Below are 72089 nucleotides of genomic sequence, written 5' to 3'. Positions count from 1 at the left end.
CGCAAATAATCCCGAAGTCAGGTTAAGCGCAATATAAATACCCCCGAAGGTTGAATTAAACTGGCACCGCCAAGGCTCAGTTGGTAGAGCACCTTATTGGACATACGGAAGTCGTGGGTTCAGATCCTACTGGCAACATATGGCTGTTTTTTCTTCTGCTTTCTTATCAATTATTTCTGATAGTAGTAGCTACACTACTAATTTCCTATTGATCAACACCACAAATTAAAACTAAATTTCCGAATGTTTCGGTGACTGTTGGCTCCTTTCATACTTCTGTCATACAGTGTCCCTCATATCCTATAGCATTATCGGCCCAACACTGCGTACCATGTTTCGTAGCCCCATGGTGTAAAACTTCCGCAGCAGCCAACTGACATGTGGCTCGAAGTACAACCTGTGAACCACCCTGATGTCGAAAGGTGCCTCGGGCCTGAGCGACTGGATGGCCACGTAATGTCCCGTGCGACCCCAGACGCAGATGGCGACCAGGGCGGGACCAATCTGCAAGGTACAAAGAATGGCTTAAAGCACTTGCCTGCTACCATGTATCGCTAACCTGACATTTCCATTTCAGTTGACTTCCAGAGCGTCCTCTGAATTTGAGGTAATAAGCGAATTGAGAAGAAACTGCTGGTTCAGTTGCCGTTGATTACAGGACACTTTCAAATAGCTGAGTTGATTGAGCAGTTTTATTTATTTATTTACTTATTTATTTATTTATTTATAAAATACTGCGGACACTGAGTCCAAGCAGGATGGGCGAACAAGTCAATCAAACCACAAGAAATGCCACACTGTAAGAAAACAACATAATATAGCAATAATTGGTCAAAACTCATGGGACGATGGCTTAATTAGCTGATTCCAATCTGTTATTGTGAGTGGGAAGAACGAAAACTTGTGTCTGTTCTAGCGAATATAGGGGTTAGAGAACTGGGATGGTATTGAGTTTGTCTCGTTGGTGCCGACGTTAAGTACGATGAGGGATCCAAACCGAGTTTGTTATGTAATAATACAGAAATAAATTCTAACCTAAGCTTTCTTCTCCGATGTTCAAGTATTTCTATTTTATTAGTCTTCAGTAAAGTGGTTGGGGAGTCAGTCAGTGCATATTTATTAAAAATAAACCTGACAGCCCTTCTCTGTATTCTTTCCAGATTTTTTACGTTAGATTTAGTATACGGCTACCACACTATGCGTGCATATTCGACATTAGGTCTAATTATTTAAGAATAACAAAGTAGCTTAATGTTAGCAGGGTCATTTTTTAGTTGATGTATTAAGCAGCACAATTTTCGAAATGCACCAGAGCAGATATTTTTTATGTGCAAGTTCCACGATAGATTGTTGGTTACGGTTACTCCTAGGTATTTGTAGTTGGATACTTGAAAAAGGAGAGAGCATAATTTATATGTGCAGCCATGACGTATAGTTATTCGGTTTATCAACATATAAACCCTTTTATCAGCATTCAGAATCATGCCCTATCGGTCGCACCGTTCGAAAATGTTGTTCAAAGTACTGTCCAGGTCACTTTGAACTTCCTTATTTGTTTCGTTTCGTTTATGGGGGTTTAATGTCCGAAGCGACTAGGACTATGAGGGACGCCGTAGTGAAGGGCTCCGGAAATTTCGACCACCTGGGGTTCTTTAACGTGCACTGACTTCGCACAGTACACGGGCCTCCAGAATTTCGCCTCTACCGATATTCGATCGCTGCGGCCGGGATCGAATCCGCGTCTTTTGGGTAAGCAGCCGAGCGCCGTAACCACTGAGCCACTGCGGCGGCCTTCCTTATTTGTAACGGCCCGCCGCGGTGGCTCAGGGGTTACGGCGCTCGGCCGCTGGCCCGAAAGACGCGGGTTTGATCCCGGCCGCGGCGGCCGAATTTCAATGAAGGCGAAATTCTAGATGCCCGTGTGCTGTGCGATGTCAGTGCACGTTAAAGAACCCCAGGTGGCCGAAATTTCCGGAGCCCTTCACTACGGCGTCCTTCATAGCCTGAGTTGCTTTGGGACGGTAAACCCCAACAAAACCAAACCAAACCTTATTTGTAACTCCTGGGTATAGAATGCAATCGGAAGCGAACAATCGAATATGCACTGGTGGGTTAACAACTTGAACAATATCATTGACATACAAAGGAAAAGCAGAGGGCCCAAACTCTTCCTTCGAGAACACCGGATGAAACGGGAACAGAGCCCGAACGTTGTCCACCGACTTCAACAAACTGTTTGTGGTATTTTATGCATGCAGTAATTCATGTTACTAAAATATCAGGAATGCCAATTTCTTTTATTTCAAAAATTAGTTTATAATCAGGAACTTTTCATATGCCTTACTAAAATAAAATAAAAATATTGCATCGATTTTGCCTTTACTATTTATACAGGAAGCAAATGAATTTACTAATGTAATTAGCTGTGTTAAGTTTGAGAATCTTTTTCTGAACTCGTGCGGAAGCTAGCTAGCACGAGATGTTTTCTAAAAATTCGTTCATTCAGTGTGCAACTATGTGTTCTATTAGCTTACAGCACAGGGACGTCAATGATATGGGACGGTAGTTCTGTAAAAGAAGACGCTCTTCTTTTTTTATAAACGGGAACGATTCGGGCTGTCCTCCAGTCATCAGGTATTTTACCTGTTGACAAGCACGAAGAATTATCACAAGGAATTTAGCCACAGTTTCGGCATAGCGTCGCAGAAAGGCGCTTGGAATGTTGTCAGGGCCACATGACATTTTGGTTTTCAGGTTCAGTAACACGGAAAAGACACCAGGGTAGGTAATAAAATACACTTCGGCGGGATAATACGCTCGGCTGTTGTCGGTACTTGTGTGCTCGGGGCTGAAAATACACTTTGAAAACAAGTATTAAAATGCTGAGCAATAGCCTTCGGTCACATACCGTATAGTGTTGTTCAAAATTTGTGTGACTGCTTTCTTTTTTTCCTTAATATAATTCCAAAACTTACTTGGCTCGGTTTTTATAAAGTTTTTAAGAGGTGTATTGAAAAAATAATCTTTTGAATCACGTAAGGCACGTGCTAGATTGTCCAGTAATTCTTTGAGCACATTAGGACCTGCGCGTTTCTTCTTTTGCTGTTTTACCCTTCGCCTCATTTGAATGATGTTGCATTTCATTCATGGGGTTTCCTTTCTTTCTTTCTGCCTGTTTGGTACAAAGGTATTCATACAATACAAACAGATTTTTTTGAAACTGTCTCAGAGTGCGTGGACATCGGCATGATCGAAATCAACAAGGCAGGTTTCCAAATGTTCAATGACAGATGCGTCATTGGCACGCGAAAAATCTTTAAAGTACAGTGGCGATGAGTGTTTCTTTTTTGTATGCCGTACTAGAGGAAATGGAGCACTAACCAAGTGGTGGTCAGACAGGCCTTGTTCCACAGAAACAGTAAAATTCGCAATGTCGCGGGGGACGAACAAAAAATCTAACAACGATATCGTGGAACCGACTTTACGAGTTTGTTTCTGAACTATTTGTGTCAGGTTGTGGGTAAGCATTATTTTAAACAATACGTTGGCTTGCTTTGTGCAAGCACCGTGACGCTCAAAAAGTTTCCAATCCACACCTGGCAAGTTGAAGTCGCCCATCAATAAAACATTACGGTTTTCGTACTGTAACAGTTGATTTTCTAGTTTACTTAAGTAGTCGTTTCCAGAACTAGGCGCCTATAAAGAGCGTATAAAATAAAGTTTTGTCCCCAGCAGGAGAGTTTCCCACATCAGCATTCAATATCATGTACGTCATCTTGCAAAATGACTCCAATTTGTTTCTTAATTAGGACAGCCACTCCACCGCCCCTAAATTCCCCGTCTTTTCGAAATACAGAGTAAGAAGGAGGGAAAACGTCCTCATCATTCACATCACTGTGAAGCCCTGTCTCAGTAATCACTGTAACGTGCGGATAATGGTTTAATAGCGGTATATCGAGCAAGTCTGTCTCATGAACAAAACTACGCTCGTTAATGTTTATTATGCGCAAATGTTTGCCCTCATCTTGCAAATCGTGTCATGCCTAGTCCTGCTGATCTACTCTCTTATCCAGGTAGGCTATCTTTGTGCGTTTATTTTAACGCGATAGCGTTGAGGGCCCCGTGCCGCAGAAAAGCCGGTGTCGTCGTCGGCGGCGTTGGCCGTGAGCGAAAAATCCCAGAAGCATTAATAAATAAAACCGAGGAGGAAAATGGTCCAGTTGGGGAATCGAACCAGCGAGACGAGCACGCTAACCACTCCGGCACGCCAGCTCGATGGTTGGAATGAACAAAGGCGCGTCTAGTGGATACGGTGTTGCCTTAGAAGGCTGCTTTAGAGACATGCACTGTGGTGTATATTAGTAACTATGAGCATGGAAATTACAGAAGTCGCAGTTGAGCGAGTAGCGAGGTACGTGTCCACTATTTTTCCTCTTCGCTTGGCGCCCACGTAGCGCCATCAGCCGGCGCCCACTAAAACCACTCCCTCCTCCTCCTCCTCCTCCTCCTCCTCCTGCTTGCAATGTACGCCAGTGTCCCAGCAGACAGCGCGCGACGCCAGCGCCTCCCACTCGTCTCGTTCGGGCGCAGTGGGGCCGTGCGGGGACGCAGGAATCACAAGGTGAGCGCCGAACAACGCAGCACACATCCGAGGCGCGTTCACCACGAAGCTTGCGGCTTGCTGCCCTTTCGTTCGGCACGGAAGCTATGCTGGCGTTCGTGGCATCGGGTTTGCCGAGAACGATGTGCCGACGAACTACGACTGCAACTTGAGTCCCGCGCGTTTCGGCAAGGCGCCTGGCAGCGCTTCTACGTGGTTCGCCGCTCCGCGCGTCCGTTTCGCCTTCTGCATATATGGGAATTAACCCATTACGCTATAGCGTCATACCCTCAAGGCGGAGCTTGAGCGTCCCCTCCAATTTTTTTTGCAGTTTGTTTATTTGCTTGTACAACCAAATGAACCCACCAAAGAATAATATCGGCGCTCAAACAACCACCATTGCACGTTAGTGTGTGGCCCCTCAATAAGGTTTCATGCTAGCACGCCGCACTTAAGACTTTTCCCATGCCCTCGTTTGCCGCAGGCTTGGGCGCCTAATTATTTTGTCACTCACGGCGACTTTTGGCGCTGAATCCACATCGTCTTGCTGGCAACATTCCTTGAGAGGGCTCCTTTGAAACTTAAGTACTCCGGTAAACATCTTTCAGCATTTGATAGGTTTGACCACGCCATGTAAAAGCTAGTGCTTGGCATTAAACGCATGTTTCTTGTTTGTTTTTTTTAAAGAAACAGCAGATTTCGGCCCCTAATTGAGTGCGAAAGCTGTGCTTGGTTCGACTAGCGCTTTGCGAGCGCAACATGATCTGAGTTCACGCGACCTTCATTTATTCTTTGCTCAGCGTTTTCACGGCTAATTGAAACGAAGAGACTCTGTGCACCATTTTGAATTTAATTAATGCGTGTGAAAGAACAAAAAAATTTGTGGGGCTTCAAACTTGCCATAAGAATAGAGTTTTTTTTTTGCTTACTAAATATGTCGGAATAACCAGCTTCCTCAATAGTCAACCTACGAATTTTTCACATATACCGACTGTTGCGTAAATCAGAGAAAATCGAAAAAAAATTCTCTCGGCCTAACCGCACGTTTGTTCGGGCTCAAATTTCGTACAGAGGTTGCGTTTGGTGGTCAGTTTTGTTTTACACTACATATAAGGGAGGTACTTGCCTGATTCGATCAGATTTATTTGGAAATCCCCATCGTCTGCAGCGTCGGCGAACCAAAATCGAATGGCTTCGCAGCAATGGTATCCGTGGCGCCATCTCGCACCCACCGGAGAAACCGAGCTGTGCGAAGTTGGTGAGCAAATTCTCTTTGCTTGGTGCTGTCTGCTGCGAAGCAGCGCAAGACATCACCGACAATGCGGTCGTACAGCGATCAAGAGAAGGCTATGGCCGTGACTTGGCTATGCGAGTCAAACTCCTCCTCCCCGTCTTTCCCGGTAGAGGGTTCGTTCCTCTGATGGTTGCGAGGTGCCGCCATTACTGCTGCGAAGTCTTTCGGTTTTGATCGCCGTCGCCGCAGACAATGGGGATTTCCAAATAATTCTGACCGAATCAGGCATGTACCCCACCTAAATGTAGTATAAAACAAAACTGACCACCAAATGCAACCTCTGTACGAAATTTAAGCCCGAACAAACGTTTTTAAGTTTTTAAGTCCCCTGTCTCGTAGCCCGTGCGAGTTCTCAGCAGGGGAATAAAGCATAAAGTTAGTCGATGCGTCACACTGCGCCAGCCGTCAAAGCAGTCATGTTTGCGGGAAAGTTTGGACTGCAGTGAAAAAGGTGTCTTATAGAGGCTTCTTAGGTCACTAGTGCGGAGTGTAAAACATCAGTTCGCCTCTTCTGCCCGAGCAAGAGAGCATTTGACACTTACAGACTTGAAAATGTTGGTGCCATACGACCAGACAGCCCCCTTGCCATTTGAGGGTCAGTAGTTAGCCAATATATTTTTTTTTACGAAAGGAAATTCTTCAAAACGAACATTAAAGCAATTCGTAACTGATACTTTCCACATCGTTTTGTCACCAACAGACACCTGTATTAAAATACCAAAAATGAAGACTCAGAAGTAGTCTACTGGAGTGCTCATAGAAAAAAACAATCCTCAATATTCCCCAGCGCCACGCGAGGAAAATCAGCGCATATTACTGCTCGCAATGCTAGTCACCTCCTACAAAAGGCTTCTCTAGAGAACAATGCATATCTGCAAGACCTTATCGCTGTTTTGTGTACACCATCTGTGAAATTCCTTAAAGAATGCCGACCATATCAGGAAGGGCTTAATGTTAGGGCTGCACTTGGCTGAGCTCATGGATCCAGCGTACCTGGCGAGCCTCAATGTGGTGGCGCAGGTAGTTGGGCTTCCAGCCGAGAATTGATATGGAGGACTCGATGATCACCGCGGCCTCGTGCTTCTTAGGACCCCAGGTTGCTGCCCAGTGGTGGTGGAAGAGGCGACCCTTCCAGGACTCTCCCAGGGTTTTCTGAAACTCGTCGCCGCCGACGAAACTGCTCGCCTTGTGTATCTGATTAAAGTGGCCAAGATCGGCACCATTCTCGGCGATGTCCTGGATGTGGCAGTGTACCAGGTGCTCGAAGCGCCCGGTAGCTTCTGACTCCAGAGTCTGGCCCAGTAGATCCTCCGGCACGTCCCACGAGGGTTCCTCGTTGTCCGCGTGGTACCAGACGAACACCAGGCCCAAGAGCTCCTTGCAAGGCCATGCTTTTGCCTTGACAAATGAAGGCGCTGCGGATCGCAATTGTAAGCTTATGGCGGAGGAAATGATCCCTGTAGCAGTATTTTCTATTTACCGATTCAAGAATACCCCTGTTTGCACGACAGGACCAAGCAAAAGATCCGACGAAGTATCTCTTCCTGTCGGTCAGAAAACTGTCCAGCAACCTTCGCTTGGTCTCGTCGTGCAATAGTGTACTTTAGTTGGGCACCTGCCATGAAGAACAGTTATAACGTTCCCCTCAGAGCAAAAGTTCGCCGAACTCTGACGAGTACTGCAATCAGCAGGCAGTGAGAATTTTGCAGGAAACTACAGTTGGGGGAAGGGGGGAGGGATCAAGCATTAGCATCGAAGAATGGCACGCGAGCTCACCTTTGGCTGAATATGGTACGCTGGTGCATGCGCCGTCCTTGCAGTCAAACTTCCACCCGTGGAAAGGGCACTCGATGCAGTCTCCCACCACGCGGCCCATCACTCCAAGATGGGCTCCTAAGTGCGGGCAGTAGGCGTCGAAGACCCTCGCCGTTCCATCTTCGCACCGGACTGCGACCAGCTCCTGGCCTGCGCGATGCACCAGTTTCATGTTTTGGTTTTATTAGCAAATAAACGTCATAGCGCCGTGTCTGTATTTATCCTGGGGACTATTTCGCTGCGGACTTAGGTTACACGTGAGCTTGTCATGCGCACACGAAACATTTAGATGGGTATTAAAAGGCCAATTAAAGCAGCTTACAGGTACAGCAGTCGCAGCTCATGCACCCTGAGAAATCAATCAGGCATTCTTTTAATTCACGTGTCCTCATTCAGAATATCCACCTTTCTTATTGTTCGCAGTAAAGATAGTGCCGAAATTCACCCGTGTTCTAAATGGTCCCGACCTCCTCGAGTCCGTTCCCCACCGACGCTCACTCATAAGCTGCTGGAGCGGAGGTGCTTTCTGCACCTTTTTCGGGGCGATAAAGACCAGCGAACCGTTTACCCTAACTGCCTCCTGGAAGCGAGAAGCTAGACCACTGCAATTACGTAGTTCACTGCTTCTTTGAATAAGAGCGCAAAGCACTATGTGGAATTTGCAAAACCAAAAAACACAAATAAAAATGAAGTGATGATGCGAGGGCGCTGTGCCAGTTAAAACCTTCTTTATGCGGAAATTAAATACATTCATTGAGATCCAAGACAGGCAAGGCACGAAAACAAAACGAAAAGGGAAGAGAGGCAAAAAGCAAAGCGCAAGGAGAGTACTTTATTGCAGGTCGGACATAGTGAACGGACCGCGGGGCAACCGTTGGCCTTGCCAGAGCCAGGCCTTGCATACGCATTATTCAGCGTTGTTTCTTGTTTTATTGCGCGATAATAATACGCACACACTTCAGCTTGCCCAGTTCTTCGTTTTAAAGCACTGAAATTGACATAACAAAACTGAATAAAGTCAATACGCCTCGTATCCAACAACCGACTGTGTGGTAACGCTATCTATGTGGTATGCGTTGCCTAAACCGAACTGAACGTTGAATATACCGAAACGTGAGTGCGTATTGCCACTTCCAATTGCGAATCTTTCGCTCCTTCCGGAGTCTGGAACTTCTCCTCAACAGTCGTTAGGTGAGAAGAAGAAGCCTTCCCACTGCCTGCGGCTGCTTGAACAAGAGGCATTCTTGAACTTTGTGTCATGCCTTGAATGCGATCTTCACTATATATGATTGCACATGGCCTTGTACTCTTTTTCAATCGCATGTCACACTGCCTTGCACACGCGTAGTATCTATGCTGAAGTGGCGGTACCTTATTTTGGGGGGCACGAAAAAATCAGGCTATTAATGTATTTCGCTCAATTTATTTTGATGAATGTCAAAAGCCCTGTGTGATAGTATATTACTGATTGTAATCAGATGGAAGTAATTTTTCGCATACTTTTGCTTCAAATTATCCTTAATTTGTTTCCACATTAAGCGTAGTCTGCCGTGCTGAATTTAGAGCCGGGGAACTTGCACTGAAGCTAAGCCCCAAGTGTACAGGTATCATTGTTCCGTATCGTGGCTTCCTATATTTTCCGACTCTGCAACCTGGTTTCCAAGCCCGCTAAAGAGGATGACAAACCAGGACGTAAAGAACAGTGAATGCAATTTTTTTGTACGAGGGAGGAAATGTATCAGACTGTTGAACTACGGAATATCCCGAACGAATCGTTGCAGGTCTTGCAGTTTGGCACAAGCGAGCGGCCTTGTACAAAGCCGAGGCAGGAACCTAATGACTCGTGAATTGATGAAAGGTTTGTCGCTTATAAGTTTTTTGGTGGCTGTTACTGTTGTATTCGTCCTACGCAACTACAACCACGTAATGGCGTGCTGCGAGGCGTTGAAATGAGGCATCAATTTAAATCGAGATATCGGGATGCCTCTTAGCGGCAGAAGGCGTTGTTAGTGTGCTTTTTGTACTCTACTGAGAGAAGAATAACTTTGTCGCGTCGGGCGCTCAGCACTGCACTCGCGTCGTTCTTCACGCATCGTTCTTCAGCTAATTGCATGCGCTTCCGTTGCTCGAGTGCAATGATGAGCGCTGCTGACAAGAAAGTCTACTTAGAGGGGTCCACACTTTAAAGCAGGTCGTGCCGAGAGCTACGGTAAAGAAAAACCAAGCACTCGTCCTGCTTCAAAAAGATGCTTTGCAACTGTATAAAACAAGCCGCATCTGTAACCACAATGAGAACGCTCTTCAAAAGCCCGGATGCCACCGATGTAGGCGCTTTTTACGGTTGTATGCAGTGCAGTTATTAAGATTCTTATGACTAGAAAAGCTCGAAATGAACTGATGCCTCTAATGAAATCACTGCTTTATGGTACTAGTGTACCATAATCAATATTTTTTTTCTTTTAACGTGAACGCCCGCGCTCAGAGGTGGACACTGAACGAGGGAGAAAAATCCTAAACAACCGCCAGCGACAAAACAAGAGTCGACCAGGCCTAAAACAAGAATAGGTGTGAGCACAAGGCCGGTTTCACGGGAAAGCTCGTGTTATATAGCCGCGAAGACTCCATCACCTAGCCAGCACCTTGGCGCCCCATGGACGCATTACTGCGGAAAGACGCGGGCACCGAAAGCACCCTGGCGGCGCCATCGCTCGTACCAGGCGAAATACAGCTGCAATTCTGCCTCCTTTGACGCAAGGCTAGCTTCACTGTGCAGGCAATATTTATTTACGTGAAAATACATCGAGCTCATGTTTTTCACCCATGCAGGAGGGAATATGCCTGGTGTTTCAAAACAAAAAATGACGCCGATGCTCACGTGTATTCTGTTTTCACTAAGTGCATGTTGGGCTCGGCGCGCACAAGACAAAAAGATAGTGATCATGGTTATGCGAATGATTCGTCGAAATTTGTTAATTAATCGTTTATTTATTTTTTATTTTATGTTGCATCTTTCAATCGCAATCTTTACGAAAGCATTGTTTCGCGACTAATCTAATTTACAGAACTTGCCTAGGTGCAATAAGTCTTGATGTATTCATTATTCAATTCCCTGCCTTGTCTCAGCCTGCATCTAATTCCTGCGCAGGCTAAGGACACAGTTTCGGAATGAAGTATGAAAGTTCAGCGAAGTGACTGATAACTGTCTCAAGACCTATTGCAGTTTGACAAGTTGTGTCAGTTGGATTCGTCTCGAATCAATACATCCTTCAAGAATGAGATTGAAACATGCAGCATAAAGTGAATAAGTTAAAAGGTAATCAGAATTCAAGAAGACTTTGCTCAGAATAACACAAGACGGAGGGACAAACACGTACACACACGCGAGCGTGTTTCTCCCTCCGTCTGGTGTTAATCTGCGCAAATTTTTCTTGAATATGTCGCTACACCAACTGGCCCAACGTTCTGCTCTACTAAGTTAATCAGAAATTGTGGCAAATAAGTTCCGAATCCGGGACCGCTAAACCAATAACTTGTGCCCGCCGAGCTCAACACACACGCAGTGAAGACGGTATCCACGTCACCATCAGCGTCATTTGTTTTATATACCTGCAATGGCTAATAGAATCGCGTAGTATGAATTATCAGCATTATTAGAAGTATATAAACAAGCCGCTGCAGGGGCTCAGTGGTTATGCTGCCCCGAAAGACGCGGGTTCTATCCCGGCCGCGGCGGTAGCATTTCGATGGAGGCGAATTGCTAGAGGCCCGTGCACTGTGCAATAAATCAGCCCAGGTGTTCGAAATTATCCGAAGCCCTACACTACGGCGTCCCTCGTAGCCTGAATCACTTTGGCACGTTAAACCCCATAAAAGCCAAAAGCCACACGTACAGGCGCGGCCATAAGTAAACGGAGCACGCTATTGCGTTCGAAGTGCAATCACGCTTTCTCTATTGGTAATGAAGAAGCGTTGTTTGTCTACAAGAAAGCCCACCAACCTCCTCTACCAGCATGCGCGTACCACTGCCGAAAATTTCAATTAGGTGACGCGTGAAGAATATTCTAAGACGGCTGCATGCTCCGTTTACTTTTGTCCGCGCCTGTACGTTCTAACTTTAGCATTAGCTAGAAAGACAATCCAGTCTCCCAATACAATGGCATGCCATAAATACACATGGTGGTAGTAAACACCAACCTTCTAATGTTCTGGGCGAAAACCGGCCCCTATAACTTAGTTCCAGCGAAAATGGGAGAAATCAGTGTTCGTGGACGGTACCGAATCCTTCCCTGCAATTTACTGCGAGGCACCGAACACACTACTCTCTAGTTTCATACCGAACGTCAGAATGTTTAGGTGCCTCGGCACCTATGTACGTCACTGTGTGGAGAAAGAATGTCTGCAAGGCAAGCGGAAGGAACCTCCACGTTCACGTAGGGACAGGGAGAACCAGGGCAGGAGAGGTCACAGCGGAGACCATACCGTAACTGTCAGGCCGGGGTGGTTAGATTTTAAAGATGTTTATTTAAGCATAGGCTTAGAAAGCTGCACTTTTAAGCATGAAATGCTCCTAGCTCCCGTCCATGGCAATCTCAGTCAAGCATCGGCCTAAATTCATGAAGAAATTAGAGCCGAATCTGACAATGAGAAACGGTTCCAGCGCTCCGAGGGTTCGAACCATCGCCTGCGCGGAGATCGCTTGCAGAGAGGGAATAGCTTCTACACTTGAACCGTTGCGGGGATTGCCGCAACAGTAGTTAAAGTGTCTGTAAGTAGTTTTGTAGCATAAACTGCGCCATTATTTTGAGACTGCATGGCAGCACTCATAGCACATGACGCCTCTCGCGCGCTGTGCGGTACAGGGATGCGGCACCAGTGCACGAGCAGTTGAACCTGCTCTTGATTTGCGCGACTGTGTGTGCGACTGCGACTTCTTTGTACACAGGCATATATATTTTTCGCGCTACATATTCTCGCTCTTCCTCCTATCTGTATTTCGCCGCCCCATCTCCTCCCCTGTCCCTTTCATTTCCGCCTGCCACAGCTCATATGCTTCAAATAATAGACAGCGGTTTGCCCGGCCGGCACCCATACTTTCTTTCCTTTTCGCTTTTGTTGAATAAAAATCACTACAAGAACAAAAATTCCCACTTTAAGGACACTGGTAGGAGCTGCGTGAAAGCACAGGTGCCGTTGCCTATCGTATTGACGCTAAGAGGAACGGTATAAGTCATTGTCGCTAGCGAAATACGTGACTAGAGTAAGCTACGCCGGTTTGGAGAGCATTTCATGCCGGGACTTACTGTAGGCGACGAGACAGGCCTCAATTTTTAAATTCTCACACAGCGATCATTCGGCCCACCTCGAGAGTTCTCTTGGGTTCACAGCACCAAAGGATCTGAAAATGCTCTGAGGTCAATGGTTTGTTTTCACATGCTTTGGGCACTTTAAGTTATAGCTCAGGCTGTAACTTGTTTATAGTAGTGGTTTTTTTTTCTTGTGTATTGAACTAAAGCAGAGGTAGCGGCAGTGGTAGCTTTATCAGTTTTTCAACTCTTATGTTCAATAGCTCAAATACGCGAATGCCGGTCACTGCGTTATCGCCAGCTAGTTCCACGGGGATTTTTGCGTTCTCAAGGAGTTTTCCTTTCAGAGGACAGAGAAGGTGACGTACTCATTGCAGTCGAAAAGCTTACTGTTAGTAATTAGAAGCTAACTCACCTAAAGCACTGATGGATTTAATCTTCCCAAGAATAAGCTCCGATGATTCGAGCACCGGAATCCATCCATTTGGAAAAACAGGAGGAATGGCTCCTGGCATCGCTCTCCGCGACTTTGGTTTTTCTTGAGACTGAAAAGATCAAATCACCGGATGTTATGCTCGGTGGAATGCATAAGAAACCAATGAACAAAAACTCGCTTTCTATGTTAGTGTTATAGCCAAGTCTAGTAGTGTTATCGTCAGTTCTATTGTTTTCAGCATTGTCACATCAGACACAACGCACTGTAATTTTGTTAAGAAGCGTGTATCAGTTAAAGCGACTGGCTGAAAAAAATATTTGTTCTTTCGCGTTGTTTATTTTGTTGCTCTCTTTATATTACACCATGTATTCACCCACTACATGTCATACCTTGTTCGTCTTTTGGCCCTTTTTCAGATGTGTGATCCTCCAGAGGATGATGCACACTGCAAAGGCAACAATCGCCCTCAGAGCGATATCAGAATCTGTGCTTTCTAGTCCAGTCCTCGGCGCTAGTATGTCGAACGGTCTTCTCAAAGCATCGAGGGTTGCATTCCTGCAAGTGTGCAATGATGAATGTGGTCAATCACTCTCATCTGACCTAGCATTGAACCTCAATTTCGATCCAGTGATTTAGGAATGGAATGAATGGCTTTACAGATGCAGGCACCCGCACACTCTGCACGCGTGCGCGTGTGCGCATATTTCATTGCTCGCAATCAACACAAACCGCATCAGCAAAATGAAAAGGTCAGTGCTCACGTAATCCGGCACGGTTCAGAAAAAGGCATTTAGAAGATGCAGAGGTGGCTTTGGAGATGTCTCCGCATGGTGCGATATGGGCCGTGAATTACACGGCATTGAGCAGGGTGAGTATGAACACGGGTCCGGAAAAGAAGCAAAGACGGACCACAAAAATGTGATCAGTGCTCCAGCAACACGACTGCGCGCTGGCGCCCTGTCCGTGTAGTATTGCACCTGCCGCGTAGGCTCAGCATTGTACAATACGAAACAAAGGCGTGATGCTGGTGAGGAAATTGAGTGGCTTCATTAAGCAGCGGTTATATTTTGGTGTTGTTTCAGCGAAGCATTTTAAATACATGGGATTAGCTAAGCGTTAGTGAATGCAAGAACATTCTTGCAGGCTACTTAGTGCATAGTCTGCCGGGCTGTTAGCGCAGAATGACAGGGACAACAAAACGAAAGATACGAGACAGAGAGCTAGTAACAATAGAGCCAACTCGTTCCGTAGTTCAGTATCTGGAACGCCGATTATGTATGCCATCTACCGCGCTTCCAACCTTCAGTAAAACTCAAACAGTGAACCTATTTTCAGACGTATAGGGATAGATACGTGGCACGCTACAGACGCGTTTAATTTTCTTCGCGCATTAGGTACACAGACTAAGTAAAACGAATTCTCACAAGCGGCAAACGCCCGGAAAAGTCGAATGTGCTTCTACAAGGGCAGCATGGCACGGAGAATCCTGTATCCAGTCTTGCGTCTTTCTATGCCTCCTCCGTTTTTTTTTTCGCTACCAGATACGTCTCCGCGAATTTGTTTGGGGGAGGGGGGTCGTCGATTGGCTAAAGCGACCTTTGTTACAGGCGAAGGTGGCTCTCGTCCTCGCGCAATATAATGTCCATGCAGAAGGATTTTAGGTGCACTAAGCAATCTTCATCGTTGGAGCTACTTTCCGGCGTTTGCAAACATCATTCGCTGTGTACTTTTGCATCATGCCTGTACATTACGTTCCAAAGCTTGAGTAGTCGACAAGCATCCTCCGCACAATTCTAGGTTCGACATGTCTTTTTAGAAGTAATTTGTTTCTTGCACCGTCCAACACGAAGACAGCTAATCATTGAGCATCAATAACTAAAGAGTTCTGGGATGAACACTTCTGGCTATTCTTGGCTGCCTGTTTTATTATTCGTCGAGGTGCCGCATATTGCAAGGACTGCATGCCGCAACCGTGAAACCCTACACTCTATATGTTCGGTTCACGCGATTAATCTTCAGGCCGTGTAAAGCCAATTCCTTCGGACAATGGATAATTAATGTTTAACGGAAGAACAATGTCACCCAAACGTGCGACGGCGTGCGCCTCGGCTGCACTTACGGCTTTCAGTGGTTCTCAGCACATTTCCATCTACCAGACTTGAAGGAGAAAATTAGGCTAGCTGGTATACGAGGCCACCTTGAGAGACGGCACCAGCGGACGCAGAAAAATGAAAAGATGGAAGCAAGGACTTACTCCTTGACTCAGTTTTCATCGCTGCGTCCGCCTGTGCTGCCAGCGAACTTTTCCTGCTGCTGAAAACCAACCACTGAGATACCCGAGTTGCGTTTTGGCAAACATTGTTGTTAGGCATAATTCTAAGCAAGAAACCTTCGCTGATGGCCGCACACTGGGCAACTTTCTTGACAGTGTTACCCTCGCTATGTGCCGCCACGCCCGCCGTGCGGCCCAGGCAAATCCCGCACGTGGGTTGTCAGAGGATGCAAATGATTTCGATGTTAATAGGCCCGAAATGCGATTGATTAGTATAGTACGTCAGATTAGTGCAGTTGACCTTCCTCTGACACCGGAGTTCGTCGGACGGCCCCTCGTGTTCTCTGTCTGAAGTTTCACATTTTAGCGCTCACCAAATCTTATGGCACTGGTTCGCGCCGTAGAAAATGGTGCAAGCACTCACCCGAAGAAAGCAGTTGACTGCAGACTGTCGCTTTGGGTTGACGACTCATTCTCGATCATGTCGGTCTTTGTACGCTCCGGACACCGCGCACTGTTCGCAAGAAGAGCCGCTGGATGAACTGGTATCTGTCGGCTGCACCAGTCCGCTTTATTCCTAACGCTGAAGGCAGAAGTTATGTCATAAATTCGGACGCCCCTTTCTATCTTCGTACTGATTTTCGACCACCAAGAAACCAGCAAAACATAGAATGACGTCATGATCTGCAACGGGCTTCTGTCGAAGGGCTAGCCTTGAATTTAATAGAAGAAAGTGAAGGGGCAGACCTTACATCGGTGTGTAGCTATGTGAAGATTGATATGAGATACCGAAGACAGATGTCTATAATCGGTGGTATACGATCAAGTAGCGTATTCTCTCCGTTAGGAGAGAGTGCAAGCAAAAAGCCCCCAGTAGGAGACGGAGACGTAGAAAAGACGAACCCCAGAGATACGCCTTCATTTATGCGTTCCGGGGAGGATTGTCCGAATTCAAAGCCGCCGACCGCTTCGAGCTCCCTTTTGATTAGCGGACATCTTTGTTATTCGTTTCGAGGAAAGAAAAATAAAGAGAAAAGACAGAGCACCACTCAGGCAGGCGAAACAAGGAAAAATGGAGTTCTAAATGCTGCGCTTCCAAGTGACCGCTGGATAATGAGAGGCGAAGGGTGAGCGGCCTGGAGAGGTTGTGTTTTTCCTCCTCTTGTTGCACGACTGCATCTTACACGTGGAATCGAAAGGTGCCGTGTTGTGCCGCAAACGACTCCTCCGTTTTGGTGCGTTCATGTAAACGTTCTATGCAGCAGCTGACACGTGCGCCACGCCCTTCGAGCACCAAGCCATTGCTAAACCCTTTACAGGAAACCGACGCTGTCCGCATTCCTATTTGCCACACACGCTCCTGCGCATGCAGCACACGTCCCAGCTTCATCCCAACTCTTGGGCTATCTTTGCTCAACCTCTGCGAAAACTGACCAATACTGTCTTCGCGCTTCTATACCTACGTCATATTTTCCTACTTTTGCGCACGTGTGCGTGAGCATGTATTTGTTCGTTCTAGCGATCCCTGATATAAGTAGTGCTATTTCTAAGCTCTCAAGAAGGGTTATTGATGCGTTTGTGACCAGTTTACATTGCCCATGCAAATGTAGAAAACGCGTGTTGTTATCATGTCCGAGGAGAAAAATCCGTGGTTGTGGATTGAATTGATCATAGAGGGTTTCTAAGTGCTATTTGTATGACTGATATGCTTTGCGATGGAAACATCCTCCGCTTTTAGCCTATTATAAATCAGGCTATTTTAGAAAGTATAGTTAGATCTCAGTTTTTTAAACGCCAGACTGAGGATTTCATTTCGCTTGCTTTCTGATTTTCTAATAAGGGAGTAATCACCCATTTATATCCATTCAAGCGCACCCTATACAGCTTTCAAAGAAGCTTCGTATAGTTAAAGAAGAATTCATCCTGGTCCGGAGTTTGAAGCCGAGACCACCGCCTATGTGGGACAGTCGCTTAACCAACTAAGCTAACCAGGACGGTTAACAAACAGTAGAACTAGGGTGAATTGATCAGTAACTGCAATGGCGTTCTAATTTCTAACGCAGTTCTAATTTTCTTACTAGGAGGTCAGCCAACATCCCCAAATCAGAAAGCCTTGTTTCCAATTCTCAGTAGAATATTTATTGATTCTAGAAGAGTAACTGAGCGCTACTTATTTCAGACAAACAGACATGACAGGATGGCATTACGGGCGCTGACTTCAACTAAGTCTGTTGAAACACGTACTTTTACATTCTTTTTTGTAGGATTTCACTTGCTTGCAGAGAGAATGAAGTTAGTTTGATGCACGTGTCGCCTCTCTGCTTGATAAAAAATGCTTCAGATAGACCTCATGCTATTCTATCCTTACTTCTCGGTAGAATTTTGATTTCCTGAAGTCTTGGATCACAGTTTTCATTGTCGTCAACCTTGCAAGAGCAGCAGTGGGTGGATAGACTCTGGAGAGAGTCCGATGTGTTTCCTATCGACCTTTCGTGCTCCTTGGCACGCTCGTGGACAGAACGGACAGTTTGTGCGACATATACTTTGCCACATTTGGTCAGGTGTTTAAGAGAATCCCCCAAGGAGGAGTAGACTTGTAATAAGAGGGTCTCCTTGGCATCCACCCAAGCGCAGCTATGCGGCTACAAAAGAAAGCTATACAGCTTTTAAAGAAAATTTATCCTGGTCCGAAGATTGAACCCGGGACCATCGCTTGGCCAGAGTAGTCGCTCTAGCAACTGAGCTAACCGGAAAGCCTATAGTATATGGTAGGGCGAGAGCGAATTGATCAATAACTCGAAGTGGGAATAGCGTGGCCCAGGATGTGGAAAAGGGGGCTCCGGGTTCGAACCCTGGACCAAGTCGAATTTCTTTAGGTACAGAATTTCTGTGGAAGCTATGTAGCATTGCTTTGTAGCCGTATGGTGGCGCTTGGGTGAATATGAATGATTATTCACTTCATTAATACTTTGCCAAATGAATGGTGGATCTCGTAGAGCACACCCGTGGCACACCGGAAGTACGGCTTTTCATGTCTTGTTCTTCAGCCGGAAGTCGCGGGGCCACCACCGCTGACCTTGGGGCACATCGCAGCCAATTTACATGGTGCAGAGAAGACCACAGGGACGCCGTGCTTGTTGCCAACCTAGGGCGCCCACAATCTCAAAATAAGTACGGCGTCCTTATATGGTCTCCTCTGCACCATGTAAATTGACCCCAAGGTCAGCGGTGGTGGTTAGGTTAACACGGAAGCATTTTTTTTATCAAGGAGAGAGGCGACAGGCGCACCAGCACCACTTCAGTCTCCATGCGAGCAAGTGAAATCAGATTAATAAACAATAGGCCATGATATGCTCTCTAGCCTCCTTAATCTAGATGCGATTTTTATTGTGATAAATGCGCATGTGCTCACTGTCTTCCTCCTAAACAAATGTACGGGTGCGTGTTTCAATTAACTAAGTTGGAATCAGTGCCCGTCCTGCCATGCCTTTCTGTGTGCTCGTCTGAAGTAAGCACACGCTCAATTACTCTTCCAGGATCAATTCAGCACAACCTTCAACGTGTTTTACAAGTAAATTATCTAACTGCGGGCATATTCCGACAAAATTTACTCCCATCGACCTCTAGGCTAAGCGCTTATTTAAAATGTTTAGCCCGATATAAATTTCGGCATTTTTTTTTCTGTCTGTTTGGTAAACGCAGGGAAACTGGGGAGATGACTGATGATACTGCCCGCGAAGCTGATGAAGGCGTGTATGTGTGCTTCTCTGCACCAACCTTTTGAGTGTTCTCTAAGCAATACATACCAGAAATGCAGTTGGGACTAATTTGTGGCAAAAACAAAACAAAAAATGCGCGTGAAGTGTTTGTGAAGAAAAGAACTAAAGAAAAGTCTTCTGTTGTTTGGACTGCGCTGTGAGGAACTTTCCTTGAATTATAGAGCAACAATATGGTAGCTATGGACAAAAGTATGACTGCTTTGATCCGATGTCTGTTTTTTTTTTTTGCAGCAGCAGCAGCAGTGGCCGCCTAAGCAAACGAAAATTCACGTTTTGCTGCCAAGATTTTTCAGTAGCTACAGAAGTGGAATGGTGTCAGCATTTTAGATTACGAAAAACTCTGACATTTGTGAACAACTCTGCATTAAAGCTATAGGCAAGAAATGGTGGGGTTCTTTTTTGCCACAAATGATCAGCACTGTCATGATGAAAGACTGGAAAATTCACTGAATCGCAGAAAACGACCCCGTTGATCATATTTTAGCAGATGCAAATGCCGTGCGGGGCCACTTTCCAGACAAGTTGAGGATTTAATGGCGGTTCCTGCATGCATTGCCGTAAAAAAAAAAAAACCGTGTGAGCCAGCACAAAGCCCGATTAAACGCGCATGAACTTGCTTCGCGTCATCCAAGTAGCGTATTCTTTTTAAGAAAATGACCTAGCCTCAGCAGAACAAACAATGAGGAGGGGTGTAATTCTAGTTCCTTGTTTTATATTTTGTTATATAAATTTTTATCCCACTTCACCGCAGCAGTAGGAACAAAAGAGAAATATGAAGGCTACAGCGTACCCTCTGCACAACCCGTAAATTTGTGCGAGATAACCCACCAGGAGGAGACACCCCGAAGCCAGGGCTCCACACCATCTCGTGTAACGAGTTTAATTTCTATAGCCAGCCGAGCATTATATTTGTAGTCATCCCTTTATTTTAGTTTTCATTCTCCTTTGCCCCTTATACTTCAAGCCATCGCTGTGGCTCAGTGGTTACGGCGCTAGGCTGCCGACCCAATAGACGCGGGTTCGATCCCGGCCGCGGCAGTTGCATTTCGATGGAGGCGAAATTCTAGAGGCCCGTGCACTGTGCGATCTCAGTGCACATGAAAGAACCCCAAGTGGTCGAAATTTCTGGAGCCCTTCATTACAGCGTCCCTCATAGCCTGAGTCGCTTTGGGACGTTAAACCCCCCTAAGCCAACCTTATATTTCAGTGGCACGGGCCGGTACGCTTTATTTTTCTTTTTAGTAAGTCCCACCATAATAAAACAAAACAAAGTAAAACGGTGAGGACCAAGCACTAGTGTTATAATGGGAACGACCCACTTTACTGCGGAAAGTAAAATCGAGCTATTTGTCTGAAAAGAAGATTTTTGTGCAAACCATGAAAAGTTTGCTTTAGGCGTCAGCGCGCAAACTATGAAAAATTTGCTTTAGGCGTCAGCGCAGCCCTGTATGACAAAACTGAACAAAATGCCTGCGCTAGATTCTATTTGTTACCCAATGGGTTAAGACGGTCTGTTGCTTCGCACTTAGGAAAGTCATAATTTCAGTCTGTTATTCAATGCGGACAAGCTCATACGTATGTGGTATAGGAAAATTACCGGTGTCTCTAGCTTTGGCGACAGCAAGCGGAAATCGTCTTTCCATCACGCTGTTGGTCTTCCTCTAGATACAAATGAGGAAGAATGAATACGCGCCCAAGCGATCACCCCGACGATCGCATGAAACTCGTTAACACGGCGGTCTTCACAAGACAACGACACAAGCGCCTGGCCGGTTCGTCTTTGTGGCACTTGCCAGAAAGACAGAGTTTATATCGCTGGGACCATCAACGGACAGAAATAGCACATACGCCACTTAGACCCCTCAAGCGCAAATGCGTTCGTGCGCCCGTAAACTAACTCGGTAGCGTCGGTTTCCTCAGAGTGCATTAGAGGCTGGCCATTGATAGCGCCATCCCGCTGTGGTACGTCCGTCGTGCATGCATGGTGAGCGAGGCCTCCCTGTTCGACAAGTGATCTCGCATTTGGCGCCGCACTTTAGTGGGGGTGCCCTACTAATGCGTGGTAGTGGCATGACGTCGAACCTCGTTCACAACCGATCTGTGCCATCGGCCCGTACTCGACTATCTTAAGAAAGCTTTACTCTACCCCAGAGATTCGTCTCGTATAGTTTGAAAGGGGCATCGGCTTCTATTTCCGCGATTGTAAATCTGGACGCTCCACCTGCTGTTGACATTTGTAGAGGGAAGGTTTGGTTTGGTTTGGTTTATGGGGTTTAACGTCCCAAAGCGACTAAGGCTATGAGAGACGCCGTAGTGGAGGGTTCCGGAAATTTCGACCACCTGGGGTTCTTTAACGTGCACTGACATCGTACAGTACACGGGCCTCTAGAATTTCTCCTCCAAAGAAATTCTAGCCGCCGCGGCCGGGATCGAACCCGCGTCTTTTGGGTCAGCAGCCGAGCACCATAACCGCTGAGCCACCGCGGCGGCGTAGAGGGAAGGGTAGTGTTTGTAAACAAAACGGGAAGCTGTGAGATCGCCCGGGCGTACACGCCTTCACCGACGCTTAACGGACCTAACATTTGTAACTTGTTTTCCGGACACTTTTTAAAATGCAGATATGCATCCGCCTCGCGGGTGGCAGCTATTTCTGGGCGCTTGTATGACCATTTTAGTGTGTGGAGATTTTTTTCTATCTTTTCTTCTTTTTAAGCGCAGTGGTAATAATAGAGAGCTCTTCTAAAGTCCTTGCTCCCCTGGGGTCCGTCGTCACTTGTCCATGCTTTCGGCAGTGGGTTCGAGAGGTATGAAAAAAAATTGCGAAATGTGTAGGGCAATATTACGCCGTTAGTATTTGTGGAAACAACAAAGTTCAGCATAAGGCTAAAACCTTGTTTGACATTCGGTACACGGATGCCTGACAATAGAGAAAAAGAAACACTAATGACTGCGATTAATACTTGTCAAGAACGCAGAGTGAGAGATCGGCGGTTTGACTCCATTGGCTTTTCATTAATAGGACCGAAACATTTTTGCTGGAAAAGTTGTAACTACAATGTGTTGCTGTTTTTTACTAATTTTATTGAGTTGTCGTTGCTGCTCTGAAATGTGTGATGTTGTTCATGGATTATAACATAACTATGAATTTGTATTTCTGTAAGCTTTGTTGTGTTTATGGTTTAGGGGAGTTTAAGATCCCAAAGCGACTCCGGCTATGTGAGACGCCGTAGTGAAGGCCTCCAGAAATTTTTACCACCTTGGGTTGTTTAACGTGAACTGACATTGCACAGTACACGGGTCTCTTGTGTTTTTATTAGGTACTTTGTAATAGGAGGTCTCTTTACAGCTCAGCTTTGGGCCTCTTAGTGTACCGATTTACCAAAGTACTCATTGCTGTAACACATTCCTGTCAATAAAAAACCTGAAATCAATGACGCGCAGCTTTTTTTTTTCTTTCATTCATGACGTCACGCAACGGACGTGGTGCTCAGTGAAAATGCGACAATATGCGAGGCTCTGCGAAAAATGAGGCGAGATCTCATTGGTTCCTCCTCGCTTTCAGGCGCAAAGCGGGGCTCCTCGTCACCGCTTTTCGTAATAAATCACTAAATGCAGCGGTGACCACACAGAACTACCAATCATTTGACAGGTGGCCTGGTCCCTTCTTTGTTTTCAACTAAGCTGTGGCCAGTTTTCTGCTCTAAACAGTTCCGCCTCCAACCAACGAAGATTAGGAATATCACTGCGGCGAGTGCAACAGGTGAACACGGCGGGCCGCCTCGGATAAAAAAAAAACGATAAATAAAATGCTGACAACACTACATACCAGTCTTGTGCCACAGGTCCCGACTAAACGACGCCATCATGTATTTACAAAAATATTGACCGCCTTTAGGTCATGACGTCTCCAGAAAGAAAGAGAAAGAGAGAGAATTAGAAGAAACTTTTTTCTCGGGAAAGGTGGCCAGGACTCAGGACTCCAGTGGCTTCTGCGATTGCCCAGGCCCCTCAGACCTGTGCAGACTGGCGCTCTATTAAGTCACGAAACAACGACGCCGGGCACCGGGCTTCACATATTTGCCAGAGCGCGCAAACGGTGTGCTGCGGGGTATGGCAGCGTCATTTACGGATGACCTACTGCTAGACACATAATCGATAAGGCCCAGGCCTTTGTATGATCTGTCGTTGTCTCATTCCTCAAAAAGCTACACCCAGCTCGGCTGGCAGGGCGGATGTCACCGATGCGCACCTCAGCACTCCATTGGAGTGCTCTGCAGAAATGTGTGGTCGTATGTAAAAACCAAGAAAAGTATGTGGCAGTATCGATAGTAGTTACTGATGAATGTCGATAAATAAGAAAGGCTAAGCCTTTCATGTCACGCGAAGTACACTGGTGCAGCAAAATTGTACGAGCGTACTGTTCACGTCGTGTCGAATCGGTAGCATCGCTCCCCACCACATGTATAAAAAACCACATGCATGTTGCAACGAGGCCCAGCTGCAGCTAATTCACATATAATGCCGAAGTGGTCGGTGGCAGGCATGTATACAATTGGCAATGGGCGTAGAACCGCCTACGAATTGTGGTGGTATTCCTTACTACCAGCATATGCCATGGGTAGCACAGTCACACGGACACGAAAAGTTCGTACGTGCGCGCACATATGCGATATATCAATGGAAGCCAAAGTGTAGCTCACGTTTGTGGAATTCGCTGATACGGGCTTCGAAAACTTGCGCCGTAGCGATGTGTGGTCGGGCTACAAATCCATACCGGGCGACTTCTGGCGGCTCAGAACTTGACGGATTGAAAGGAAAACTTTAAGTGCAAATGGATACTCAAATTTCTCCTATTACCACTGCCACTTCTACACAAACTTAGGGGAGAGCAGCACCGAAGGCACTAGCACAACACCAGGAAACAGCGACGGGTCAAGTGCTGACTACCAAGTTGATTTCTTCAAGTTCACCACATCGCTTATATACCCACCCAGTGACGCTTGCTCGTGCGTTCACAGGTTATGCTTAGCAAGGAAGGCACACCAGAATACAGAGGCAGAAGCTTACTTTGCCGGGCATAACGTAAGCCGCGTGACGCCTAAACGAATTAACTGGCGCCTATCTGGCACACGTGTTACCTCTGATTACATTATTCTGCGCTTCCGCTACCATGAAGGCTTAAAAAAAAAAAACTATCACAGCCACATATCTCTATACCGAGGACCCACATACGTAACAAGTGCGTAAATCACGATGTGTGACTGGAATACGATTTACTATGCGAAGACGTCATCGCGTGCGCCATCCCGTCTTGACACGAGCATTAGTCGGAAAAGATCGGCTGACAGCTTAGGACTCGAACTCTAGAAGCACCTATAATGTAATAACCGTTCGTGAATGGCTCGCGCGTGTGACTTGCGCAATAATGGTAATCGAGCACGCGACTTCCAACACTAGGGTAAATCCCAGACTCTCCTAAGGCAGGAACAGTTCTGAGAATCGGTTAGACGATGGCAACTGCCGTTAGAAAGACGAATCCTGCCCAGGCCTAAGCGTGCGCATCTTGAAACTTGTCCTACAGGTGAGATAACCTGGGCCACAGGGCGCTGTGCCGCCTGTGCGGCAGCGCCCTCCGTGAAGAGACTGGAAAGAATTCAGAGCGGCTCGCAGCCGCTTCGTCTGCGCCGTGCAGCATTTGGGCGTTGATTTTTTTTTCTTTTGCGTACGCTGTGTGTTGTCCCCCTTCCCACTCGCTGTCACCATCGCCCCACCTGAATGACGACAACGGATACCGCCGCGTGCTCGTTTGTCATTCGCTCCCCAACCGGTGCCCGGAGCACTCACCTTTGCTGCGTGCGGTCTAGCGTGATTGGAAGGTTATCACGCGAGCGTCGACAGAGAGCAGGAACAGAGCCATGGCCCAGAATCCTCTGCCGTGGCAAGGGAGGTATCAGGCCGGCCTCCCTCACTCTCTTTGCTGTTCCTTAGGCAGCCGCCACTCCCTTCTAGGCAAGTAGCTATCTATTTTTTTTTTTACTTCATCGAACAGGCAGTGACGGTATTGCCCGCGACGTATTCTTAGGTGTTGTCTGGAATTGGACACTACGAAGCTGCATCTGGCGTGTGTAGCAGCTGTTATACCTTTCTGCAAAAATCTATAGCGAAATTTCATTGGTGGACGAAGACAGTATAACGAGGGGATGTTGTGATGTTATGTTGTTTGCAAATAGGAAAGTCGTTCAGAACATTTCTTGGTGGGAACAGCCGAAATAACAAAACGCGGACACAGAAAGGAATACACAGAACGTAGACTAAGCTGACTCCGTCGCCCGTCGAAGCTGACTCCGTCGAAGTAGCCGAAGCTGAAAAAAACTTCACGCCGCAGAGAACCTCGCCATTATCAGACGTGTCGCAACAAGAGCGAATGAAGAGGACGCTAGCCGGGTTGTGGCTGAAGGTATAGACGTCTTGGCCCGTTCGAAGGAACGCGGACACTGCAAGCATAGTTTTGAAAATACTGTAAAGGAGCTTAAGAAGAATAACTTAAAGTTATGTCTTTTAGATGAAGAGGGCGGCTTTGTAGTGCTCGATTCCGGCAGCTGCAACACAAGAGCATTAGAAACCATCAACAAAAATTTCCGTGAGGTCGAGAAGAAAGAACTGAAGGAAGCTAAAAGAAGAGTCAAGGTGCTTCTTGAACAGAATAATATGAGCCGATTGTATACCAAGGTTGAATCTACCAAGAATTGCACCTTGTCGGTGTTTTTCAACGCAAAAACACACAAAATCGGCACCCCCTTCCGCGCCATCGTTTAAGAAGCAGACACGTGACAGAAATTGGTTTCAGCGCACCTGTTCAGGCAACTTTCCCTGTTGAGGGTAGAAGACCCTTTTAGAATCTGGAAGTCGGAAGAAGTAACGTCTGAGATAAAAGGGTTCAAAACGACTGAAATGTACGGGTTCTCGATTGACATCGAAGAAATGTATTATTCAATTCCGCACAAGAAACTGATGAACATACTTAGAGAAACCATTGAAGAGCAGGGAGCCGTTTCATTTCAAAATTCGGCCGGAGTGTCGTTGAAAGGATTCCTAGAGCTGCTGCGCGCCTATCTTGGCTCTACAATCGTCGCTCATGAGGATTCCCTGTTCGTCCAAAAAAGAGGGGTCAGCATCGGCTCGAAAGTAGCACCACTTCTCAGTGACCTGTACCTAGCTGCATGCGACAAGAGAATACAAGAATCTGTGAAAGAAAATCGCATCACACGGATTTTTCGTTATGTGGATGATTTCTTGGTTCTGTGCAGAACAAAGGATTTAACAGACTTTGAGCGACTCAAGGATAGCGTACTGGAGACCTTTCGCCATACCTGCCCAGAGTTGAAATTCACCTACGAGCTTCCAGCCAAAGATTCGCTGCAATTCCTGGACTTACGCCTTGAATTCCAACCCGGACACCTATGTTGGAGGTACGAGCCTAGGGAGAAGAAACAGTTTCTCCCTTTTTCGTCAAGCCATTCAAAGACCGCGAAAAGGGCAATTTCGAGTGCTGCTCTCTTGTCAGCTCAGAAGAAATCGTGTGAGCATCAGATGGAGACAAGTTTTCGGAGGCAGATTGATAGGCTAAAAAATGTGGACTACTCCGTTTCGATGCTCAGCAGCGTAGCTGGAGGCTTGCTGCGGAAGGTAAAAGGGGTGCAAAGAAGAAAAGGTGGACCTGAAGAAGGCAATGAAAGGAAGAAAATAGCAGTGGTTCCGTACGTTCATGGATTGACCCACAACCTCATGAAGATTGGCAAGAGGCACGGGGTCCGGGTTGTTTGCTCTGCACCGAACAAGGCAAGTAGCATGTGTGCTCGAGTCAACAGGCAAAAGAAGCAGCAGTGCCAGATCGCACACCGAACAAGATTCAGCGAGTGTGTTAAAGGTGTGGTTTATAATATCCCTCTGGCCTGTGGCAAACAATATGTAGGGCAGACGGGAAGGTGCCTCAATGATAGGATAAGAGAGCATGCATCATCGCTATCAGGTGCCCCAAGAAGCAATCTAGCTCTGCATTGCAGAGATTAGAAACAAAAAAGGCAAAAAAGCGCGCAAGTGTGAGCCGAAGTTGCATGAAGTTCAAGTCATGGAAAGGTATGCAGACCAAGTAACACGTGAGATCCTTGAAGAATTGGCGATACGGGAAACAGGACAGCAGTGCGTTAGTACACCATCAATCTCTCTATCGAGAAAAGAGATTTCCTTCTTGAACGAACGTCACGGGAGATAAAAGCAAGACCATTTTGACAAGGAAACAAAAAGCGCGGGTTTTACAATAAAATTTTAGTTGACAGTCAGCTTCGTCTACGTTCTGTGTGTTCCTTTCTGTGTCCGCGTTTTGTTATTTCGGCTGTTCCCACCAAGAAGTATGAACCAACTAGCTCAGTTTTCTACTCTTTTAACGTTCAGATCAAGCTGTGCCAAGGATCAGCTTTACCAGATCTTTCCCACCAACTTTGTTATTGTCCGCGAAGATAAGAGGTAACCAAGTCCACACTTGGTTGCAAAGAATGGAAAGCTTTAAAGATAGAGAGAGAACGAGGGGGGTGATTTTGTCGTGGGGGTGATGGTTGTAGCATGGAACAGCGAACGAGGGAGAGAATAATGCGAAATCATGAATTTAAATGTTCCAAAACTGGCCGCTAGGCGCCTGGTACGCTAGGACGGTCGACGCTCGTTCGATAACCTTCAAATCGCGCTAGATTGTACAAGCGCGTACATAGGTCGTTAGCGTGTAAAGACTGCACCCTTACTTTCCCTGAAGAGAAGGAACTTAGACGTCGCCGCTGCCTCGGCATAGCAAGAGATGGCGTTGGGCTGTCACATATTTGTTGACCGTCTTCTTCCTTGACAAGACAAGGTATGCCACCTCGAATTCCCGAAATAGCCAAAGGGTCTCTAACCTTTTACAGGGTCACACGTCGTCTTGTGTTCCGCACTCTGTCTGCCCCCATTCCGCTGGCTTTGTACTTGTAACTATGTACCAACTCCTCCAGCTCAGTACTTTAACGAGTCTCTAAATATGTCTCCAAGCTTAACGTAAAAGCCAACTGTTCAAGCACTCGCTCAATTTTACTGAAAGTTTCAGTATATACCCAATTTAATTTGAAGATACTTTTTACCAAATTTTACAACTGTGTGTTCATTCTGGTAAAAGTTATGCACCCTCTGAGTTGAAGGGCCTGAGCATGGTAACTTCAGAAATCTATAATTTTGTAGTAACGAATAAAGCTGTGCTGATTCTGTGCGATTTGTTACTAGGAAAACGCGTAGCAAAGGGACTGCGCAGTTACTACGTTTCAGAGTTTCGGCAAAAACAAAAAAACTCTGCTTGAACTTGGGTGCTGCTTTCCTTGTTTCGTTGCTCTCAATGGCCTCTTAAAATTTGAAGTTTTTACTGCGAAGAATTGTAAGTATCAAAAAACTAAACTTATAGCCATCTTGTCGACAAAATTTCAAATCATAAGAGGTTCACTCATGGCATATTTGTTGCTTGATATTAAACGACTCTTATCCGAAAGTCCCATCTTCTTCGGAAAACAAGACAAAAAAAACTTACCCCTCAAATTTTGACAAATATCCCAGTTCCATCACTTGATGCATGATGCACAGGTTACGGACGGGAGATTAACCATTATTTCCCACTCTCTGGATCACAGAAAAAAAAGAAGTCTCCAAGTGTATTTGTAAGCCCAGGAACCGAAAAATGCAGAAGGGAGAAACCGTACTTCTTTCGTGGAATGCACCGCGTTTGCGCGGGTCTCCTCTGCTCCTCAACCGCGCGCGCGTGGGAAACGAATGCTCTTTTTTAAGCCCACGAATCGGAAAAAATAACAAAAAACTATGCAGCTGCTTAAGCCGGCGTTCGTCCTGTCTCGTCTACCTTCGTCCCTGTCTTTTTTAGCCGCTGGAATGTATCACAATAGTGCTTAAGCCACCTTAAGAGTGGAATGCGATCGCATTAGACTTCACACCTGTCGCATCTTCTGTAACAACTTCTGTGCGTCTTTGTCGGTACATCAGCCGCGATATTCGAACTGCTCGCTATGCTGTGGCGGAGCCGAGATTTGCATAAATCACATTTTGCGACACCGGACGGCCCGGAGTTGGCTGAAGCGGTCTCTAGTGCTATCTTGGTTACTATCTAGAAACTAGGCTTCTCGCATCCCGGTGGCAGGTTGCGATGGCATCGCAAGGTGAGGTAGCCTATCTCGTAAAATCAGCAAATTTCGTGACACACGCCGTCATTTTTGTAGGTTATAGACTCTAACACTACCGAATCAAAAACAAAAATGAGAAACCTGACTACGTCGGTCTACAGAACCATTTCCTGCACACGCGCTGTGCCACGCGTAAGGCTACCCCTAGCTCCGCCGGCAGCTGTCGTGCTCTCGCCGGGCTGGCGTCTCTCCAACAGGGGAGAAATCGAGCGCTAGCGTCGCGAAGCAAAGTCCAGCTTGGGAACACTGCAAGATGAAGCCTAAATGTAATAACGTCCGTATGCTGACGTGTAGCCATACATTGCGATGTGGCCTCTGCAGCCAACAACAATCTCAACCTTAACCTCTCTCTCCGCAAAGTACTGCGCACCGCTTGCGTTTCGGGGTGAACCCGGCGTGAGATCGCTGAGGATGCCATCAAATATAAATATTTGTTGTCGACTGAAACAAGCGCAAGTGCTTTTCAAGTTGCGTTCGCTAAATTAGTTCACTGTGATCGTCATCATCCCTGGCCGAATATCGTCTGGAGCAGGGCGAAGGACCTTTTTTGCCGTAGGCTTGCGTCAGCCGCGTCCGCTTTATTCCTAGAAATTTTCTGAACTCAACTCTTCAGTGCAATTCTCATACCGGCGCACTAAATGCCTTGCCCAACACGTCCATTTCATTTTCTTAAGCTTGGCTAAAAACCCCAAACTAATTAATAATCATCATTAAAAGCAGCAGCAGATACCCTCTACACGACAAAGTCCAATCCCGATCCTTTCCTATTAACCCGGCCCGGCCACCTGATGTCTGCAGACTTGCTAATCTCATCCGTCCAAATGAAAACGCTCTGTAATTCGTTGCTTTGTTGCCTCGGTTGCCTTTTCTCTGCATCGCACGACCTGGCAATGTCCATTTCCATTGCTTTATTTCAGCTACGATATCAACTGGTCCTTGCTCTCTTAATCGTGATCTGTTATTAATGTAAGTATAATCAGCCACCTCTAGAACAGTGATCATTCTCGATAACTTTGCTAGAAAGTTCTGTATCATCTGCTAAAAATCACTCTTGCAGGACAATGGACCGCTCTTAGTCCTTGCCAGTACCAATTTTTGTCTCCAAAGAAGTAACTGAGGCCGCATCCATGCCGTGCGCAAACTGCACAGAACAATTGCTTAGTGAGTGGCATGAAAGCGATAGATCCTCTAAATCTGAAAATAATCAAAACGCATCCAGGTACACTGGACACAATAATATACTCAGAATGTTGACCAGACGAAAGCAGACGCCCTTACACACCAAGTCCCAAATACGAATGCCTTCCCTACTAGCCTGCCTTTCGATCTTCGCTCCACTCTTCCCATCTTGTCGTCCTCTATAAAAAGAAGTACGCGTGCCCTAAATCCCCCGAGCACTTTTCCCCTCCCTCATAACCTAACAATATTGGAGGAGGTATCCCTTAGAAGGATAAGGGCTGGGGAGGCCCTTACCCCGTCGGTGACGTGCCGATGGGGCTCTCAGGAAGGTGCACTGCCCAGCACATGTCCCAAATGTTCCACGCCGGCCGCTGAGGTGGATCTGCGTCACCTTTTGTGGACGTGCCCAGGAACGCAGGAATCAAGAAGACGACGATTGCTGGAAGTTGGACTTACGGCCCCCAGGGAGGAACACCTTTCCTCGTGGCTGACGGACAACACTAAGAGCAGGAGCCTGCTCAGGTTTTTGGAAGAGAACAGTCTCCACGACCCACTTTAGCTTACCAGCAGCCTCTTTTTATGCCACTTGGTAAACCTTATAAATTGTAAAAAAAAAAAAAAAAACTAACCGAGTGATGAACGGCAGGTATTGAAGTTTTTGCTGCGAGTCCTCTAACTTTAATTGCACGTTGACTACTGGCGCGGCGCCTCTCTTTTGTAATGGAAACCAACGGGAGTGCGTAACATGTGAAAATAAACTGGCAAGGTTTTCTATGGACGACGAGAGAGCCGTCGCTTCCACAGCGGAGTCCAACAGAGTGCTAAATCAAGAAAGCCTTCTTGAAATTGTAGCGATCAACAGCCGAGTATACCCATCAATGTTTTGATTTTGCAGGAATAAAACGACAACAGGACACATGTACAACTTTTTTTTGCAACGTAGTCCTTTCATTTCATTTATTTTACCCTAAAGGCCCGAGGGCATAGGAAAGGGGAGTGGTTGTATACAGCGGTTGAGTACAGGGCGTTTCAATTCTAAATATACAATTGTAGCTAAGGCGGAACAAAAACGGTGATGATCGATGATGGAGGCTGTAGTTCCAGGAAGGTGGTTCCAGTCGTTTGCTGGTCGTGAAAGGAAAGACTCTGCTGCGCATTTTGTTTTATGCTCACGCTCATGATTTTATGCTCATGAAAAACTCGTGATGAAATATATGACGTCGGGGGTATAAGATCGCTGTGCAGTGTGGGGTTATGGTACATTATTTTATGAATTAAACAAAGGAGAGCGTACTTCTGACTGCTAGCAAGAGATGTTAACTTTAATGCATTCTTCATAGAGGTTGCGCTAGCGGTACAGTTATATTTCCGGAAAGGCACTGCACCCTGCATTCTAAGGAACCTCCCTGTCACGCAGGGCATTCCGACACCTTCTAAAAACACTGCAGTCCTTTATCACATAAACTGAGCGTATTGACCTTCTCAGGGTAATACGAAGCCATCGTTATTCACTGGCTAAACAGCAGAGAGGCACCTGGCTGGTCTAGTGATTTGATGTCCAGTGCTTTTAGGAGGCGTCGAGGTGCCCAGCGTGACAGGGAGGTTCCTTTAAAGGCAGGGTGCAGGGCCTTTCCGGACCCGCAAAGCGGCCTAACCGGAAAAGTGTGCACTTCGCACGTGCATCTGACGTCCAAGACGTTTTCTAGGCGTCGGAAGAACGCCGCTCACCACTCTAGACTATTCTCCACAACATCTTGCCACTTGGGACTGCTTTCGCTGTAGAACTGCGAGAACCACTTTCGGAAGGCCACAATCATCCGGTCTTCCTTCACCAAGGCAGGCTGCTTCAGGTAGGCCTTGTGGTTCCACACGGCAATGTCCCTCTCCACCTAAAAATGCAGCACACAAAAATCCGCCGTAAGGGAGCAGAACGGCCTGCCGTCACAATATATACCGTTTCGAACAACTACGAGAGTTCAGCGGTTGTACGTTCAGCTGCTAAGCATGAGATCACGGAATCGCACTCCAGCAACGACGGCCGCATTTCGGTGGAAGAAAATTGCAAAATCGCCCAAATGCTGCTCGACGACCGGGCGCGCTTAAGAACCGCAGGTGGTCGAAGTTAACCCCGGATACCTCTAATACGGCACCTCTTTCTCTCTGCCCCTTTCTCTCTGTCACTCACACAACGCTCGGAAGTTGTGTGAGTGACACGTCTGTACACGCCTATTCTGCTGAATGTGCTTTTTTAGATTCATTTTTTAATAACTTATTGCTCGACTGTTGTGATTTTCTGCCCTTTCTACGCGCATTCTCGTCATTCCCTTCTTACATGCCTTGTACGACGGCATGAATAAACAGCTGGTATAGTGGCGCTCGTGAACATCTTATATGTCCTTTTTTCCCCCTTGTCCTTTTTTTGCGCTGACTTCTTCACAACATGCATCACCTACAAGCCCGGAAGCTTGCTATCTTGAACTGCTTCTTTACACATGCGCCTGTTTCCTGAAGAGCATGTGCAAAAATTATTTGCTTCGCTTGCAGAATCACGATATAGTTGACGGGACCGAATCTGAACACTGGCGTCCAGAGAAGACTGGAGCATCTTCTTGAATAAACGCACAAAACTGTAACCACACAACGCAACCCTTGTGAAGGAAAAGTTTAGAGCCTCTAGAACCTATGCTAGCGGGTGCAAGTTTGCACACAATAAATGTTTGGAGTTACTGTGCCAAAAAAAAAGCGGTGTTACACGTGGAACGCTATACATACGTCAGTTAATGTCTCCTAAGGAGCAACCAGGTGAGGGTGTCAACGCCACCAACTACTGTGAAACCATTAAACGATAAACGCCGAAAGGCGTAATTTAATATTGCTACAATAAAAAAAAATCACCATCCGAGTTTTACTTCTTCATCTGAATCAGGAATTGCGTGCATTGTTTTTCGTTGAATGATTGATCAGCTGTAGCATTTAAATTATCTCACGCTTTTACAGCGAGATTTTTTTTATCCTGACTTTGAGACGATTGTTACCAACGCACAAATACGCTACGGCCAATAAACAATAGAAATGTCGTTTTATTTTGCAAATAATGTGCGTTACATGTTTTTATGAGTTGCGATTCTCGCTGAACGAGCGTCATTGCCGCGTGGGCCTTGAAAAAAATGGCACGTCATATCATCGCCGTCTCGTAACTCAACGCCGCGACCTGCAAAATTTTTCCTTCGTCTGTCTCTCGCGTATCGACAGTGACCATTAAGCGGTATTTTTTGTTCGTGTAATTTTCGATACATATATCAAAATTCATTGTTTCGAAAGCCAGCAACAGGTGTTTTCAAGGTTTTCATTTAAAGGGATACTGAGGCGGTTTTCGAATCAGCTAATTTTTTAGGGCTTTGAAGTAGTGTCATTGCTGATCACGTCTGTGAAATTATTTTTTCGATTTTGGCCAAAGCAGTGGCGCAATCACCAATTAAAAACGCGATTTTTAAATCTCCCGCGCCCCGCGCCGCCGCAGGAGAGGAGAACAGCGGAGAGGGAAACCTCGTCCATGGCGGCCAACGTGACGTCATGTTGAGGAGCCGGCGAGACTTCGACGCACCCGAGAGAGCTTTCAGCGCGCGTTGTTTCTCGTGCTGCATGCGCTGTTCCTCGTACTGCGTGCGTTGTAACGTACAAAGCGTGTCAGCCGCGAAGAGCAACGACCATGACCAACAGCTATGGGCCGTCCAGCAGGTCCTCGGGGCGCTCGAAAGGCAGGGACCCAGCGAGCCGGCAACGGCGAGCGGAGACCCGCGCCGAGTAACGGCAGCCTCGTAGACGACGTAGGCCCTCGTCGGGGCGCGCGAGCGCCCAACAGCAGGCACAAATAAAGTTTGCTCCAATCCAATCCAATCAGCCGACCTTGAGAATCAGATTTAACACGAGCTACTACTCTGCTTTCGTGTCCACGAACAACTACGCCCGCGACTGTGTCGTCTTCCACTGTTTTCCGCAAGATCATACGCTCGCAGCGCAAGCGCTCGCTGCTGTGACGAAGAATTCAAGCTGACCAAAGCAAGCGTACTCTGCTCGAAGCACTTTCGTGAGACCGGCTACATGCAGAGCTTGTCCCTAATGTGATCTCTGGAGATTTCTGTCGCGGCTGAACCATGACGCAGTTCCTTTCATTTCCTCGCGCATGAGAGGCGTGTCACCATTTCGAAGAAGCGCCTCTTCTAAAAGTAGAAACATGCTCACTAAGCCCCTGCAGAAACCTAATAGAGGCTCAAGCATGTGTTGCTCTTCTCAGCTTAGGTGCGGCCAGACCACCTGAGGCGTGCTCAGCAAGGCTCGGTTAGTGATTTTATTTTCGGTTCGACGTGTCCAAGCAAGCAAGCAAAGCAAAACACAATAAAGCAAACCAAGCAAGCATCGAAGCACTTCATATGCGGCATCTCGTTTAATCGTTGCTAAGCGATTAAAATGAAAGCGTTCGACGTTCTGGTTTCGGATGCAAATTTAACAGGGAAATGAATGCCAACCAAGGTTTTGCAAAAAAACACCATGTCTCGCAACCTTAGTCGGTTTCTTCATCAAGTTGTGGCAGCGAACGAGTTGCAGCTAGCTTGGCTTTTAAACACATAGTTGGCCACTACTTCACTGAACCTAAACTGCAAATCTAGGAAGGGCGAACGTTTCCGAGGCAGCGATTAATATTTTCTGGCATCTGCTGAACCAGCGCCTCCTTTATACTTTCTGTGCCTGGGCGAACGCTCTCCTCAGGCCGTCGGTCCGCCGCTCGCGGCTGCCGCAAGGTGGCGCTGTGTGAGTAGAATACGTCGCGCGCGGCGGGCGCTCGGCTACTGCTGATCGGCCGCGCGCAGTACGATTCTTGTTTCTTTTTCAAGGATCGGGCTGGGCGCACTTCTGCCGTGTCATTTTCAGCTGCAGGGCCAACCATTACCTTCATGAAGAACGTTTATTGGTGGTTCGTGCTTCACGATATCAGCAACACGGCGCAGCACATACACCAACATTTTCCGGATGCTCGCCAATTCGACGACAGTGCTGATCCGCGGCTTGAATGGCTTGAAGTGACTTTCCCTATGTATTTAGAAGGGCTAAAAAAAGATCTGGGCATGCCCGTGAACTTCTCACAGACGAAACCTATCAGACAATTCTGATCACTACCTATTCCACAGTGGCGTGTGTCAAATATCTGCTGACTGAAGAGAAGTTTTTTTTTCTTCCTCACCCGAAAATTCAACAGCGATCCAATTGAATCTCTGTTTGGTAGTTTGCGAATGTCATCCGGGTGTAACGACATGTTGGATGTTCGGGCTGCATTGCCAGGTCTCGAAAAGCTACTGAAGACCGGGATCGCTACGTCTAATTCAGCATCCAATATTGCCCACAAATAATGTGCTTCGATGTCAAGACTCGTACCCGCTGACGTCCTTTTTTCTGCGCAACCAACTCCTACTCTAGCTCCAAAGCCTGCCCAGACGTTGACTGTGCAAGCAGCGCCGAAGCTGTCGAGAGCAAGATTGGTGCTTCAGAGGCTTACTACCACAATTTTGCCACATCACCTGCCGTCGCTTCAGATCTCGGCTACCGCTTGCGGTTACACTGCATGAGTTGTTGGCGAACATATGGATTGCGAGAACTGCCTTACTTTGTGTACGAAGCCGGTTAGCAACCAGCCACTCCTTCAGTTCACCCGCAGCCAAGACCGAGGTGGCTGCTCTACGTCAGATCAACTTCTCTTCGTTCTCGATTCATTAAGAGCTTTTGCCGACCGTGCCCTGCAGGACGATCAGACCTTGAAAAAGCCTCTCACCACATTAGTAGAGCACGCTGTCCCAGCTCTTCGCGCTTCAAAGTTGCTGAAGTGCAAGAGCGATGGCATCAACGAGCACAGGCTTAAGCTCATGAACCTTATATCGGTTCGTTTCCTGAGGCCGCTTCTCTGCGCAACTACGCATTTAATGTCAGTGACAAGCATGACGTAGTTAAACATTTCGCAAAAAAGCCCCTTTCGCGAAAGTACGCGAGCCTCTGAGGATGGCGTACGTTTTACTGCCGTGTAGAAGTTAGCCTCCACAATAAAGACTTTTTTTTTCGAGTTTGAGTAAGTGTTGACTCACAACGTACTGTTATTGAATGTGTGAACCTCTATATCTGCGCAGCGTTATGTGCAGGCAGATGATGCAGCGTCTCACGTTACATAGCTGATGGCACTGACATCAGGGCGCATTTTTCGCGCGTACCATACACGCTCAAGTTGAGCGTCAACGATGCGACTCGAGACACCATGCAGTCTTGCAGGAGGTGCGCGGCAGATCAATTGATGAAACCACATGGCAAAGCTCCACATTTTCTAGCGCCAACTCTGGCTTCGGTAGCGACGATGGTAACTCTCGAAAACTTTACGGAGGAAACGTGGAATCAGGTACCGCTTTGGAAGCAGTCTAACGCCTTTACGTGCTACTTACATGAGTAAACAACAGCACGCAACGGAGCTCTTCCAGAGCCCAAGCTTTCAGTATTAGCTTCTCTGCCAAGCACTGCTTTCAAATAACGACCCTCAGACAAGCGAACTTAGAGGTGAAAGAACAATTTTCCACGCAGTGGATTTAAGCAGGCGCGCACTGTCATATCAGCGCAGCAGACGACGCGCGAGCGCATTGCACAGCAGTAGCCGCGAAAGAAACGACTAAAATGGTCCGGTTACCCTTAGCGGCAAGTGCTTCCGAGCTCCCTTTTAAAAAAGTTTTGATTTTACTTGAAACAACATGAATGCAACCGAAAACTCAACGACAGAACAGCAGCAAACGGTCTGCGTTTCTATGAGCAACGGCGCGGCAGCGATCCTACTCCGGTGGCGGCGCGTGGCGGCGAAAGACCGTACTAGCCCCGACGGCGGGCTCCCATTGTTCGCCTCTCGTTCTCCCAGGCACAGAAAGTATAGAGGAGGCGCTGGCTGAACGCGCCGCGAGTGAAGCAGCAGCCTTGTGCGCGTATTTAGCTTGGTTTCCAGCGCACAATGATTCCTCAATATCCTGTGGTCACATGCCTCGCAGTGCTTGGCCACTGCGCTTCGCTAATTTTGACATCAGCTTTGTTCTGCTTCATCGTTTCCTTGAAATACTTTCTTGCCCCAACCTACGCCGGGTAGTGAGAATAGGTATTTTTTGTACACAGCGCTTTGGGCCTTTTCTTTAGGATGACGCTCTTTCGGGCGAGCCAGGAGGCGTCCGGTGGTGGTAATTGACTTGAGTATTGTTCGCACCCCTTCCTTTCCGAGAATACCAGCCGAGGATGTGCTGGCACCTTTTACGCATGGTCTGCATACGTGTCTTTCACGCTAGCGTATGCTTGTGCTAGACGTAGAATTTTTTGCTCGTGTCTTTTTTGCTTTCAGGTGATACGTGGAATGAACAAACCGTAGTACCCTTTCCTTTGGAGGTCAGTAAAAAAATAGTCGCCACATCCGCTTTTACAACGCCACGGAAAGCTGTGATCTGCACTCAGCGCAGCGCCGGATCCGCATCGGCAGCTTCTCCAGTCCTCAAAGTGACGTCACGACTTCTCTTGACCAATCACGGGCGGCGGCGCGCCGCGCGGCGTGCCCCGCGGCACAGGCAGCATATTTCTGCTAAAAAAGGCAATTCGCGCTTGTTTTTGCCTTATTTGGATGCGATATTCGAGCATACAGCATGAAAAACTATAGGACTCCGGTGCCAGCCGGATTTTCAAAAAAAGTGCTTCAGTCTCCCTTTAAATAAATTTTTTCATTTTCATGTAATGCAAATTAATTGAATAATTCCTTCATTCACTGAACGAGAAACAATAAACTGAAAGCTGGATCGAACTTCATGCCACTAAATATGTCCAATTCTGCAGTGATAGCACATGACCTTCCCGCCATATTTTTCACCCTCGCATGTGTCTTCATATGTTCTCGAGTTTACAGTTCAACCCATTTTTATTTCCCAACTAAGAGGCCATTTTCAGTAGAAAATAAGCCTCGCAGTTTTCTTACCATTCGCCTCAAGCTGGGAAAACAGCGGACTACGTCAAAACTAGTTCTGTGGTATTAGACTATATTCAAGTGAATGATTCATCCAATCTTCAGTTAAAGTCACGGTGAACATAATTTTCCAACAACACCCGTAAAGAATACCATGTACAAGTAAGAGAGAATGTGATGCAATAGCGCTGTTTAACCTCTCGTCAGCGCCAATTTGTCGCCTTCGCTTTTCCTTGCGCGTCACTTTTGTTTCTTGTGCGATTGTAGAATCGACAACTTTAAACGAATTAAAGTCATATTGAGCAGATTGGCAAAAACCTACCTTGGGGCTTTGCCACGTAATTGCATGTGAAATATTTCAGCAAGCGGACTCCAGAGAACAGCAGTAATGCGACCGGCTAACGCCCATCTGCGTGGCGTGTACACAGGATTTCTTTTGGCAAGTACGAATCCCCCCCCCCCCCCCCCCCCCCTACTTTCCCGTCCCAAACTGGAATGCCCATGCACAGTTTGGGGCCAATACATATTCAACCTTCCTGGCGCCGTCGAGCTTACGCAAATTCAAACATTTTTTTTATGATGGGCCTTCTATAAGCAGCGTATTATAATCGCGAGATGCATGAAGCACGCGACACATGTATCCAGCAGCACCAACGCTCACTCCTGTCATATTTTAACCACCACGGAAAGAACACCTCCTCAACATGCGCTATTACAAATAAATTTTTTGTAGTTTACTCCTTTCCAGCATAGACATTAGAGGCAACAATCAGCGGGCGTGGGGCTGGTGGTGCCTAGCAACCCAAGTTACTGCCTGACCTTACCCGAGTTACTCGGGTAAGCTCAGTTAGTAAATCGGGTAAGCCTGGGTAAGTTCGGAGGAGCGTCCCGCCAGCTGCGCGAGAGGTTGCTCGGGAAGAGCAGTAGCTGTGATATAAACAGCCACCTGCCAGTGCAGTGGACCATAGCCTAACCGCTGCGTGTCTGCGCTGGTAGTGCATGGTATGAGGACTCGTCACCATCTATGAATGTTAATTAGAGAATGACCAGTTCTGCATGTATGGGCATTTACCCATTAAGGGTATCACGTCATACCCTCCATGCGGAGCTTAAGTGCCCCCTCCAATTGAAGACTGAACACCTACTTTCGCACACCTACTCGGCTTAACTACGTTAAACCCCTACCAATTTAAGTCAGTGGATGTACTGCCCCAGTTACAGCTGGAGGCAGCCACAGCTTCCGAAGTTACAAGAGTAGGAGCCCTACCATGCGCCTGAATCCGAGGACGTTGAGGCGGCGAATGATCCAGGGCAGCTGGGGCTCAGGGTAGAAGCGGTGCACGAGGCGCACTCGGAAAGGTGCCAGCGGCGTCAGTGACTGGACAATGAGACAGTCGCCGTGTCGGCTGCGCATGCGCACCAGCACCAGGGCGGGCCCCACTTGGAGCACTTGCACGCGGTGCTTGAGGAACTCCGGACAGATGCCAAGAACCGACATGCACGCCGCCACGTCCGCCGTAGCCGTGTGCTCGTGGGGCGTCCAGGTGGCCTGCGCGAAACTCGCCAACCTCACACGAATGTTTTGTAACCGCAACGTTCATTTGAGAGCGTTCGGTGCTTAAAGGGACCTTGAAGCGCCATCCCTCGATCATAACGTGTAAGCCCCCCCCCCCCCCTATCAATATATTTCGTGCCTATGAACGCTCGAGCTAAATATAGCTGCTATATGCAGAGAGGAACGCTCGCATTTTCACGCTATGAAAATTGTTTTTGATTTTCTGCGCCTTTTCAAATCATTGCTCTTTCGTCCTGGATGTCGCGGGATATGCGTGGCTATCACCTCGTGGCAGAGAGGTGCAACAGTCGTTAACCGATGCATTCGTTCAGTCTTACAGACGGGAGAGAGCTGGCCTGAGCACGACGCCTATAATCGTACAGTAATCGGATAACGGGTTCGAGGAAAAAAGAGTATAGAAGCGGGAGTCACTGAACGGATCATTGCGGGCGCGTCCAAATGCGGACGATAATGTCTCGCTTCAAGTAAGAATAACGAAAGCAGGAGCAAAGCCCTGAAACATTCGAGACGTTTTTTGTCGCTGGTAACTCCGATGATACTGAGCGCCTTCCAGATCGCTTTGTGATGGGGATCCCCGAGGGTGGCCTCTGGTACTGCACGTATATGCTGCAGCTCTGATAAAATATATTTCAATGCACATTTAAGACAAGAGTCACTGAAGGCAGCCCGTGGCCTTCTTTGGTAGCCTCTGAACAGGCGTCGATTTTAACACCCGGGCAGCCAGACGGCTTAATTTTGTGTAATCTTTGTTCTCCCGTGACATTAACTACGTGGCTGGCCGTCCGGTCAACAACCGGACTGTTGTTTAAGAGTTACGCTTCAATGTTGGCGGCTGGACCCTCAAATCAAAAACGAAAATTCAAAAACATTTTGGATTAGTATGCAAGCCCGTATAGTGTTGCTTGCCAGTATAAATGTAATGGGACAAATGGTGGCTTACTGAAAATGATTTCGGCGGGATTTCTTAGGCAACTTCCTTTGGCGACTCGCTCAGGTGATAACGTTAGGCTTAACTTACCAGGAATAAAGTGCTCTAACGTTCTCTATTCTCGTAAGAAGGTTGAAATGAATACATGGGCTCAGCTAGCCGATGTCTTCTTCCGCCCTTCACGGTCATTTTGATAAAAGATTAAGAGACCTTCACGTCAGGAAAAATTTATTGGTCCTGTTTGGCCCGAACGACCACAGTAATCCTCAAAAAGTGTTTGACTGGACTCCCTCGAATTGCTGAAGCATTACCAGGTTGATCGGACGGGTTGAATCGCACACAGATTACACGCTGAATCCACGCTTGTACAACTGCTTGGTATTAAAGGCTAGTTGAGCATTATTGAAAGGCGATATTGCCTTGCACTGTTGTTTTATGGCTTACGATGATCATTACAATTAATCCATAGATCGCGCACTATCTTAAGGTGTTCCTTCTTTGCCCAAGTGATAAACAGTGTCTTAGTATTGCGTTAAATCTCATGACTGCAGCTTCACTTTACCTGTTCAGGTTTGCAATCATTCCTTGTAACTTATCTTCTGGATCACTCAGCAGCACAATATTCTTAATGTTATACTTCTCGTTAACATGCAGTGAATAATAACGGCGAAAGAGTTTCGCCTTGCGGACCTATTTCATAATATTTTTTCACATCTACCTGAAGTATATGATTGTTGTGTAACTACTGCAGATGTTTACTGATATATTTACGACCGCTTCTCAACTCGTTGCCAAGCACTGTGTGCGCAAAACCTATAGTTTCTTTTCGATATGGGAGTTGTTTTTTTATTATTTTACAAAGCGAAATATAAAGAATATATATTTTCTTCGGTTTTCCTAATAACCAGCTTGATGATATGAGGCTCATGCTGCTACTCATTCATCAGAATAACTGGCCCTGTTTTCTGGGTTGACGCAGCTCCAGTGGGAGCGTGGCCTGACCTGCTCCCCTTCAAAATCGGAGCTTTTCCTCTACCGGCCCAAGCAACACGATTCAGTCAATGCATCCATCTCCCTCGCCCTAGGTACCCATCCCATCCCACTAGTACACAAAATCCGCGTGCTAGGACTGGTTCTCCACTCCCACGGTGCGCACGGAGAAGTCATAAAGACACTTCAAACACACGCTCAACACACCATTCGACTGATTCGCCGCATAGCGAACCGCAGGGCTGGCCTACGCGAGCGAAACACGACTCGCCTCAACCAGGCTTACATCATAAGCCGCACAACATATGCCCTTCCATACTTACCCCTCAAACAGAAGGAGAGAGACCGGGTTAATGCGCTCCTACGTAGTTGCACGAGAACGGCTCTACGTCTTCCCCCCAGCACATCCAACGACCGACTTCTCAAACTAGGTGTACACAACACCTTTGAGGAGCTAAAAGAAGCTACCTTTATGGCACAACTATCCCGTCTATCCAGCTCAGAGGCTGGTCGTACTTTATTGTTCCAGTTGAGCCTGACCCCAATTACAGAGCCTACCGAGGGGGTCCCCCTTTCTGCTACCCTCCGCTCTAACCTCAACGTAACCCCCATCCCCAGGAACATGCACCCTGAGCGAGACAGGGAACGCAGAGTAGTAAGGGCTCGGGCCCTTCACAAACAGTATAGCGAGGACCATGAGGTGGTCTACGTGGACGCAGCGGAATATACGACAGGCTCCCGTATGACCCTGGCGGTAGCCGACAATAATGCAAAGCTTCTAACCTCCAGCTCAATCATTACCAATTCGACCACAGAGGCAGAAGAGGCAGCCATCGCGCTTGCTCTCATTTCTACATCTGCCACAAAAATTATCTCCGATTCCAAATCTGCAATTTTAAATTATGCGAAGGGCTACATATCCAGCACCGCTGCTCGTTTACTACGTTTCTGGCAGCCCCGGCGCCTCATCACCCTCATCTGGACGCCAGCACATGCTGGCCTCCCTGGCAACGAGGAGGCTCATTCCCTAGCCCGAGGTCTCACATTCCGGGCCGGAGTCGAGCCCCCTCTACGAGCCTCGGAGCGCCTGCTCTCCTTCCGTGATATTCTCTCGTACTACCGAGACAAACGAAGGGAATACGCACCCCCAGCTCCATCCCTCACCATACCGCAGGCTGCACATTGGCGACAACTGCAAACCCGAACTGCTCCATACCCAATACTGCTGCATGCCCGATACCCAGACCAATTCCCGTCATCATGCAAACTTTGCGGCAAAACAGGAGACTTCTGACACACCCTCCTCACATGCCCCACCTTCCCTCATCCCCCATCACCAACCGCGGCGGAGTCTTACTGGGAGTCTCTTCTGACCAGCTCGTCCGCTCAAGATCAGCGCCGGATCATCTCCAGCGCTCACAGAAGGATTGCGCTCCAGGGGCTATCCTTCGCGTTGTAAGGGTGCCTCCTCCTCACATTGAGGAGGCATCCAAGTGCCATGTAGGGGGCTTCGCCCCCACGATTTACATCATTGGCAATAAAAGTTTCCACCACCACCAGTGTCACCCTGGCTCTGTTACTCATTGTCTAATAAATGTGTTGCACACAGCAGGCAACAATCGAAGGGTATTTAAATCCTCAGCTGAAGCCGCCTCCCCCTCGCCCTTCTTGCTTCTGCCTACTGCTACCGATCTGACGGGAGGACGTCGTCTTGACCATAGCGGTTACGTCTCTTCCTTGCAAGTCTATAGCTGCGCCGTCTCACAGTCTCGGCGCCAACTGTATTCATTTTCTCGCCGCGCGAAAGCAGACGGCGCATTTCCCTAGCCCAAAGCTTTCCCGCGATAGCCGTCACTGTAAAACTATCCTCTGTACCAGACTCAGACGTGGATATGACCCCTGAGGTAGTGACATAGGTGTTAAATTAAGTACACTGCGTTATTCACTGCCTTATTATCAGGCCTTGATTGGTGCCTGATTCCTGCGAAGAACTCAATGTTGTACCTATAGAGGGTATGCGCTGGCTCGCCGTACGCGGGGCGTTGTGGGTGGCTGCGGAGCGGTCGGCCATCTTGTCCACTGGGCGAGTGTACCGAGTGCTGTCGTGCGTGTCCCCCAAGTGGTGCGGTGTTTGGCAGCTATGGTTTATTTCGTTGTTGTAGGCTGTAATAGCCGTAAGCAGAGCTGGACGCAGAAGCTGAAGCGCGAGGCGAAAGAGCGTGGTTTTTTATGCTGCCGGAGGTACGTTCGAACGAGTACGACCGAACAAAACAACTGTCCGAGAAGCGGCGTCGCGTATGGCTGGCGCGGATCAAGCGAGCGGGCATCACGAAGCCTGAAATCTGCCGCGGTCTGCTCAGGGCATTTTATATCAGTTATGTATAGAAACACTACCTACTTGATGGTTTGGTTTGGTTTATGGGGTTTAACGTCCCGAAGCCACTCAGGCTCTGAGGGGTGCCGTATTGGAGGGCTCCGGATAATTTCGACCACCTTTGGTCATTTAACGTGCACTGACATTGTATGTACAGTACATGGGCGCCTTGCGCTTCGCCTCCATCGAAACACGGCCGCCGCGGCCGGGATTGAATCCGGGTACTCCGGCGCAGTAGTCGACCGCCCGAACCACTCAGCCACCGCGGGAGGGTACTACCTACTGGAAGTGCTGAACTTTGCATGAGCCGAGGGAAACACGGAAGATAAATGGGAGCGTGTAGCGAAGAGCCTATTGCTGCGCGTTTTAAAATGATTCGGTGCGAGCATATTCGTTCACCAAAACTGCCTGAACTGCGAATTACGATCGCTCGGCTAACTGGGCGTTCGTAAACTGTAAATGTAGGTTACAAACGTCTGTTCCACCGAATGAAAATTTTGACGCAGGTTCGCCTGCTGACCTCTTAGATGAGGGCATTCCTGATTGGGCTCTCTCGTTACACGGCTACGCTGCTAAGCCTGCTGACGACAGCAGGTACAAACGGCCGAAGATGCGACGCGCCCGGCGCAGAGAGTTAGCTCCAGCTGGTAAGTCAATTTAATGGAACATCCAGTGGTTGTTTTACAACCAGGCATGTGCCATTTTCGAGATGGCTGGTACTACCAGTCCCTCTGTGTCTTTTACCTTATTACATGTGTCACTGATTGTGTGATCTTACGGCTTGCCATCAACAGTGATATACCTTTTCCAAAATTGAAAGCTCAAAGGGCTTGCATCTAAGCCCCGTAGTGGAGCTGTGGTAGCCTTTGCGGAAGTGCTAACCTATGGATGGGTGAGGGCTGGCGTTCCTCTCACCGTCAAAATGTTTGAAGCAGAATGGGCCACATATCACGGCTGAGGAGCAAACCCCTTAGGATGTTAACGATTGGCATAAGCTGTACTTATTTTCGCAGCAATTTGGCAAGACGCTTATACTAGAAACCTCAACTCATCCTTTGCTTTATGCGTTTTTGGGCTTTACTTTCGTTTATGGAGATGTAGCAGCAGACGCACCACCTGAGGCAGCTGTTGTAGAAATGGAACCGCCAGTGCTTGTCTTGGAACTTGGCGTGTACTTTTTCAGCACTGCCTCCACTGCTAATCACATTCGATGCCTTTTACTTCGTCAAGTGCCATTGACTGTGTGGTTTTATGGTCTGCCATCTGAGGTATGTACCACCGTGGTCAAAAGCTAGAGCCCAAGCGGTTCGCTTTGAGGAATGTGGCGGGGCTCTTGTAACAAGTTTCGGGCGGGTCAGTTACTTTAAACGTCAATAAATTTTGAACACTGCCAATGCATAGCGATCCACACAGCATAGCTTAGATTCAAATTCCTTGGGATCTTTGCTTTTACAAATGGTGCGCATACTTTAGTAGCAGGTAGATAAGACGGTTGTGTCAGAAACTTCAAGCTTTGCACTAATCTTAAAATTTTCCTCAGATATAGGTTTCTGTGCTTTACATTCCTGTCTATGTTTGCTGCAGGTTTAGGCTGCCAAATAGACATAACAGTTGCATATGGTTTGGTTTGGTTTGGTTTGGTTTGGTTTATGGGGTTTAACGTCCCAAAGCGACTAAGGCTATGAGAGACGCCGTAGTGAAGGGCTCCGGAAATTTCGACCACCTGGGGTTCTTTAACGTGCACTGACATCGCACAGTACACGGGCCTCTAGAATTTCGCATTCATCGAAATTCAACCGCCGCGCCCGGGATCGAACCCGCGTCTTTCGGGTCAGCAGCCGAGCGCCGTAACCACTGAGCCACCACGGCGGGGTATAACAGCTGCATATATCCAGCAACTTGAAGAAGTCGCTAGTCTTCGAAATGATTTATGGACTGCAAATAAGAACTTGGCAGCAACGAAGTTCACCGAAGATTCCCTCCGTGGCAATGATGAGAAAGTTGCAATCTACACAGGACTGCCGACATTTTTAATGTTGTTTTCACTCCTTAAAGAGCACATGTCGCACTCTTCTAGAAACAAGCTCACGCAGTTTGAAGAAATGATGATGTTTCTCATGAGACTTGCGCTAGGGATCTCGACACAGGACCTGGCTTATCGCTTTAGTGTGTCGCAGTCCACAGCGTAAATAATGTGTGAGAAGTGCGTCGATGTCCGCTACGACCGTTTAAGTTCACTTATATACTGGCCAAACAAGGATGATATTTTGAAGACAATGTCAGCTGCATTCCTAGAAAGTTTTTGACTGAAAGTGAGAGGATACTAGACTGTTTTTAGGCGTTATAAAGAGACCAAGTTCACTGCTGCCTAGATCAGAGGCATGACCGCATTACAAGCACCATAATACGGTGAAATTCTTTTGGCAATCTGCCCACAAGGCATGATCACATTTAGTTTCCTAGGCATTTGGTGGACCAACAAGTGATAAAACGATAGCACAAGAAAGTGGTGTTCTGCAGTTCTTGGACAGATTAAATGTGTTAGCTGACAGGGGTTTTTTAATTACCGAGAGAGTAGGAATGTGCTGTGCCACACTAGCTGTTCCTGCATTTACGAAAGGCAAGAAGCAGCTGTCGAGTGCTGAAGTTGAGCGAACCAGAGAGATTGCCGGTGTTCGCGTCCACGTTGAATGTGTCATTGGAATGGTTAGAAACAAGTACACTAAACTGCGGGGATCATTGCCAGTAGAAGTGCTCAAAAAGAACCGCACCAATGGGCGCCCAACATACAAGATTCTAATGGTGTGCTGTGCACTCACTAACCTATGCAATACGGTGGTGCCATTCGACTAGTCTGATCGCTCCCTGTTGCGGTGCACACCTGTCTGCATGTTTTGCGAAGTACGACTGCATCATCTGATTCTGCTACTTGCCTGTCCGTGTGCTATGTGAGCTAATGCGCATTGTTTGGTTTCACCTTGCGCGTGTGTGTCTTGTAAGATGCACGAAGAAAGGTGTACTTTGTTAATGTTTCCATGTACCACACTCAGTTGATGGAGATAAGTTTGTACTGTTGCTCTTTGATCACTCCACAATGTCTCAATTTCTAAGTCCAAAATTTAACATAACGCTGGGAGGCGTGGAACGCAAGGAAGTGTGCGGCTTTGGCGAGGTAAGTTGGTTTGGCATAAATGAAATCCTTGTGCAGTTTTGACTTCTTGTGTGAAATGAAAAGAGAACCAAATATGTGTTTACAGGCGCACACTACGGTGTACATTTATGCTCAACCATCTATGTAGACATTTCCTTCTCCTCCTGGCTGCTGTGTGGAATTAGAACGGTAAGAATTTGACAGAGTGCTCCACAACACGCTGGCACGCACAGCAAGTTGGCACGCACAGCAAATAAAGCCAACCTTGCAGCCCAATGAAAGTTATGTTTTGTGTCGAAATTGAAATTGCTCTAGAAATAGCGCGTGATCATGCACAGGGCGCCGCTTGCTTCTTTGAAAGTTTCCAGTGATCGAGACACTATTTTGATGCCCGCTTTTAAGAATATGAGCTGCAGAAGCAATGTTTTCTCTTTGGTGCTCGTTTTAATCCAAAACAGATGAAATGAAACCATTTCATTTGGCAGTTCTTGTTGTCGCATGCAATCATACTGCCTTCTCCAGGCCCCTTGCATATGCAGAAAGTTTGTGCTGTGGCGCTGCCTTCAGCATTCCCCATTTGTGGGCCTTGAGTGCTAGACAGCTGAGCATTAAGTGGTAGTGGCGCAAAAGGCGTATGGCTGTTGCTGGTACCTTGTGTTGCTGACAATGTGCCGACATCCTTTGTTGCTAAAGGGTCCTTAGCACAGTCATTTTTTTTCTCTCTGGACTCTGAGAACCAATGCGCAACTCGCTCAGGTAGTAGCACTCTCTTGAAGAAATTGCTTGTAGTCGCAGCCTGTGCTGTCATTGAAAACTCGTTCAACGCTGATCTATTTGTCATTCCATAAGACAAAATCTGCATATCCTACTTTGCACACAAACATCGGCGCTTGAATTTGATAATAGTAGCGGTGTATTTTCTAGCGTTCTAGGGTGCCACCACAGTTTTTGACACAGCTTTTTGTACCACTGAGCAAATCGCACAAGAGACCATCTTTTACCTTCCACGGACACTTCACTTCAACAACTCCTGTGCCACAGTATGTACACTGAGCAAGCATGTCAGGTGTGGCAGCCAAGAAAGAATAGTTCTGTGAAGTAAAAATGCCTGCTATTTGAATGAAATGTCCCGGTGGTGCTCAGCCATCAACTTCCTGTACTTTGAAAGTGCCTCGGGTTTTTTCTCATGTCCATACTTTACTGCAGGCGTGGACAACGTGTTAGTCTGTGGCGCACAGATGCGACGAACAAGACTTGCAGAGGGGACCTCTAGCCGTGTGTGACACACGTCGTATAGTGTTGTTGCTGTAATGCCACCTGTTCTGTACAAATGCCAACTTGGTTTCCTAGCCTGATCCCTGGTTCTTTCTTCAATGACTCTGATGCACTGCTCACTAAACTCTAGGGATTCAAATATTTCTTCACATCTTTCGATCAATGTGCTGTATGGTAAGTCAGCTGTACTACGATCGTAAGGCAGCCGAAGGTCAGCATCACTGCAGCTCCTGACTGCAGGCACGAAGAGGTCACTGTACTTTATGTCAGTGCTTAACACAGCCGGCCAAAGTCCACTAGAAACCACAGCATCAAAGAAGGTTTCCCATTCTTCTCTTGCTAGCGGTGGTGCACGTTTCCTCGGTGGGAGTTTGCACTCACAGCTCTAGATCGTCCAGCCGACGCTTTTTCATCGCCGACGAAGCGAAGTTCATGTCCACAGTGGACCGAGTTACTATCTTTCGGATGAGCGCGGGCAGCCAGTGCTCGATTGTTCTTCACGCACACGCACGCCGTACTGGACGCAAAAAAGCAGCGCGGCAACGTGAGAGCAGGCTCCGCCGTTGCCAGGCATGCAAGTGCAGTGCGCTGCCCATCCCTCCCCGTCAAGTTTTGCGGCGATCCAAACCTTCAGAGGAGGGCTCGAAAGGCTCTGCGAGTGATTGACCTGCGTGCGCAGTAAAGTAAAGTTAATCACTAGCGGTTTTAACCCAGTCATAAATAAAGAGAACGATTTTACCTGCGTAATGGCGATGACGATGTCTGGGTTCGTATCCTACAGCCGCGGCTCTTTAACTCAACCGCTTGTAACATAGTTGTGGCCTTTCAAAGATACTGTATGCTTTCAGTTAGTTTCTTGTGACGAAGCTGGCCCTTAGCACAAGGAAGTCGTGGATGTCAGGATGTCACACATATTTATGCGCGGCCACAGGTCGATGTTAGCCGTGAAGTCGTGCACAACGAATACAAATGAATCAGCACCACACAGTTCAACTTTTGCGATGCATCGCTCTCTGTCCGCATCGCGCAGCCGTCAAAATAGTCTGAACTGTCACTTGTGTAAGAAGATTTAGTTACCATTACATCAGTGCTGCCCTGCGGTAGAAAGACAGAGCAAACACACACTCGAGTAGCTGAACCGCTGAGTCAAAATAGGACGCCAAGATGTCGTCGGCCGGACTCTGACGTCATCTACGTCAGACATTACGTCACGTGCATAACCCCTATAGTCAACACGCAACTAGTCTAGAAACGCTCACTGGTTGCCAAGAGTGCGTTCAGCCCTGGCCGCCTTACTGCAGTACTTGGATAACACGACCTAAAATGAATACGCAAAAGCAATCTTGACGCCATCAGAGAGCAGTATAATCTGCGGTGTACACAATCAAAGGCTGCTCACCTGCCACGAATGATTTACCAGGCGGCCCCACCAGGAGTCTCCCAGAGTGCTCTGGTACTGCTCGCTAGTGAGGAAACACGAAGGACGGTGGATCTGGTTGAAATGTCCGAGGTCAGCACCGTTCTCGGCAATATCTTGGATGTGTGTCTCCACTATGTGTTCGAACCGGTGCTCCTGTTTCCAAGGGCCCCTCTCCACCTCTTCCACGTCCGGAAGGTCCCACGATGGGTCCGCTCCGTCCGCGTGATGCCACACAAACACCAGGCCGAGGGCCTCATGAGACTTCCACTTGGTGGCTTTCACAAATTCTGGAACTAAAGCAGACGCCACCATTCCAATTCAAGTGAGCCCCACGCGATAAGGCCATTGTAAACACTTGTGGCTTTTCAGTGTTTGCAGGTGGCATGGAAAACACTGTCTTCTCAACTTGTTGTTCCTTTTGATCTAGCTCGTAGCCGAATACGTGCCATTCGATTCTGGAAACAAGTTCCACCACCGTATTAAGAAAGAGTACCATATCAACAGGTTAGGCAATTCTGACATTTCGCCGAATTGCCTGCCCTCGGGACTTCCTGTTATAATACATGTAAAACTGGTATGGGAATATTTGTACGGAATATGGCTATAGGTCTTCCTGCGGCTACCCAGCTGCCAGTTCGTGTTCTCGCTTTCGTCTCTATCTCAAAAGTACTTTAACATTTCAACGATGCGCCTGCAGTGCAGAACTATGTACTGATTCTGAACATCCGGGGTCATTTAACGTAAACCAAATACTTCCGGATGTTGTTACATTACGCCTCAATTGATAAAGCGAAACGATGCTCACACATGGGAAGCATTACTAAGATCGGAGAAAGTCATACTTAACACAAGCCTGTAAAAAAAAATCCAAACGCACGCCTTCTGCGTATGTAGTGGTCGCAACGACCCTCCGCGATCTGAGGTGCGTTCGCACGCTAACTTCCTATATCATATCGCTTAAGTGTTTTCTAAATATTTGCTGACATAAGCTCAAGCTAGAAAGTTTTAGAGTGGCTTTGAAGACACCCAATTCACTTGTTTCCAGCATGACACATTTCGCAATGTTCATTTTTAGTTTAAAAAATATCTCGCATTACAAAAACAAAACTGTAACTACCGGCTTGCACGCAGCGACAACAGGGCTTTCGATCGCACCGCGAAAGAATGAGCCGACCCTTGTTTGATTCGGAAGCTCCATCACAGAGGAAGGGCTTGTATTATGTTGTGGCCATTACGCTCAAGTAGGCGACTACTCCCGCAATATTTCAACCCACCTCTGGTACACATATCATATTTGGAACCTTGACCAGCGGTTCATAAAGGCATGTTTCAAAACAATGTTTAAAATCACTTTATAAATACAAGTGTCCAGAGGAGCGCGCCTCTGGCACCGACGGTTGTGCTGAGAAAAACAAACGCTCTTTCCCGTGCGTCCAGTAAGCCCGTGACACGTAGAGCGAGGGGTTGTTACAACGGCATGGGGTCATTACTGATCACCCATATTTATTTTTATTTTTCATGCCAATCCAAGGACGAATTACAGCTTTACGCTTGCTGTTTCAAAATGTCTCTACGTGCGCCCATTCCTTAACCTTGATTACGCCAGCCGTCACCTTTAGTATTTCTTTGTTTTTTTCTTCTTCTTCAATTAATGAGTAATTGCGTCCTAGAGATGCCTACGTTTTTGTACACAACCGATCAGTAGTCGTTTCCCGATAACGGTCAACCTCCGCGTCATCAAAGCCACGTGGGTAGCTAGGTAGGTAAACTTCACCGATTAAAATCAGGGGAATGTTTCTTGAGCCGTGCGTGTCAGTGCGCGTATTTCGTCACTTGTTTGTGTCTGTAGACGCCGCGGGCATTTTACCTTACCGTTACAGCGGCGAGAGAAACTTGGCAGATCACGCCCTCCCGCGAACGTGACCAGATGGCAGATTGCAAGCGTGGGCCACTGTTTTGGTTTCTTGTTTTAGCCCGGCTTTGTATCGTTTGCGATTAATTTTACACAAGCGCTATTCCTGTCTACTGCAAGATAAAAAAAAGAAACAAGAAGAAAATGTCGTTTAACCTGGTCACGCACATATAATCTCTCTCACTGGTGTCATTATTTCTGTGCTTTCGTGAGCGTTAAATTCAGCGCAAGCAACGGTTGCGCGTTAACGGCCCCCGGTGCGTTCGGTTCGAACTGACACGCAGTGGGATGACCACTGCACATCCTAGGTTATGATGATTTCTTCCGAAGGGTATAGGCAACCCGCGATGAAGTCTGCCGTGTCGACCGAAACGCCGTAACACAGCCTATAGTGAGAGGAGTAAGCCTTTTTTAGGCTTACCCATTGTGTTATTCCACACCACCTGCCTGCGTTTATAGGCATGTTATAGTTCACCATAGTCATGGACTAACTGCCTTTGTCGAAGCCGCACCTGGCGTGCGTCAACTAACTGTGCTACGTCGAGACCATCTAGGCTAGGAATGTTATCAGTCAGGCGCCCGCGCCTTTGCCAGGCGTCTTGATACGCCTTTTGCCTGATCCTCCTTGATTCATGTAGTTCAATAAGAGTACAACAATAAAAGAATGTTCACAATGTGGCCTCGCATTTGTGACGACCCAAGCGGCTGATGGCAGCAGTTTTCAGGCACGCGCCGGTAAGCAATCGCAGTGCCGCCTGAACACTACAGGTTGCCTATTGCATAGCTGGTATTTTTATTTCACCCATTTTCCACACCTTCAAGCCCAAACGTGTGCGACGGTATTTTGTATACTACATGTCAATTCAGTCCATCGTATTTCTTTCGTAGTAATAGCGTGCCCTTGTTCTTTTTTTTTTCTAGTCCCCCACTCGCAGTTCACAGCAGCAGCCTCTTTGTACTCCCCTTTCACCGCCCTTAATGCAATGCTTGCAGGCGCGTTAGACCAGCCAAGTTCATGATGAAGCGGCGACAGTAGTATTCCGCCTCTAAGCCCGAGCTCGCAGGTTCGATAGATGACTGCTGAGGCCACGTTTAAAGCAAACACCCGATTCCGAGATTTTGACTGCTGCCTCAAGAATTTAATATGGGCGGGGTTCGCAAGCTTCAACAACTGCGCGCAACACAAGCCACAGCGCTGCTTCGGGACGTCCAAGTGCAGTAAATTTGTGCAGCTGCACGATAAATGAAGTCTATTTGTGCAGGTCTCCTTAGCAGGAAATTCGAGATTTAAAAGACAATGGTATTCGCATGCTTAATGACTTTCTAGTCGCCCCACGGCTCGACGAGGGCGACGTGAGGGCAGAACGCTGTCTTTTAGTCCCTTCAAGTTTCACACGCCTGTCAGCGAATTGAGAGCGCCGTAAATTGTAGCTTTGCTGCGCAAAAGTTAAAAAATATATGCACGCCTAGTAAGTCACGTTGGGTGCATTTCTCTTTCATGTAACAAAGCCGTACAGCTTGTCACTTAGCATCAGATGTATTAAAAGAACTTCGGAATTTATGCACCTAAATGAGCCCCATTTTATAACAACACACGCACAGTACGCACTCACACAAAGAGATACCAATGGGTTTCTGCAACGTGTGTGACTGCATTTTATTTGAAGAGAAACCAGCGCGTACAGATGGAAACAATAAAAGACGAGACGAACAACACAGAGCTGAGCTCGCCACTGAAATTTTATCGACAAAAGAAGTTCACAGAGAGGCTTTTCGCGCAGATCAAGTGGGTTTCGTACATGGGACGAAAAGTAATACGTCAATAAAAACTACGAATAAACGCAATTTCTTTATATAAAGGGTCGTGATGCTTGCGTACTTGTCGGTTATTTTTTGGATATTAAATGTCTCTATCTCCCGTGATACCACGCCTCGATGCCTAAATAGCACAATCGTGTGGTCTAGATGCGGTCAACAATACTTGTACGCGATGGAACAGGCACTGTCGTAAAGTGTCTAGGGGCGGCACTTTCGAAGTCTTGCTTCCACAGAATTGTGCGCAGTTTGCTAACCCATGAGACGGGGTTGAAGAGCGCTGGTTTTCTGCTCTCCGCCCCGGTTTCGCTGAGCAAGACGTTGCTCCGATGCACAAGGAAAGGTCAGGGAGTCGCCGCGGCAGCTCATGACCCAGATTCAAAGGAAAAATGCGAAAGTGCGCGGGTGCCGTACGTCCACACCAATGCGCATAGGATGAAAATGGTTAGATAAAGGTTTGGCGCATAAGTTTTGTTTTCCGTCCTCGAAAAGCTAGGCAAGATATTCCCTCAGGTCCACGGAAAGAGCGAGTCACGCACCAATACGACCGTCACCATTCGTAACCAGTACAGATGTGTCCCATACACAGGAGAAGGCACCCAAGTCGCGTGTGACTTTTTAATCCCGGCTGCCAGTATGGCGTTCACTCAATTCGTGTGCTATGTTCGCCTCGCATCGTCTTCTTTTTTTCCCCCTTCCAGCGCCAGGTGCCAATCTCGATCAAGCTACGGGCCCTGAGTGGATATAGGCATTGTACCGACGTAGCAAGCTCTGATCCTTGCGGTAGGCGTATTGTGTATGCGTGCACCATCTCACCCTTGTTCTTGATACGCTCCGCGGTAACTATGGCCTGCCAAAACAATTTTTGTGCATTGTCCTCGTGAATGATGACTACATCTCCGATCTTGAGGGTTGTGAGCGTTGTGGACCTTGAGAGCATGGAAACTGCGACGAGCAAGGAGGTACTCATGATGACACGTTTTCCAAAGACGAGTCGTTACCCGCTGCCTATGGGCCCAAACATTCAGAAGCTTTGTTTATTTCGCCTCCTCACGACTCTGAGGCGTGAGCAGGCGACGACATGCTAGCAAAAAATGGGACAGAGTTTACACACCTGCCTCATGAGGGTCCTGATTAGAAGAATGGGATTGGCCTTGCATTAAGAAAAGCTTGAGTTTCAGAAATTAAAGTGCTCAGCCGATGCAGAACAAAGTATCTCTCCCCTAGTGATTTCCTCACGCGCATCTTGACGATACTGATTAGCTAGTCTCACAACCCTCCCCACCAGGGAGCTCTCTCGGCAATAAACGTCAACGTTACGTTATGACTAGCGCAGTATCTTTCACATGCTGTGTTTAAGAGAATTGTGAAGCGCTGCTAAGTCCCGCGATATCCTCTTAATTGTCGCAGCGATAGTTAAATACAAAATTTCCGGGGTTCTGAATGCCACGAGGAAAGACTCAGCAATAAGGTACAGGATAAGCTCAAGATGAATGGCCCCTGCGGCACAAGTCAACATCGCGATGTGCACTTTACCCGTGCGGCTTTCTTTCGCGAAAATGGGTGCAGTAAAGTCAATATCGGTGATTTTGAAAGGTCGAGTGTTCTCTGTCCAGTCACTTGAAAGGAGAGCTGTCGGAGAAGTAGCAGCTTTCAGCCGGAGCCGTCCACATCGCGCACACTTTGCAAGCACGCTCCTGTTACACTTCAAATGTTCTGTACCGCTACTTTGCGGCAAAATGTACACAGGAGAGACTAGTAGATGCCTTAACGCAAGTTTGCGGGAACCTTTTCAATTCCTCTCTGCCCACCTCTTTAGGAACTTAGCTGGGCAATGTGGCGCGCGAAAGTATTGTTCACCACACCGACCGCACGATTGTGCTATTTAGGCACGAGACGTGGTAACAGAGGTACAAACGTGCTAACACGGGAGATAACAGAGGCATTTCATGTCCAAAAACCAGACGACACGTGCAAAAGCAAAACAACTCTAAGTCTGCAGAAAAGAATTGGAGGTTACTGATAGCTTCAGATCACGCATTACATTTTTGTTTCATGTATACATCCAATCTGACGTGCGCGAATAGCGACGATCCAAACCTATTTTCTTCTGAACTTTTAGTTAATAGTTCAGCGCTGTGTTCCGCTTCTCATATTTTTGTGTCCCTTCTGTGCGGGCTGGTTTCTCTTGAATTCATGGCAACTAGCCCAGATAGGCATCCCTGTGACTGCATTTAATTGAGGACTAAACGCTTGCTGTGTTATGGTTAGTTTTATGTATGCCAACTAAACATCGAAACTGAACGGCGAAATGAGAACCGCACCAGGTGAACGCCATGTATAGCCCGGTAATGGACGGCTACGCTATCGTGTTAAGTTTTTATTTCAGTGGTCAAGCGTCAACTGCCAACACTGAAGTTGCTGTTGTCTGCGAATGCGTGACTCGTGCACCATTTGATAGCATTTGGTTTGTATTTTCGCCCAGGAGCACCTCACAGCAAACGAACGAAGCGATTTCTTGTTAGGTCTGTTGTCGCACCCATGCGATACACGTACTTGATAGGAAAAAAAAACACGAACAAAAAAAGAAATGACTGACCACATTGGTATCCGCCCGTCCGCTAGGCTCTCCGCAATAGTACTTATGTGGAATGTGTGAACGCAAGCTCTGTGACGAATTACAATTGCGGGGGCATTGGAACCCACATCACCCATCTGAGTGCTTGATGTGTGGAGCTGTTGTTTCCGGAAATAATCTTGGGTTAAAATTTTTCAACTGTGCGATGCTGTGCCACTCGTCACAGTTTTCGTGTGTTCGCCAAGCGCTGGATGTTCGTATTTCATGTAATGAAGAAATGTCCAAAGTGTCAGTAATACTATTCTCATTGCCTCCTCACTCCCAAAATAAGTGGATGTTCACTGCTGTAAGCAATGCTTGTAACTGCAACTTCAATTCCAAAAAAGTGAAAAATAATTAACTAAATATTTTTTTTTAAATCCTGGAGGTCTTTTATCAGATGGAAGAAATTCATCGTTTTATAGTTTGGCACACGCTTCGATCACCGCTGCAAGCACCATCCGTGTTCGGCGCCGAAAACATCGTTCAACTTCGGGGTTGCCGTTGGGGTCTACTTTGTCCCAAAGTGGCTACTTTACGACCTCGTCAGGCGATAAAGATTTCAGGTTGGCTCCCTGGCTACTTTTTGGCTACTTTGAACTTCTGTTTTGGCGCATTTAGTAGTCATTTCTTTTTCATTCATTCAATTCATTCATTCATTCATTCATTCATTCCTTTATATTCGACAGAATCAGGTAAGATGTACATGCACATATACATTCAATCTATTCGTTCTGTTTGGATAGCCGAGGTAAAAGTCGTATTCAAAAGCCTAACGAGGCCTCGGAGCCTATATCGCACACAACGCTTCAGACAGCAGTGCGACGAACAGAAATGCACTGCACTGATGTGGCAAACAAAGAAGGAAAAAAGGCAGAATTCCACTGATTAGGTACAGTAGTAAATGATTTACATGCACTTATGAGAACAAAACAACCAAAAATAAGGATACTCCAAGTGATCTGCACACACAGAATACAATGACCTATGAATTACAAAGACACCGTCAAGATCATAATTTTGCCAGGAACTGTGGGTCACATCAATTTAAATATCATTACATGGCGTAGGAACACGCAGCAAACAGCGAGACAAAAGAATTATACACAGGGTGTTTAACCTAATATTTTATGCAATTTTTAAAAATACGTTTTTTGAATTAGAAGAGCGTTTTTTCGGCATGGCATTGTCAGCGGTAAAGTGTACAAGAATTCATCCAAGGCGTGCTAACTAACAGGCTGGTTAACTAATATTGAATAGTTAGCTTTTAACTATTTCCTTAATTACTGAAGGGCTTGTAACCCACCGTAAGTAATATTCATATCAGTTTTTTGGAATTTCGAAAACGCGGTTACCCTCGACGCCGCGGACCAGCAAATGTTTGCTGTTTCGACGAGTTACGTGGACTAGAAAGGTTGCTTTGTCTGCAAGCTTCTCGAAAGCGCGTGTATATTGGTACGATGTAGCCAAAATTTGTTAGGCCACAGCGCCGAGGGTAACTTCATTTTCTAAATTCTAAAAACTGATAGGAATATTACTTCCGGTGGGCTGCACACCTCTCAACAATTAAGAAGCCTGACAGTAACAGTTAAAAAAATTAAGCATCCAATATTAGTTAACCAGCTTGCTGGTTAGCACATCTTAGCTGTATTCTGATATACTACACCACTTACAATGCTATTCCGAAAAATGCGCTCTTCTAACTGAGAGAGCCCGTTTTGAAAAATGTGTTAAATCTTACGTGAAACACCCTGTATATTGTTCCCTACGGAGAGGTTTCGTCCGTTTCTTAAACCCAGACGCTGAATTCGATTCTGATAAGGCGTTCACTAGCTGAGGGTAAGCTTTGATCAGTTCGGGAATTTGATGGCTAACTAGCTGTGTTGCGTACGATTTTAGAGTTCTGTTTTTAACATACTTACTTGCCTTCTCTTAAATTATAAGCACAATTCTGACGTCTGCAGCATGCAAGAAATGTTGAATCAACAGATTTGACACCGCGGTACACCTGCATAGCGAGGCTTAACCGGAACATGTTGAAAGCTATCAATATCTTATATTTCTGAAAAATAGGTGGGGCGTGCATCGCAGTTTATTTGCGATTATTCTTATAGTTTCCTTTCGCATCACGTGTAGTCTTTTAAGGCTGGTTCTGGTTGTAGCGCCGCATACTAAATTGCTATATAGGCGGGAGTAAATTAACGCGCAGTAAAGCAGGCGTTTAAACCCGGTCTAAACACTAGTTGATTTAACATTCCAGTGATTTTAGTGACCTCAATACTTAACAGCGAGACCTCTTGAGTCCAGTTCGAATATTCTTCAAAATAAACTGCCAAAAACTTCTGTGCGCTCATTCGTTTCAGTGGTTTCCCTTGAGAAACAAGATCGACAGAAGCATCAGCTAGTTTCTTCATTGCAAGAAAAAGCATGTTCGTCTTCTCACTATCCAAGGTCAGATGATTGCAACAGTGCCAGGACGACAGGCCTCGAAACCATGTATTTGGTTCGGTTATTATGCTCGTTATGCTATCTCCTTTAAAGCAGATAATCGTATCATCTGCATATAAGATAATGTGGAATGTTCGGGATATTTTTACAGTGTCGTTTATGTACACTAAGAATAGGATTGGCCCTAAGATCGAACCCTGAGGGGCGCCATACTTGATCATTTCCAAGCTCGATTTATTGTTCCGGAGGCTTACAAACTGAGAGCGATTCTGCAAGTAACTATTAATTAGGTCAAGTGCATTAACAACAATAGCATATCTATCTAGATTTGCGAAAAGAATATGTTTTATAGAATCAAAACCTTTGAGATCTAAGAATATGCAAGAGTGTTAAGTTTTTTTTCTACATTTCCAAATGTTTTTTTCCTTACGACTGATCAAGGCAGTCTCAACTAACTGACCTTTCTGAAATCCGTATTGATGCTCTGTTATGATGCTTTTATTAGCCAAAAAACCAGTCAACTTTTAGTTCATTACATGCTCTGCTATTTTTGAAGACACTGGCACCACCGATATAGGTCTTTAATTGCGAAGGGCGAAAATTTTGTACTCTTCATTGCGTTTCTTGCATTGATTTAAAATGCTATCACTTATTGTTCTTTAATAACAACTGTATTCATGATACTGCTTTTGTTCTATTTGGCTACAAATTTGGTGCTAAGATTGAATGGCATGGTACTTTTGGAGCCCGTGTTTGGCTATTTTTAAAATGCGCCCGACCCAACGACAACCCTGTTGAATCCTGTGACATCAGTCCAGTGCACAGAAGGAAACCCTCACTCCTTGTTGTTTAGGTGGTGTTGGCCTGTGAATCAGCTGAACCTCATCTTTCCCTGCACTGAGGCTCCCATTACTGGAGTTTCAGACTACATACGTTCTGGCAATTTTCACAATATACAGAGTGAGTTCATTAAATGTTTACCGATGTTTGCGTTTATTTTAAAAATTGCGACAAATATGTCGGTGCGATGTGTTCACCTCAACTGAACAGCAAAGCGGATGTTATCCCATGTAACAGATCTGGATGAATAATTAAATGATTAATAAGCTAAAATTAACTTTTAGATTTTTTCTTCGGTGCTGGGAAGGTTCTATTCCGATACTGAAGGGCGTCAACATTAAAGGTGATTCCTGTTTTGAAATTTTCTTATCGTCAATTTGTTTCTAAATTTTGAATCCAGAAATACGAATTTGAAAGGTCGTTCGGTTGGCTTTCTCGCATGGCATATTTATTAAATGGCGTCACTCACATTCCTTGTCTATCAAATACAGACGCCATTGGTATGTCTGATGACCTAGAAGTTCACTTAGTTACGACGATGATACAGCGTGCAGTGAAGCCCATTTCGTGAATTTCAACGTGGAAAAGCCAACTCAGTGAGCGTTCAAAATGCGTGTTTCTACGTTCACATTTCGAACTACATTGCCGGTTAAGAAAATTAAAAAACTCAGCTCAGCTTCAGTAGTGGCGGCCTTGAATTTCGCGATAGAACCTTGGCCTCTAAAATTCCAAATAGTAGTTGATTAATTCAATTTAGTAATTCATCGTGTAATCATGGAACTTTATGACGTACATTAAGATCCACCTTGCTATACAATCCACCTGAACAGACCACACCGACGTAGGGTCTGCACAGTTTTTGGAAATAAAAATCTGTAAGCGTAAATACAATCCTGTATAGCTAGCTACTTCAATAAATTTTGCTCTGAAACAATCTTGCTACTTGCCTTTCACAGCGTAAGGCACGTGCGCGCACGCCCCGGTGTCCGCCTGGAACCTCCACCCGTGGAAGGGGCACTCGATGCAGTCCCCCACCACGCGGCCCATGACCCCCAGGTGGGCGCCCAGGTGCGGGCAGTACGCGTCCATCACGTGGGCCACCCCGTCCTCGGTGCGGAAGGCCACCAGTTCCTTTCCTTTAACGAAGACAAGGTACTTAAGTGAAGCGCTAGAGCTGTTAGTTCAAGCAGCTTGCCCTATCGCTTGGGAACTGAGTGGTGGAGCAAGCAGTCGCTTATTCCAAACGCGTATGCTCACACTACTAGCACAAGTTTTTTTCGGTGCTTTTACTAGACCTGAAGTTTTGAACTCTGAGGGCACACATTTAGGGCGCAATATGTCGTCGACATTTTTACCAGTTTGTTCCGATCTCAGTGCGTTTAGCTCAACTACAACTATATGTCGTGGTCTAAACACATGCATCCGATTTCTAACGAAGTTCTCCAAAGGCTCGGATACTTGCGTTGCGCTATGTGTGTTGCTCCACTGGATACCAAGTTACATACATTAAAAAACCCGATCTCCTTGCATCGTTTGGAATCCCTGTTAGCTTGAGATTTAGAGAGATAAGATTCGGTTAAAGAAAAAAAAAGCGGTACGTTTTACATTTCCCCGATATGACCGATTTTGCGCTCTCATCTGTTTGACATGGAGTTCACCTCACTATCCTCGCCTCATCACACTGAAGTTTTTGCACATGTAGAGGATTGAATTGTATGCTGACAATCTCGCGCCACACAGAACAGCCAGAAAGGGGTACCCAACAACAACTAAATTACACCTGTAGTACCCTACACAATACTCTCCGCAGTGCCCACACTGTGGAGAGGTAGCTAACCTCTACCATATGGTGTGGGCATGCCAATTTAATCCCTTACTTCACCCCATTCTCAACCTCTTGGAGGAGCAGTGGGAGGCTATTCTGCTCAGCGATGATCCTGACCGTCAGCACTGGCTGGTGGGGAGGGCCAGCGCAGCAGCAGCAGCCAATGGACTACCGGACTAGGCGGCCCACGCACACGTTCCGAGAATACTGAACAAATAAAGATGTTTTTAATCACTAATCAATTGCACATGCAGATTACCTTTTCGCGATTTTAGTCAGCTTGCAACCTTCAACTTTTCTAAACCATCATCACGAACTATCGCGAAATAAAAATTCTATCTTTCAGTCCCCGCACTAACTTGTTCAAATGCAGTTCTTCACTACGTACTGTAGGAAATTAGCACTCTCCTCCTAGGTCTGCTCGAGCTCTGCCTTTGAAAGAGCTTTCAGGTTCAGCGATTTTCAGCTTACGTGCTTTAACTGTGCGTTTCCTTGTGCATTCATTGTATCTCGTATGCTGCTGATTGTTAACATTTGTTTGTAAATTTTATCGTCTCCTGCCATAGCTTCAGGCAAGGGTATACAGATGATAAAAACAAATGAAATAAATTTTGAACGAAGAGATCTGCTTCACAGGTTCTAGAATCAATTGAACGCAATGTCTCTAAACATCTTTGTCACTCTCTGAAAAAGAGAAAACGAGGTAACGGCTAAAATCCGCTTGAGCGCAGCTTTAGTAGTCCCGGTCTCATCTAAGTACAGTTCAAGAGCATAGCCAATAGAATTTCAGAAGATCAGATTCTGTAGCACAGTATTTAAAAACTAAAAGGACAGCAAGAAAGTCAAAACAACGAAGAAAGAACAGCAACTAGAATTAGGCTTAAATTTGAGCAGTTTACATTAATCAAAACCGCTCTATGAAAATATTCGCAAAGAATCTCAAAAAACCTAGGAAGGAAAAGAACATAGGAGATGCAGCCATAAATTGAGCTAAAGACACCAAGCCAAAAATTCTCTTTCTTTCAGTGCGCTACCACCGACTCTTCGCGAGTAAATCGCTGCATACCACCTTTCTAATGCGACAACGCGACTCACCTATAACGTTGAGAGGCTTTACTTGTCCTGCCAGAAGATCCTGTGACTCAATTATTGGGATCCATCCGTTCGGGAACACGGGCGGCGCATTTCTGAACGCTCGTGCCCTTCGTCTGTGTAAGGCCTAGAAGAGATTAGTTGCAGTATATTCAGCGCATATGCTTTTCTTTTTCGGAAATAAAAAGCACGTCATTTCATGTTTAGTCTGTGGAACTTCTTGGCCAGGCCGTCAGGTTCCTCCGAGGATGCGAGCTGAACAGCTTTACAGTGTCAAATTTCCGAGAGCCATCAGCCCACAAATGTCAGAAATTAGGACCAAGTGCTCTACAAGCAGAGACAGACAGGCAGAGCATAGCGGTGGGGCTAAAAATTTACATGCAGAAAACCAAAGTAATATTCAACATTCTAGCAAGAGAACAGCAGTTCGCAATTGATGGCGCGGTGCTGGAAGTAGCAAGAAAATATGTCTATTTAGGGCAGGCAGTGACAACTGATCCGGATCATGAGAGGGAAATAACTAGAAGATTAAGAATGGGGTGGAGCGCATATGGCAGGTTCTCTCAGGTCATGAGTGGCAATTTTCCAATATCCCTCAAGAGAAAAGTATACAACAGCTGTATCTTACCGGTACTCATCTATGGGGCAGAAACGTGGAGGCTAACGAAAAGGGTTCAGTTTAAGTTAAGGACAATGCAGCGAGCTATGGAAAGAAAAATGATAGATGTGACGTTAAGAGATCGGAAGCTGGCGGACTGGGTGCGAGAACTAACGCGGGTTAATGACATCCCAGTTGAAATCAAGAGGAAGAAGTGGGCTTGGGTAAGGCCTGCAATGCGAAGGCGAGATAACCGATGCTCCTTGAGGGCAACGGAGTGGATTCCAAGAGAAGGCAAACATAGCAGGGGCCGGCAGAAAGTTAGGTGGGTGGGTGAGAGTAAGAAGTTTGCGAGAATAGAGTGGCCGTAACTGGCAAAGGACAGGATTAATTGGAGAGACATGGGAGAGGCCTTTGCCCTGCAGTGGGCGTAGTCAGGCTGATGACGATGATAATAATGCTCTGTAGGAAAATCGCTATGGTCCCGAGCGAATTCGAGACCCCTTTCAGTAACGCGTTAACCTGCAATGTGGAGTAAGAAAAAGCTGTCATTTAATCCGTTGAGCAGTTCTACCGCAAAACAACACTCTTGGAACCCCGTCACGCGTAACTCTCGTGGGCAAGATATATATTAAGAAATAAAAGGCGTCACGGCTATGGAGTTAGGCTGCTGCGGCATGAGTTCGAGGACGCGATCGCAGTCAAGATGGCCGTGATTACGTGAAGGTAAACTGCAAATACGCCCATGTTCCTATCATTCAGTTCATGTTCGCCCAACCTGTCGAAATTAACCTGGTGCACTTTACCACAGAGTGCGTGGTAGCCGGCAGCGTTCTTTTGGCACGCAGTGTTCTCCGTGAGCAAGACCGTCATTGCACTTTTCGTTCTTACACAACAAACCCAACACGAACAAATCCACCAACTAAATATCGTAACCAGACAGTGAAGGAGCGTGGAGTGACCATAGGGTACAGCACGCAGAAAAACGAACAGCTCGCTGCAGAAACTCACGTTTGCAAGAGAAACTCAGCCGCGTGATTGTGAGAGGTGCGCTGGGTCATTACTGACGGCTTCATTGTGTCACGGACTTCCTTTTTAAGCGCTTCGTCGTACGTCCTAGCTCGATGGGAGGTTTTCGTGGCATTTCAAAAAGCGGCTATAGAGCATCCAAGTTGAAGGTAACCTGCAATTGCCAGGCGTGGGCAGGTGGCTACTACCGGCCACGGTGTGCAGGTGACAAAGTGGAGAGAGGTAATCCCCTACTCCATGTTTAGGAGAGAGGAGGGAGAGGGCGAGTGCGAGCGCGCAGACAGAAAGACGGTGGTAGGCGCTGTGTTGGGTTTTATGGCACGTAGGCAACTAAGAGTTGTGTAGGCGGCGGCTGACTTAGGGGCTTGTCAGGTTTTGGCGAGAGCGGAGAAATGCCAAACCGGAAGGTGGCTGCTACAGGAAGACCCAGTGGGCTGATACTGTGGAAGGAGGAGGTTATGACGAGGGCGTAGGAGAGCGTAACCGCAGTGTGATTCCACGGCAGAATGCTGGGCTATATGGCTAAACCAAAGCTATAACAGCTTTTTGGTCACTCATGCGCTAAGCCTAACTCTACTAATTTTAATTCACCTGCTTTGTCTGTCCCCACATAAATATTTTTGCCCGCGAATCCTCAATTCCGTTAACCTTTGTACAGCCACCCTGATTTTTAATAATATAGCGCGAGCGTCGACCGAACTGCTGGTCAGCGCCTTATAACGGCGATAAGCGTGCAACAAGGCGAGAGTTCGCGCACGCGCACGAAGTCAGAGCGTCGTCTGCTACGCTGTTCCGAGCACGAGGACACACGCCCTGCCACAATATCAGTTCGCAATAAGATCTCGCCAAGTCGTAGAGCGCATGCGCATGATTAATATGTGAGACTGAATGAGACGTGATTTCTTTCTCTCTATCTTTTTTTTTTTTGCCTATTACGGGAGGCCAGCCTGGCGATGCAAAGTAGGGATAAGAAAAAATAAAATGAAAGAAATATAGCAGCACATTGAAACCATTGCCTGGATCGCGATAAACGGGGTTCCAACCAGCTCTTTAATCAGCCTTGCAGTGTCTCGGCGGTATAAAAAGGCATCGGTTGGAAGCCCGTTTACCGCGCTCCAGGCAATTGTTTCAATGTGCTGCTATATTTCTTTCATTATATTTTTTCTTATCCCAACTTTGCATGGCCAGGGTGGCCTCCCGTAACAAGCAAACAAAAAAGAGAGAAAGAAATCACGTCTCATGCAGTCTCACATATTAATCATGCGCATGCGCTCTACGACTTGGCGGGATCTTGCGAACTGATATTGTGGCAGGGCGTGTGTCCTCGTGCTCGGAACAGCGTAGCAGACGACGCTCTGCCTTCGTGCGCGTGCGCGAACTCTCGCCTTGTTGCACGCTTATCGCCGTTATAAGGCGCTGACCAGCAGTTCTGTCGACGCTCGCGCTATATTATTAAAAATCAGGGTGGCTGTACATGTCTACACATGCGACCAACTTTTTGCTATTGAATGGGGTATGCGGAGGGGACGACGACAGCGACGACGCAAAACCAGGGCAACTAGAGGAGATGGCGCTGTGATAATCACGGCATAAATGAGATCGATGATAAGGAACCGGCGCGGAAATGAGTGCAACAAATAAATTCAGCACGTAAGCTGCGCGCAGTATGGCGGCCCGTGGAATATTGCATTATCTCGCTAACGCGTGATAAATTTGCACCAAGCCCTACTCTCAGCATGGAACTGACTTTAGTCCTCTCTTTTTAACATTTGACAGTCTCAAAGAATTTTCCCAAGTCGGCGCTAGCTAGGCGAGTTCATGTGAGCTTTACAGTACTCAACGAACTCTCTCCAGTCTTCTTACTTCAAGCTCATATCATGATGTGAAAAGACAGGCTCAACAAAGCTGTTTCTTGGGTCATTTTGTTGGACATATTGACGAAGTTGTTATAACTCAAATCGGCGAAGACGTTTCGGAACACTGCCGGTGTGTCAATGGCAAAGTTCATGGAATTTCTACATCTTTATCCGAACTCTACGTATGCGGAGGAGACGACGACAGCGACGACGCAAATATGTCTGCATCGGGCCCTGTATATATCGGCGGGTTTCAGCTGGCGATGTCTAGCCAAATAGAGAGTTTCAATATTTTAGCGGTTCCTGTATCTGTTGATTTTCAACTTTGAGTGACAACAGCCGCTTTAGCGTTGAATGAGACCTTACGTCCCTTTTAAGCCTTTTCACTCAGTGTATTAAACCAGCAGACTTTACGCACGAGGTACTGGTTGAAAATAGATTTCAGTTTCTGGATTTTGTACTAATCTTCTTGGAAAGGGAAATAAATTTCTGCTACCACCCGTACTCACAAACCACTTCCTTCATATCCGTTCTCCCGTTAGAATCTTGCGAAGAGGGCTATGGCTAGCATGGGCTTCATCAACGCCGCCAGCAACTCTTGTCCCCTCTTGATGCCAACTAGACTTGAGGAGCAATCTAATTACCTGCTTTGAGCGCGTTCCCAGAAGGAAGTTATGGTCTCATTTGCAGAATGCTTACTCAAAAAAGATACGCAAGAGCCATTCTATGCAGTCCACAGAACGAAATCTATAGGGAGCGATAATTCCGTAGATGCATGGTATATTGTAAGGTTCAAGAGGATTGCCATTACAATAAGTGTCATACTGCTTTTTTCTGCCCCAATCATCATCATCATCAGCCTGACTATGCCCTCTGCAGGGCAAAGGCCTCTCCCGTGTCTCTCCAATAAACCCTGTCCTTTGCCAGTTACGGCCACTTTATCCCCGCAAACTTCTTAATCTCATCCGCCCATCTAATTTTATGCCGCCCCTGCTACGCTTGCCTTCTCTTGGAATCCACTACGTTACCCTTAAGGACCAGCGGTTATCTTGCCTTCGCATTACATGCTCTGCCCAAGCCCATTTCTTCCTGTTGATTTCGACCAGGATGTCATTAACCCGCGTTTGTTCCCTCACTCACTCCGCCCGCTTCCGATCTCTTAACTTTACACCTATTATTTTTATTTCCATAGCTCGCTGTGTGTCCTTAACTTAAGCTGGACACTTTTCGTTAGCCTCCACGTTTCTGCCCCATTGGTGAGTACCGGCAAGATATACTGTTGCATACTTTTCACTTGAGGAATATTGGTAAATTGCCATTCGTGATCTGAGATAACCTCCCATATACGCTCCACACTTCTTATTCTTCTAGTTATTTCCCTCTCATTATCCAGATCAGTGGCCACTGCCTGCCCTAAGTAGACGTATTCCCTTATCACTTCAAGCACTTCGCTAGACTGTTGAGCATCACTTTTGTTTCCTGTATGTTAATTTTAAGACCTACTCTTCTGCTCTGCCTGTCTAACTGATTGATCATGCTTTGCAGTTTATGTTCTGAGTGGCTTAGAAAGGCAATATCATCATCGAATCGCAAATTACATAGGTATTCTCCATTAACTCTTATTCCTAACTGTTCCCATTTCAGGCCTCGGAAAACCTCCTGTAAGCCGGCAGTGAATAGCATTGGCGAGATCGTGTCTCCCTGCCTGGCACCCTTCCTTATTGGAATTTTATTGCTGAGTTTATGGAGGACTATGGTAGCTGTGCAGTCGTTATAGATATCTTCCAATATTTACACATAACACACTTTTACACCCTGATTGCGCAACGCTTGTATGACCTTTATTCTGCCCCAAACAAGCTGTCAAAGTTGCGCAAAATGACAAACCCGTTCTTCAGCCGCACAAATGAATGCAAGAAGCACCACAAAAAGTGTAATCACTGCGCAGAAGGGGCGATGTACCGGTTTCCACTGAGATGCGGCAAGGCGGGAGCAAATTGAGCATACCGTAAAATGCCTAAATGATAGCCTGAATTAACACAAGCGTAATGCGAAACAACCAAGGGATCCAGAAAAGGGTTGGAAGTTGCGCCTGTCCCGTCTAGCTTTCTGTGTGTTGTCTGTTTCGGCGCTACAACCCTTTTATGGAAACATGCACCAACTAGCCCCCCAACAAGTATTACTCAGCAACCAAGGGATGGTTATTTGTTCATGCATTGTTAAGATTACCCCAACAAATCCTGCAATCCACTGTACAGTGAATGTACAACACCAGCCAGGAGCATGCACAGCGGCATCTGTTCTGAGATTATAAAGATACCATTTATAAGTAAGGAACGAGCGGATTGCACCAGTGAGGCATCAGTTAATTGTTTTGCAAAGGAACACTGTTCCTCAACCGCATTAGGACGCGCGTGCGTTAAGTTTCTTTTGTGTGTGTGTGCGCCCGCTTCTGTATAATATAGGGCCTTCATGCTGCCAATAGCATTCACTTTGAAAGTTAGCGCCTTATTGGTCCATGTCTCACGTGTTCGTCGACTCCTGCTGTACCACCTTCGTCAATCGGTAAAGGTTTTCTGCCTTTTTGATGTGAGCGTCGAGGCCTTAGTTTTCTTGCTCAAAGTTGTAAAAAGACTTGTAATAGGATAAGGAAGAAATTCAGTGAAGGAAAGAAACTTTGCAGCTGACGGTAAGCATCTCTGCAAAATTTAGAGCACTTATTTTTCTAGTTGGCTTAAATTAATCGGATCTGACATCTGGGAATAGGAATCATGTTATACGTGCACGGGCTCTGTTGTTCAACACTTACAACCATTTAAGTGCAGATTATAAGAATCTGAGTTTCATAAAAAGATTGACAGCGCATGTCTAAGCGGTCGTATAAACTGAAGGAATCACAAGCTGCAAATTACCGCTAGAATCAATGTGTACCACGAGAACCTTCAAAATTCCGCAAAACTAAGGCAGAAATTTTCTTATCATCGGCTCCGTAACACGCTATCATCGGCTCCGTAACACTTAGTGCTTAAGAAGGGTAGCGGATCGGGCTAGTTGGTGCAGATTTGACATTTTCAGAAGCGCTAAAACAACAAGGACGCAGAGAGAACAGAGAGGGACGAGCGCTACTTCCAAGTTGGAAGTAGCGCTCGTCCCTGTCTGTTCTCTCTGCGTCCTTGTTGTTTTAGCGCTTCTGAAAATGTCAAAACTTAGTGCTTAAGTCTGAGCACGAAGAAGGGCGCATTGCGGTTTTTCCTGTTTCGTTTCCATCGATATTGGCATTGTGTATGGCCAAACCGTTCACTTTGAATATTTCCTGCAGAACATCCTTTTGTCGGGGTTTAAATTTGAACCTAAATTATCCAACTCAGATGGTTAGCTTAGCAATAAAGGAAATGTTACGCTTCTCATGACGGATTTTTATGGCGCAAGGGCAGCTGTGGCCAAAGATCGCCATGGCACGAGGTGGTTGTGTCGTTTCTACTCACGTTGGGGTCAATGACCCTATTTCCCCAAGCATTTTACCCTAACGACCGAGCACCTGGCAGGGGATAGCTTGTGCCCATTGTATCACCGGTGGTCTCCCGGCGGCACTGGGGATCGAACTCCGCACCTCCCGCATGCAAGGCAGATGCTCAAACGACTAGGCCACCGCTGCGGTGAAATCTTGCGCTTCTTCTAAATCGCACTTGTAGCAACGCATAAAAATAATTTTAATGCATCGCGGTAATTACCGCAACCACCTCCAGGTCGTGAGCGAGGATCTTCCTGTCCCATCTGGGACACGAAGCGCTCGTGTTGTGCCTTCTCTCCTACCTTGGTCCCCGTTTTTGGCGCTAACTTCATCATGAATAAGATTCAACTCGCCCAACCTTCCACCTTACCACTACCATCTGGGGTTCGAGTGCTGCACGCAATGAGAAAAGTCATGAGCCTCGAAGGACCAAGCATCGCCGCTACTGCTCCATCACACGTTCTGGCGACTGCTGCGTTTGCGGCCTGTAGACATTTGGCATACAGCACATGCGATGCGTTCTCTGCTAAAGAATCAAATTTTTGGAAGGCGCTGCTCTGTTTACATCATTTTTTAAGATAATTTCAGAGATAGGTCTTGAGTTGTTTAGATAGTTTCAGAGATGGTAGTTATTAATCTGGCTGCTATTGATTTCTTTCTCTCCAAATTAAGTTCGCGCTCCTGAGATGTTTTCGACGTTAGAATGCTTGTTTTACAAAATAGTGACACCTATATCGTCGTGTCAGTTCCATGGCTGACTAAAACGTTTGGAGCGCTCCCCCCCCCTTACCCTCCCCCCCCCCCCAAAAAAAAAGGAACTTAAAAGAAAAAGAACTACCATGAAGAAACTTAACTTCAGCTCCTCTTCTCTGGTCCAATGGTTAACAATTTTCGCCAGGTTGAGCATGAGGCCAATGTCAAAATGCATTAAATGTACACGACCATATATCCTCAAAAGACTACGGTGAGCGTCCGGCAAGTACTTCAAGCAATGTCGTTCGCTTAGTGGTTAAGCGCAGCAGTCTGATGCAGTGTATCATTGCGAACTACTCCAAGGTTGACATAAGGAAGTTTCACCTACCGTAAATTACTCGCAACGATTCTCGGCAGCTCACTGTGCGACCATCGTGCGCGCGTCCACAGCCTTGCAGGTATCAGCTGTGCACCCGGCACCACCAAGAGGCCCAAAGTTACCGCCACTGGCCCGAAAGTTACGACTACGTACCTTCCTGGAACTGTTGTCCGCTTTGTTGCGCCTGAGGCAAAGCAGTGTGACCACGAAGAGTGCGGCTGCGGCAGCAGCAACGGCAGCAGCAAGCAGATGGAAACCGCCTAGGGAGTTGGCGCTTCCGCGGCCCGTCCTGTCGGCCAGGTCGAAGTTCCTTCCGAACGACGCAGAGCTGTCCATGGCGCATCGCCTAGACCTCGACAACTGCCTCGACTGACCGCGCCACGACAGTGGCAGCTGCCCCTTTCGTCAGCGATAACAATCGTTGCGGCGGAGCGGCTCAGAAAGGCGGAACCACTGGCATGCGCCATGTCTGAGGGGTCTTGCCGAACCGGCACCGCCTTCCGGCGCCGGCATTATGGTGATAACTGGGGTTAACTTTCGCACCGTACACCCACAGGACGTGGAGCAGCCGTGTGGGTATAAGACGTGAAATTCCAAATGCCTTTTCTGTGCTGCTTAACAAATAATCTTTGAGTTTTACTTTCTTGTCTCGTGCGTTTTCCCTACTCGCACACCAATTAGCACTCGACTTGGATTTTGTCTAATCGTGTCTTTAGAAACCTCTAGATGCATTTCAAAAAGTGCGTGAAAGTACGGTGTTTATGCTAGCGTCTTTCTTATCATTGTTGTCGTTTTCCAATCCT

At 46.8% G+C, this 72089-nt stretch overlaps 2 protein-coding genes across 2 annotated transcripts in view; both read right to left on the bottom strand.

Moving 5' to 3' along the window:
• The window catches only part of LOC149353635 (cholesterol 7-desaturase nvd-like), a 9864-nt gene extending 2079 nt beyond the window's left edge, over positions 1-7785 (bottom strand). The window contains exons 1-3 of the mRNA XM_089577380.1: positions 7671-7785; positions 6888-7309; positions 331-504 (exon numbers count right to left, since the gene is read on the bottom strand). Of these exons, the coding sequence (XP_089433506.1) occupies positions 331-504; positions 6888-7309; positions 7671-7770 (696 nt within the window). The 5' untranslated portion in view covers positions 7771-7785. The remainder of the gene's footprint in view (positions 1-330; positions 505-6887; positions 7310-7670) is intronic.
• A 24879-nt stretch (positions 7786-32664) lies between these two features.
• Positions 32665-71622, bottom strand: LOC149353634 (cholesterol 7-desaturase nvd-like). Its single transcript, XM_089575842.1, has 6 exons — positions 71440-71622; positions 63224-63347; positions 61251-61439; positions 50651-50964; positions 40225-40506; positions 32665-32829 (listed from the first exon to the last, which is right to left on the bottom strand). The coding sequence occupies exons 1-6, from the start codon at positions 71620-71622 to the stop codon at positions 32665-32667; spliced, it is 1257 nt and encodes a 418-aa protein (XP_089431968.1).
• Between the last annotated feature and the right edge of the window lie 467 nt (positions 71623-72089).

This window comes from Amblyomma mixtum, chromosome 3, assembly GCF_055824585.1.
Source record: "Amblyomma mixtum isolate Tamu chromosome 3, ASM5582458v1, whole genome shotgun sequence".
NCBI lineage: Eukaryota > Metazoa > Arthropoda > Arachnida > Ixodida > Ixodidae > Amblyomma > Amblyomma mixtum.
Note: the sequence above shows the minus strand (reverse complement) of the source record. Positions and strands in the feature narration are given on the sequence as shown.

What these genes read in the sequence shown, in the direction of transcription:
- LOC149353634 (XM_089575842.1), bottom strand. Translation starts at nt 71,622, where the DNA reads ATGGACAGCTCTGCGTCGTTCGGAAGGAACTTCGACCTGGCCGACAGG. An exon ending in CGTGCCTTACGCTGTGAAAG is followed by an intron (nt 50,965 to 61,250) that starts GCAAGTAGCAAG and finishes CGTCTGCTTTAG; the next exon opens with TTCCAGAATTTGTGAAAGCC. An exon ending in TCCTCGGATTCAGGCGCATG is followed by an intron (nt 32,830 to 40,224) that starts GTAGGGCTCCTA and finishes CTGCATTTTTAG; the next exon opens with GTGGAGAGGGACATTGCCGT.